Genomic DNA, 71,595 nt, shown 5'->3' on the forward strand with positions numbered 1-71,595 from the left:
CGTCAACACCAATATAAGTCTGGGCCTCCAACCTTGATATAAAAATACAGATGTTTTGGGTTTTCCATCAAGAGCTTGCTGGCTGAAACAACATGAGATCAATTTGGAATACATGTCAAATGTACATCCTTTTTCAATAAGTCTGACAAAAAATTGACATAATGTCAAGTCTCATGGTCTGCTTTCTTGGAGGGTGAATCAGAGTTACTGGAAATGGCCTAAATCTCTACTTACACTCTCTGCACAACCAGTCAGAGTGATAGTTCTGCTTACGGATAAAGTGCATTCTACAGTGATCCCCTGGGGTTGATTATGCATGTATGGTGGAACAGAGGAGGTGGGGGTGGCCTTGGGGTGAGACTAAACATCTGCAAACAAGAGATGTAAAAACAGCTGAAGCCAATACATTTTAGTTCTGTAAAGTAATAAATAGCTCAACAAAAATGTTTTTAATGTACAAAAAAGCTAAGTTACTCATGTAGACAAAGCACTGTCTATAAGTCATTGATTAAAACTAGCTAAATCTAGGCCTATCATTAAAAGTATTGATATCAAACTGAACTCAGTTTACAGGCTCTTAGCTCGACCAAATCAGGTGAGCATACTTGGTAGTATTGTCAGACTTTTGATTCCCAACACACAGCTGGCCAAAAAACAACTAAGCAGTCAACTGTCCAATTACCTTTGGTCTTATGAAAAGTGTTTTACAAAGGAAGTGCATTATTATTATTATTATTATTATCATTATTATACGGCTTTTTTCCTCCTAGGATTGACCAATGATATTCTGAAGATAAGTACAAATAAGGTAAAAACCTTATTCAAGGGTACAACAGTGGTGCCTCACCCAAGATTCATACCCACCTGAAAACAGGAACAGTTTATGTCCCTAAACACTGCCATGGAAAAATGCCATTTCTTTGGACAACTTCATGCTGATTCTCTAATTGAGCTCTACTGACTCTTCCTCGTGATTTGCTCATGCATTTAAACAGCTGTTATTGTTGGAATGTTGGGGGCAGGGATGCAATAGCCTATTACACTGGGCTCCTGTTGTCAGCTGAGTATCACAGAGCACCACGGCGGAAGATTTGGGTGAAGGATTCCAGAGAGCTTCAGAGTATATTCCAGAGCATATTGTAGCCTGTTGATAAAGAGCACAGCAGGGTCACTTAATCAAAGCAGCACCATCTAGTGGTGAAGTGTTACATAGAACTCCAAAGCAAGCTCTAATATTCTCCGAAGGCACCCATTTTAGACATATCTCTGCCTAGTTAGAAATGGGGGAAACATTGTTCACAGCAAGGAGGGCATGATGTCTCCCATCTTGCTCTTCCACCTGATAATCTGTGAAGACTGAGTTTAAATTGTAAATAATCAGTCAAATCAGGAGTGTGCATCTAGGATGCCCTTTACAGACAAGGAAATATATTGTTCAGTGAAGATATTAGGTTAATGTATGTTTTCGGAAGGGTTGCCAGAACTTTGATACTGTAACAACTATGTATTGATTTCAGTCCAAAGATCATAGGCTCCAAAGCCCCACTGTTATCCAGAATGAGAAGGAACATATTCACTTTTCAGGAACAGCCAAGTGTATCCCTAAGTGGCTGGCCTCTCCTGCCAGACATATCACTCTGTTTCACATAACCAGCACACATTCTCCAGCAAACGCCATACACATTTTGTCAACACACTGCTCAAAACCCCTGCTCAGGACTACCAACCATTGCTCTTGATCACCATCCCAAAAACTGTATAAAGTGAAATAATATCTAAAATTGTTAATGACAAAAATATGAGAGGTGTGCCTCTGTCGGCTTGTGCAGATTTGCGCATTTCCTTTCAGAACTGGGTGTGGTTTGTCAGCAGTAGGAATGTTATGCACGCATCACTGTGGGAGTACTGACTTGAGGAATTACAGGCTTTTGTAATGATGTGATTTAAAAAACCCAGAACACATCAAATTTTATGGGGCATAAACTTCCATTCTAATCTTTCCTGAGCAGGGTAATAAGGTGAGGTGTGGACCATGCTTAAACCTGGTTGCAGTGGGTCTTTAAAAAATTATTTAATGATTTCACATTTTGTATTAATTTTGATTGAGTTACAAAGGGGGGCAATTACTTTTTTACATGGGTGATACAGATGTTTGATAATTCAATAAATTAAATTATCATTTTAAAAATATGTTTTGTGTTTACTCAGGTTCCCTCTGTCCAAGATTACATTTTATCAAAAGATATGAAACCATTCAGTCTGACAAATATGCAATAATAGAGTAAATCAGGAAAGAGGTAAATACCTTTTCATGGCACTGCATAATATAATTCAATAATTTAGTGCTCTTCAGAATACTTCGGCCCCTCCACTCAGTGGCCAGTTTATTAGGTTTACCTGCTCCTTAACACAAACAGCCTGCTTTTTTAACAGCGAATAATGCAGCTGTAATTCAATTTATAAAACATTCAGACTTGTCGAAGAGGTTGGTGTTTGATCACACATTAGAATGGGTCATCTAAGCATAACCTTAGCGACTTTGACCACGGTATGATTGATGGTGCAATGTAGCCTACTGTACACTGCACAGGTTACACCTCAATTACAGCCTAGTAACTTTGCAAGTTTCACCACTGAAAGAAATAGTTTGACTTTGATGTTATTGGCACAAAAGTAACAAAACATCAAACTGTGGGAAACATCACAGCATTATATTGTAACAGGACATTAATGGTAACCTGCAGCTGATTCAGATCATTCATATGACAGGCAAGCGTTTTACACTGGCGGGTCGCAGTATTGTGTTGATCCTTTAAAAAAAAACAGCGGGCAGTTGCCACTAGTAACAGAGTAGGTGCATGGGTGCAGGGGTCCATCAAGGAAAGAAAGAGTATGCTTTTTTGCCTTCAGTTTGAAAGAATGTTGTTGGAAGTTAGAGCATACTCCAATTGCATACAGGGTTATCACGTGTCCATGTTTATTTCTTTAAATTTGTTTTGGTTAGACATGTAGCATAGCCAACATAGTGAGATCTGAGTGTTTCATGGAGCACCTGGTGTCATGGACAACGGGCTTTCAAACATCTTGACCCAGAATCTGCATGCAGCCTCGCTTTAGATATAGGCTACAAATCACATTGCAGGCTAAGTTTGAGATTTACAGTTACTATCCAAAACTGCAAATCACAGAAAGCACTACAAATGGGGAAAAATGCAGAAATGGCAAAAAAATGAAGGAAGTCAGGGAACTGCCAAAAATGTCAAAAAACACAGAATCCGTAACACCTGCGACTTCCGTTACAAATGCCCAGCCACACTAATGACTACTGTATTCAGTAAATGATTGTGACAGACTAGTGCCATCTACAGTATATGGAGTGAAACTGTTCAACCAGTTAATGCAGAAATCCGTGGAAAACTCTGTGTGGACAACCTTCTCCGCAATTCCACAATTCAGAAGGCCTTTTGGCTTCAACTGTAGATACAAAATCCACAATCTCTATATCCACATCCATAGTGTATTCAACCATATCAAGGATATCTTCAAAAAAGCTTAGCCTGTGTATTCACTTTGCATGACCCAAAGTATCCACAGATATTAGTGTGGTGTTTGCTCTGGGAGAAGACAAATACTCCTGGAGCTTTTCATTTTCACTCACCTAATATTGACCCTCCCAGCCATGCTGAGAGCCGGGAGAGTGAGTCAGGACTACGCAGAACATGGGGAGAACCTGTACGTGTGAGTGGGTGTTTGTGTGCATAGGGATGTATTAAGTTAGGGTTATTTAGCCCCACACCCTTATGGAACCACTAGGGTAACATCAGGATCCTTCACTGTTGTGCTTCCATTTCTGTGCCCACTAACTGTATATAACTCTAGTGATATCAATATATATTTTCATTTTAAATTCTTTGTAGAAGATAATGCTGAACCTTGAGACTGAGTTTGATGAGTTAAACGCTGTGTCAGAATTATGTAAGCAATGCTAGACATTATCTGTGTTAATATGACTTAATATCAACATACCAGTGCCCCTGACATTGTGATAAAAGGAACAAATGAACATTAGGTTAGCCATGGATGAGCAAGCAAGGACACACATTCACACAGTGTATGCACTGTTGATAGGAGGACACACACATTCACACAGTGTATGCACTGCTGATAGGAGGACAGGTCTGTGTGACTGCTTCTCTGGGCAACTTGCATAGCTCTGAGTCAGTCAGGAGCTGAGGTAATTGTCAGTCCATGAAGTCAAATTTTGCTGGTACCAACTTTACCTCAAATTAATAAAAGACTGAATTTCTATAGTCCACATAGAGGTTAACATGTCAAAAAAGCATGTATCAACCCCTCCATTTACACACAAAGGTTTCAACAGTTATTTGACTTTAGACGACTTGTTTTAACGGTGTGGGCCAACCTTTGCCATGATTTGTTTGCTGCACAGATGACAGATCAAACGGTAATACTGGATCTGTTCGGTGTGGCTTCCCATGGCTATGCAGGTGCCAAATTAATGGCGGGAAAAGTTCTTTTGCTGTAAACATCCTGGTTTTGTCTCTGAGTTCCGACAATTTACCCAGCATGGGAAAACAGTTGATTGATTAATTTATTAGGACTTGAAGTCTTCAAGTGTTTTTCACATTAGAAGAGACTCCCAAAACCAAAAAGTTCTGTTTATAGCATCTGATCAGTCTCCTGGTGAAAAGGGTAGAGTTTCGTAATCCACCACTGCGGCCTTAATGTACCTGTTCTGACTCCTGCATTCTGAAGTCACACACGCATGAACTGGAAAATGTAAAATGGTCGATGGTTAAGGAACTGGGGCTGTAACCTAACTTCAATTCTAATCTAGGATGGTGTCACATTGTACCCTTGAGCAAGGTACTTCACCTGAATTGCTTCAGTATATACAGTATCCAGCTGTATAAACACATGTAAAAATGCAAAAGTTGTATAAACTGATGCAAAAAATGCATGAGCGAGCAGGGACTGGGTGGCTGTGGAGTTGTGGAGTGTACATTCATCTTCAAGTGCCTGTATGAAATTAAACTTAGTGGAAGTGGTTATTGTTTCATTAATCTGAAATAGTGGTAATAGTAATAATTAAACTCAAATTGATAGCAAAGAAACAAGTGCTGGCATATAAATGGAAAATATGTTTTGTTTGAGGGGGAAATAGATATGAAAATTAAAACTATTCAATCTGATCTTTATTTTGATATTAGAAGTCTTGGTTCATAAGGAGGCTCATAATGGAACCTCTTGTAACACACTTGCTCTTCAGCCTTTATGAAATTAGAATTAAATCTGATTGGAATTAAATAAATCTCCACCACACAGTTAATTTATTCCTATAGCACCAGACTCTTTTACAGCTGCTCTGTAGCTGTGCTAAACCATGGTTTCATGAAATTAGCTAAATTCAGTTACGGCTGGCATTTGATAGTTGTGCATGATCGTTAGAACAGGGCTCTATGTCTTAATATAGCTTACCTCAGTACACTCGGCCATATGAAACATGAATAGTTTATTCATTAACATTTTATACAGGTTTACATACATCAGTTTTTGCAGGCTAACTCAAGTATTTGTGTACAATGTGTTATGAAAATTAGCATTTATAAAATTCTGCATTAACATTTTAATGGCTAAAAGCTTGGTAAGTAACATGGCATCAGTAACCCTAATTTTCTGAGAATGAGGAAACCAGAAAACTTTAAAAATCTTTTCAATACTGTGTTATAACTACTGTATGGGAATCCTAACTAGATCGAATTACAAGCATGTACTTTATTTTATCATAGTTTATCTGTATAAATATTTAAGAGAGAGATTGTCTCCAGCATGATTAAATTATAAGCAAGGCAAAGAATCACATCTTATGTTAGTGTGTGTTATAGGCACACCGTTGTGCCTTAGATATAAATACGTTGCTGACCATTGGTTTATATGGTGTAGCCATATAACTTGGCTAGAAGAGTATTGATTTACTCAGTTCTTGGCCTGCAACTGAACATAAACATCCCAAGGCCATGGCACAACAAAAATTGATGAAGTTGTCTGGTGTACCTGATAACATACTGGAAATGATGATTGTAGCAGGGACACTGAGCCAAGGAAAATGACTTTGCAGGGAACACAGGAAGGTAACACTAAGAATTAACCAGGTTGTGACCTTCCTCCACAAAAGAATATACAAAAATTTTGTCTTCTGCCATTGTTTGAATTAGAGTTGCAGGGAACCTCTCTCATACTCAATGATAAAACAAAAACACCAGCATCCACAAAATATGGTTTTATTAAAATATGGTACTCTTTCTGAATGTACAATTACAGTCAAACGATCCAAAACATTGGGTGGCAGTGTAATATAATGCGTAAGGAACAAGTCTTACAACCTGAAGGTTACAAGTTTGATTCCTTGCTTGAACATATATCCAGCTGTATAAATGGATGCAATGTAAATGCTATGTAGAATGTTGTGTAAGCCGCTCTGGATAAGAGCATCTGCTAAATGCCTGTAATGTAATTTTTATGTCCTCTAGTTCTACTTCTCTGACCAAATCTTATTTTCCACCCCTCTTTGCCCTCCTATAGGGTGTGGTCACACCCTTTATCCCATAACTAAGGAAACTAAGGAAGGAAAGTGGCAGTTTGTGTTGTGTCATTGTGTTCACCGCACTTTTCCAAAAGAAAACAAAAAGTGCATGTGTGTGTTTGTGTGTGAGAGTATGTGTGTCAGGCCTTCCTAACTGTCACAGTTCAAACATGGCAATGAAATAAAGCATTTCATAAATTAGAAACTTCAATTTAGAACTGATGGTAGTCTGGCACATTCTCGATCTAATTTGATCAACCATTTTGAAAAAAGCTGGTGATTCAGTTGGGGATTCTCCAAAACAATGGGTAACAACCGCTGTATATACAGAAATTGTGAAATATACAGAAAAAGCAAGAGAGACCTTCTAATGACTAGTTTTGTTTTATAGTTTTGCTTTATATACCACCCACGGGCCATTTCCATTTAAAACATTGTTGGCTCTTTCATCCCCTAACAGACATTTTCTATGGCACACCAAGTTGAGTATTTTCCAGTCAAGGTCCTCTTCTGAGAGGTGATAGAGGACCTAGCTTCAAGAGTTTCATTGCATCATTTAATTTGCCAACAAAATAATGGGCCTAACCATACTCGTCCCCTAAATTTTATTTATACGTTTATACAACAGTTAGTTCTGGTCAAGTAATTTGATTGGACAAGAAGCATTTCATGAGTGTTGATAAACAATATAGCACTGGAACTTTTTACTGTAATGTTTAATTGATGCATTCGTACATTGTTGAAAAAATGCATTTTTGACTGGCCGTGCCTATGACTGAATCACAGTACGTAGTATAACAACACTTCCTCTCGTGTGATAGGGCTTAATTAAGGAATACAAGAAATGAACTTTTCCAGTTCTCCTTTTGCCACAGCTGGTTCTACAGCACTGGACAGTTGTGTCCACTTAGCAGGCCACGCCCCATCAGCAGGCCACACCCCCTCCGCCACGAGGACCAGCACATTCCCTGAGAGAAATGGCGACAGGTCAGCATGAGCAGCAGGGAGCCATGGCTTGATTGTGTCTTATTCCGCTGTCCTCTCCTCTCTAACATCACTTCAGTGCACAGACTGGGATTATGCTTCTCCCAGGAAAGGAGTTCTTTTGTCTGTTCTTCTCCCTTTGCTGGAACCTTCAGTCTCAAACCTAACCTCTTCAGAGTATCACCTGAATAGTAATTTGGTTGTACATATCTACTGTGACATTACTAGACCCCTGTTTATGAACTGTGTGTGTCTTCTGGTCTCCAGTTTCAAAAGTCTGTGTGTGCATCATCTTCCCAGGTTACTCTGTACTGGTCTTTTTTAATACATAGTAAATGTATCATGTATTAAAAATATGATTAATTGCATACTGTATGTTAAGTGTGTGGATATAATACATTCATTCAGCATTTCACATTGCTTATGTACCGTTTGCCATATGTGACTGCCTGAGTCAGAAATTATTCAAGGAAGAAGGGTATCAAGCTAGGGGCAAGATTTCACAGTGAACTGTTTTGTTTGCTGCAAAAGTTATAGCAAATTATTTGAATTTTTGCTGCTGACAGTATAATTTGTAAAGGAACCTTTCAGCTGATAAGCAGTAGTTTTATCAGTAGAATTGCACATCACACCCATCAACTCCCCTGCAGAATGTACTCAAGCCCTTTCTAAGGAGGCCAGTGTCCTCTCTGTGACCCTGACAGTTATGCAGGCATAGAGTACATATCTATAAATGTATTATTACCTCCTTTTACCAAAACAGACCATGCTCTGTTTATCTCATGACACGGCCTGGTCACAGGCCTGGTCCCAGCACTGTCCTGTGTCCCAGGTTAGGGTTAGGGTGAAGGTTAGGGTTAGGCTGCTGTTATAATGTCTTTCCAGCTGCTATTTGGAGTCTGTGATATTTACAGCTCCAACAATGTGCAGGCAATGAAGTTATCCAGAGTGAAGAGAAAAAAGTGCAATTTGGTTAGAACAGTTACAATTGCACCTTATACTTTCTTCTCGAAATTGATGCCAGTTGAATCCCTGACAATGTTAAACTTATATTCCAAGGTTAATTTTCCCTTTTCATTTTAGAAAAAATATAATATAGTTTGCTCAGTGATGTTCAATACAAGTGAGGTCATGTTTTAGATTGGGGTTCCTCTCATGGAGGTGTCTTAAATAGAGGTTCCACATGTTGGGGTTCTTCTGGTGGTGGTTCTTCAGGCGCGAATCCCTCAGACTGGTGTTCCTCCTCAGGCAGTGCTGAGGGAGGAATCAGGAACATGCTCTGCCCCCTCTCTAGTCTATTCATGTCCACCAGACGGAAGGATTCCATGAACTCATTGATGTCAATGCTCCCATCATTATTGGAATCAATACTGATGGCCAGGTTGGAGATGACCTCATCACTGATTTCCATCTGAAGGAAGGAGCCAAGCAGTTTCCACGTTTGGCGGAAATCCTCAAAAGAGATGACACCTAAAAGAGACACGGGTGTGGGTTTGGCTGATGTGCAGGCAGGCAGTTTCATTGAAACTTTGTGGGCTTATACCCAGCCATAGAATTTTACGTGCTAGCACTTTTGATTTGAAGATGGCATCGCTAGTTAGTTCCATTTCAATCTGGCAAAGATCCTGTTCCTGTTAGCATGCTACACTGAATAGAGGTGATCGACAGAGCACAGAAGGAAACTGATTTAAGGCCATTAAAGAGCAGGTTGTAGGAGCAGGTCAGGACTATACCGATTACTTCAGTGTTATTTTAGCTTTCTACACTTGGCCCTGGAAGACATTTTCTCATATGTTTATGACTGTCACAAAACAATTCACTCCTAAAAGCTAAAATATTTTCAGAAATGGTTCATTAAGATTTGCTTAATTCTAAGATATTGAACTTAATGCCATAATCTGTTGCCTTTTGTAACTTATATTTTTGCATGTAATTGAATATTTACTGAACAAAAGTAAAGTACCTTCAACTCCAATGCATTCTCTGTCCGGCTAGTAAGATTTAAATCAACATCTGAGTTATATCTGTGTTCTCACCAGAATTGTTTGCGTCCACTATTCTGAAGATGGTCTCTAGGGTTGAACGATGTCTGTACACAGTCTCTAGCAAATTCTGGTCTATGTGCTGAAAAAGAAGGCCACCGTTAATTAGCTCAAAAGAATATTCAAAAATTTCACATGAGCTGTCTGTGGGAGCTACAGCATCAGCCTGATTGCACAGACAACCTGTTTCTATTACAGTTCACTCAGCGCAAGAACAGGTAGAGGATTTATTTCTCACCTCATTGTCCGGCTCTTTGATGGAGAGATCGGAGAACCAGGCCAGGTAATCCAGCAGGCCATCTGGCGGACAGCTCATCAGCTGAGGCCGCAGCACTCGCCAGGGCAGGTTCAGCCGCAGGATCTTCTCCACCGCCAGGGCCCAGTCCCTCTGGCTGATCACACCTGTGACAAGTGAGAAAGCGAGAAAGGGGAACTGATGGCCTGCAGGGCTGAAATGATAAAAATACAGTATAAACACTTTTAAAATGGTATGCTCTTATGTCTTGTGACTTTAGATTGTAGGAATGGAGTAAGTATTTAACATGCATTTGAAAAACATGATGTTTTGGATCAATACACATTTTTCTTGATTTGGCTCTGTACTCCATAATTTGATTTGTAATCAAATAATTAATGTGGTTAAAGTGCAGACTCTCAGGGCCTGATTAACATATTTTGACCTGCAGGTTTCATGTGTGTGTACGCAGTCTGCGTGTGTGTACGCAGTCTGCACAAAACCAACGTCTTATTTACTAAGGCTACTGCCAATTGCCCAATCAGTGACACAGACTGCCTACTAATCACATTTTGCATATGATGCAGAGCTTAAAATGTACAGTTAAAATAACTCAGATGTGGAGAAATTGATATATCTTCTGAAGAAAAGTAAGAGCGTATCCAGCACCAAGGTCTGCACAGGACAAAATGCAGACTATGATATTATAGTTGATTTTAGACTATAAAATATGTGGCACCAAGATTTTGGCATTTTCATTTTTCCGAATTTCCTATAAAATACTGCAAAACAGAATAATACTTGCTGGTGCACTGCAAATTTAATTAAACTGAATGGGCCACATAGGTCCTCTAGTGGTCAACATGAAGGGGTTACCAATGTTTTCACATTATTTAAAATGATTTTAAAAAGTCACCTTCTAGTAAGCACTATTTACTAAAATTAACAAGACACATAATGTGTTCCTTTTAATAACATGTAACAACCAAATACTTTCGTAATTGCTCTAGAAAGGAATTAAATCAGTTCAGCATTCCTTTGATTGTAATCCATTTGGTTATTGATTCCTACAGAATGTTTTATTGAATCTCAGCAGCTTGCCCAGTGGTGAGGGTGAGGGTTAGAGTTAGAGTTAGGGTTAGGGTTAGGGTGAGGGTGAGGGTGAGGGTGAGGGTGAGGGTGAGGGTGAGGGTGAGGGGTGAGGGTTATAACTGTGTGCTGCAAGTCAGTGCAAGATGACATGCAAGGTGCCCATTAATCTTTTTGGACTTAGTCACCATTATCTTTCACTTATATTGTTGTTTTTGGGTTGGATTTTCCAGCCCTTACCAACAATTATCCCATTATCTCCCACTTATTTGTTAGTTGTTCTGGTTCTTCTGATGCATACTTTGCAAAAGCTCAGTTACTCACATCCAGTGAAAGTTGTAATACTAGACCACTAGATAGTGCCAAACAGTCTTCTGAAAGCAAGAGCAAGGACTTTTTTTCATATGTATTTATGTAAAACCAAAAAATATTCAGTTTACTGGTGTGGAATTGATTGATTTCTGAGTCTCATTTTAAAATCAATTTTTCATATAACTGCAACATTCAGACAAAACTTTTACCAAATACCTCCTGAACCAACTTCTTTGATATGTGATTCTTGATGCAGGTTGTTTCAAATAGTAATATTAATATTAAAATGAGTAGCATAAGGAGTAGATTAATACAGGTGTGGTTGTGACAGAGTACCTCTGTTCTCTGGGTCATACTCCTGGAATTCTCTGATGAGGTCTGACCTGTGTGCAATCAGCTGTTCCCTCAGAACCCTCAGGGCAGAGTGTTCTGTGCGGCCCACACTGTAACATCAGCAAAACGAGCTTTTAACCACAAAGAATCCCCAGAATACCCTTACTGGCACACCCTTACTGGCACACTCTTACTGCCACACCCTTACCTGCTGTTGAGTATTTTTATTGTGCTTATTATGCTATATTGCAAACAACTGCATAAAACTTTTTAATTTAAAGACTGAATCAAGAGAAAAAATAATTAAAGAAACTAAACACATTTTCAACAACATAACGAGGAGCCTATTAACCCGTCTTTCATTTGATCACAACAAATTGTTACTTGTTTTTAGGTAATTGTTGACAACATCAGAAAAAGCACAATATTAACAGGGGGTTTTATTCATGGCATGCTCAGCGATTTCTGGCATGATGTGGCGTAAGAGGGTTAATAATCCCTCTAAACATGAAAAGCACCTAATTAAGAAAAATGAACAGCTTGTTAAAATTCTGGTATTGGTACAGCATACACAGGGGGGTCCCAGGACCAACTTTGGGAGCAACTACTCAACCGTATATGTATAGGGGAATACTGCATATGGCCTTATGGCTAAATATGCCTTATTGTTTCATATTTTACCTTTGTCTCAGGCTTAGTGATCGGGTCAGACTGCTGGCCCGGTACTGAAAGAAGCGAGGCACTGTGTCAGGCCCCATTCTGATATAGGCACCTCTGTTGCTGCCCACCTCATAGTAGTTGGAGGCAGAAAAAAGGGTCACGACCTGTTCATACGCAAAACAACAACACAGAACTCAGTACACACTGCATCAAATACAAAAACTCTCTGAGACAAGGAGTATAGACCCCGGGTGTAAATGATAACAAAGCTAACATTGGGTCAATAAAGGGATATCACAAAGGGATATCACATTTCAAAATATCCATCTCACTGTGACAGTGTGCAGAAGCTGGCTTTCATAACGTATCCTCACCTTGCGATTGTGGCAGAACTCGTAACCCTCCTGTTTGCATTCATGGGACCGAATGAGCAGCTGCAGGTTGTGCTTGTTCAGCACCTCATCGGTCACATCTGGACCCCAGTAACAGCCCCCCCCTCGCACTTCATTAGGAATGCAGCCGTCCTGAGGTATGGGGTCACTCCACAGAATGTCCACAATCTATATTGTGCCAGTTGAATTACATTAGAATTTTGCTGTGAATTTATATTGGATGAAGTCAATTGCTCTTAAAAATGGGCTAGATATATAATAGGTATGTGTCAGCAAAAATGCTATCACATGATTTTATCCAGTTCCATACCTGCTGGTCAGAAATGATTTAATCATTCACCCTTTTATTTTCTCCAAAGGCTTTTTATAAAAAAATGCAAATTCACAATCTAAGGACACATAACTTCATGATAACAGATGCATGGCTAATGATCATATGCAGCAGAAAACTCCTGCAGGAAATATCAGTTACACAACTGGATTGATAAATCACATCACAACTGTGTGAGGTCAACCAAAATGAATTACACTTTTCTCTACAGGTTGAATCGAATCCCTTTGGATTTGAGAGATGATTAGCTCTTTACCTACTTACCTGTTTCCATTCATCAGTGTTGGTATCATCATGCTCAGAAGAGTAAGGACTGAAGCTGAAGCTGAGGGACTGGGGGAGATCTCTGTAGGATTGGGTAAATTTTGCTTGCCGACGCAGTTCCTCCAGGTCTTTCTCCTCTGAGCATTTCAGCCTGTCAGAGAAATCTTGGAGCGAGCGACGCTGGAAGCTGTTTCGTGAGCCAAAGGGATTGTGCGAGGTCAGGGAATTCCAGCTCCAGGTGACAGGGCTGTCCCTGGGGGCCCACATGTCCTCCTCCAGATCAGAGTCTATAGACGCCTGTCCATCAGATTGCAGCAGCTTCTTCTTAGGAGGCCTCAGTGCTGAGATATACTGAGATACCAAACCCAGGAACATCATTAATCCTAATTTAGGACACTGTGCCTTTTCAATGTTTCCAGTTTGACCCCATTTACAGGTAAGAGCAATTCTTGTGGAATAAAATAAAAATGGGGAACTTACTCTGTGTCTGTCAACTTTGGAGATAATACTGAGGTCGGTGGTGTCAGAGATCCCTCCGTGCAGAATCAGAACTTTTTGGTCAATGACTGTTGCCAGTGGCAACCAGCTGAAGATCTTGTGGATTAGTTTTAGAATTCTTTTCCCATGGAGCTGAGGGGTAGTAAAAAGATAGTTACGTACCTGAAAACCTGCTCTCATTGAATGGTTCCAGTAATTATGAAAGTGAGAACAATTGAGAGTTGTTTTTATTGTAATATTAACAATTGTGGACCCATTCCATAAGCTTGATTGTTTGCCTGTATGACTTGAGCCCTTGTAAGGCTAGCTGTTGTACTGGCATGCTATTTTGAATTAAGTTTTATGTTCATGGTTTTCATCTCCTGACATGACTATGATTTTGAACAAAAAAAGAATTAACTGAATGTCAGCATCAGAAATTACGTGTATAATTTTAAAGGGAAAATTTAAATAATCTCCTTGGCAGGAGAGCCAGGAGCGAATGTGTCTGCAGAAAAGCTCTTTAAAGCAGCTGACCCTCAGCAGGAGAGGAACTGGAGGACAGCTGGCAGCCAGACGCAGCTCTGCTGTAAAGAATACTCTGGATCCCATTAGCATCCAGGTTTGACCCACGTTTCATATGAAAGTATCTGCAGTGGAACTCCTTTTAAATGGAGAGTTCACTTTAAGGAGTTAGTAATATTAGTTCAGCTTCAGGGTATGTTGTTTACTGGCCCAGTCTCATATATGGTGATGGGTATTCTGGATATTTATACAAGTTTCCAGCCAAAAATCTGCTGGCTTTACAATGGCTGCTATAGGGGCAATCATGCATTTGTGGTTGAAAGCAAAGAAATACAATAATATAACTCAAATATAACTAATGTAAATACAATAATATAACTCAAAAGCAGACTGCACAGCAGAATTTAATGTAAGTCTCAAAAATACTATTAATTAGGACAAAATACAAATTCCATTTGTGTTACTTTTGGAGATTTCTCCAAATGGTGGGAATTTTGAAGTCTCTGGTGGAGGTTTCAAGAAACCATTGCATAAATTTATTTAAAAAGAAAATTACAAATATTTATCACATAGCATGCTTGTATTAACACATAACACGTTTGTATTAACTTTCAATTAACTTTAATTTAACTTTAAACTTCACACAATATAATTTAACTTCAAGATATTACCTTTACATTTAGCTGTTAATTCAGTACACAGATAGATTCAAGGACTTGTGTTTTACAAGGGTACATGATTTGTGTGTGAATGACTGGCTTTTTAATTTCATAAATACTTCTGTTGAGATTGAAGCTTTACTGAGGGCAGAGCAAATGTTATTTTCAACACTTCATATATCAGAAAAAATGGATAAATCATTGCATTCAAATTACAACAACATCTTAAAAATCTGACATGGGTAAAATTCTCCTTTAAAAAATGCAAAAGTAAGAATTTAGACCTACCCTATACTTTCCCAGCACTTCCTTGGTAAAGCCATACCTAGAAAAAAAAAAATGTTCTAAACAAATTTCTAAATTTCTTCTTTTGAAAATACAAAACATTTGAATGCATTCCAAGTTTTTAAGTCATGCTACCTGAGGTTAACTATGTGGTCCTCATGGTTTCCCCTGTTGAGATGAACATCATTGGGATACACCAGTAAGAAAGAAAATAGGATGAGAAGAATCTCAATGGAATCCGTCCCTCGATCCACAAAGTCACCATTGAAAACATACGGCCTTTCCATCGATGGCATGCCATTCTAAAGCATTAAACAAAGAGTCAGATCAGTGTTTTTGCTTATACCTGGCTTTAGAGCAGATGCAACATGTTTTTAATGTAAGGTATCATTTCACTTATATTACCCACCTTATAAAATATTAACAGCAAGTCTTCCAGTTGTCCATGTAAATCCCCTGAGAAGATTAATTAAACAGACATTTTTAAATATAGTTAAATACATGCAATCAGTTAATTCTGGTTATTTCGAAGGGAACATTATGCATCTTCAGTGTAAATTGATGAAACAGCATAATGCAGATTTAGCTGAGTTATAATACTGCTTCATAAAAAATGAAATAAAACCTGTAACAAGGCAGCCAATAAGATAAGCCCTGATCTCACCGCAAATGGTTATCTCTTTGCTGTTACAGGTGGAAATCCGGCTGATGTTTGGCAGGGTCCGCAACAGTTTCCACGTTTCCAGCAGAAGCTGGAGGACATAGCGAGAATGGAGCTGCTACTGGGAGAAACAGACAGGAAAAATGAGGATTTAAGGGTTTAAGGGTTTTTCATTATTGGATCCAACAGAATTAAGAACCACAGACATTGGGAGTGGAAGATACAAACAATATGTAGTTTAAAGTGTATTTTTTATGAGTGATGATGAATTATGATCATTCCATTTTAGAATGGTGTTGGTGGCATCAAAGAGAGTAGAGCCTTTAGGGACACCTACTTTTTTGTTCTTGAAGGCCTCCACCAATGAATCTGCCTGAGCCACAGTGAGGGGGAAGGTCAGGTGAGGTCCTGAGTAGAGTTCTGGCACCTCAATGTTCTTGTAGCAGAAGTACCTTTCCCACTCCATGTCACGACACACTTCATTTTCCCTGAAGATGTGGGAGATCAGATTTCCTGAGAGATGAATGTTTCACAAATTACTCTCCACACATGCATTAAATAATGAGGTTAGTCGTATTAAGCCATCATGAGGAAGGCCTTACGTTCACTGCTAGCTGGTGTGAAGTTATCCACAAGGTAGCCCAGGAAATTGTACAACTGTGTCAGAAAAAGTGAAAATGGTATTTAGATTCCTGTAAACTACTGTTCTGTTGTAACAGTTAGTTTTCATTTGAATTTCAGGCAAAATTTTATACCAATTTAACTAACACCGGATTTTATGACGAAACCTGACATGCAATAATAAATCTGTGAAATAAAGTTTTCAGTTTTTTCATACTTTGGTGTTGTTTATGGATGGTTTGGACCTTCTAGGAGATTTTAGTAAAGTCATGTTGTCATTGTATGTGTTTAAAATATTTCATTAAAGTATTTTGCTTGCTACTAAAAAGAAAGATTTGACATTTAATTTTCCATCACAATCTCACAAACCCCTTACAAACTCCCAATACAAACTCCCAGTGGTTCACAAACTATCAGGGAACATACGCTCTGTAGCAGTGTGAGGAACCATAGCCTTTGTGCTTTCATAATAAAACCTGTAATGGGAAATATATTCATATGAAACAGGACCATTTTATTTATGGACTATCACACATCGGGAGGTGGGACTCACCTTGATCTGGTCCTGCTCCCCAGCATACTCAACAGACTGGAAGATATTCCAGGTACATCTGCGTTTCATTTCCATGCGAGCAACATACTGACGGTACCATCGCTGTATTAACACAGCAGCTCTCATTGCTGGAGGGAGACAGGAATCATCTGTGTATCTAGCTTTTTGATTGGTAGCAGATACTGATAAGCCAGGCTCACAGCCTGGCTGCACCTCCTGGTTGTAAAAAAGTCATATCTGTTTGCACACTTCAGCTTGTGGAATTGTAAGTCAGCAGATCTGAAAGATTTCATCTGTTAAAGGCCTTGTGAAGTGTCAATCAGGCCACAGCAAACCACAAGATAAATATGTACTTATTTTTTCAAATTAGCAAACAGGAAAAATACAATTATCAATTTAAAATACTCATGTAAGAACCCAATTGCTTTTAAAAAAAAATTTTTTTTAAGTCATTTAAACATAACGCTATAGTATTTGTTTTCTTTGGTTTACCTCTGTCATATACAATTACTTCAAATATATACGTTTTATTAAGATGCACAGTTTTGTCAAACATGAACTGAGGTGCAGGGTGCAGGTAAAGACTAAGATCACTTCTTAAACATTCTTTAAGTGTTTCGCATGATAAACATGTAAAACAGACTAGATTGTCTAAACTGATTTTCATTTTCAAATCATTCACATCAGTGTTGTTGGCTTAGTTCCCTGCTGTGTCATTAGAGACATTTTTTCCCATTAAATGTAATTGGATTAATCTCCCTTCCATGGAATGTGTCCCATATTGGAGCATACTTGGATTTTCCAGTGACACATGCATTATCAAGAATGAACATATAATCTGACAATAATAAAACACAAGGAACAGTGTCCTGCAGCCTCACCTGTAGCAGCTGCATGCCATGGAGGAGAAGAACCAACAAATCAGATTAGTTTACATATTTTTTTCATTTATCGATTGAATAAAAATTGAGAAAACAATATTGAAAAATACCCAACCTAATATTGAAAAAGTAACAAATAGCATAAGCACTTCCACTTTCAAAAATGTTTACAGTTGTATAGTTTTATAAGAAATATTACATGTTATATGTTGAACAAGTCTGTCTCTTTCACATTAGAGACAGACTTGTTCAACATATAAAAGTAATGTTTTAGAAGGATTTTGTTATAGATGTCATGAAAATGTTGTTCTTTGACAAACATGGCCAAGCATTTACATGCACAAACAATAGTTGTGTAAAAACAGACAAACGTATGAGTCAACATAGATGGAAGGACAAACACCCAGACCATACCTGTGCCCGACATACTCCCTAATGTTTGCATGTGAAGAACAAAAGCAGTGTTGTTAGATCATTGCATAAAAATCAGACATATTTCAAATAAATTAAAGTGACTTGCAGTCATAACATTAACATCACTTCCATATACAGAAATTGTACTAAGTAACTTTCACTTCAGTATGAACAGTAGCATAAAAAATGTTTAATTGTATTTCTCAATATTTAACTATTTTTTCCAAACTAAACCAAATTTTTTTTTGAGTACCTCTTCTGTAAGGTTTCATCTGCAATTCGCTTGATTTTGTGACGCCACATCCCATGATCCTTTGCTTCCCCCTGTCATGGAAACAGTTTGGAATTTAACAATGTAGGCCACAAAATGGCCACGTCCAAACTTCCTGCATGTCAAAGTAATGAGATCTGCGACCTAGCGTGAGAAGAGCAAGTTCGTGGACAGTGTAGAAACCAGGAATGCTGGACTAATCTGCAGTGATTCTCATCAGCATTCTGACCCTGACCTCTGTGATTGGTCTCAATCCTTCTCCAGTTAACCCTTGGTGTATACACAAAACAGCAGCAAGAAATCTGTACTTTACTATTAATTAAATCTATTAATTAAACATGAATTATTTGAAGATGTATTCTAAAGCATATTCAGCATATTTACAATGTTTTTGGTTTAGCATAACAGGACAATATGAACTCCATCATCATTACAATTAAACTGAACTTGTTTATATCTCTGAGACCATATTGCTGTATATCAAATTCCATTCATTTGTGTTGCAATCAAATTGTGTAATGTTTATAGGCAAACAGAAACTAAAAACTGCAGGTTTACTGAGGTTTAGAATATATCCAGCAGTGTAGTACTCAGGGAGATCTGATTATAGTATTTGCCTTGACAAGGGGTTTGTAAGGAGGATTAGGATAGCATAGCAGCATATGGTAAAGGATTTGACATCATAATTTAAGGCATAAAGAAGGTTATCATGACAAATTCTCATTGTTCTTCATTTGTGATCAGGCTATTTAGCAAATTAACATGTATTTATAAATATCTATGCATCATGTGAAATTCTTGAAATGTGCATTACCATTACTTTTGTCTTTCCAGGAACATTTTGCCTGTTCAAAGCATTGTTGTATTTACAATCATCCAGGCTGCCACTGAATACTCAGGTGCATTTCAGCACAGTATTCATCATGGCATGCATAGCTATTTCTGACATAATGTGGGTTAAGAGGGCAATCCCTCTAAACAAGTAAAGCACCTAATTAAGACAGCTTGCTCAAATTCTGGAATTCCAACTGTGGTAGGAACAAAAACCAGCATACACAGGGGGTCCCAGGACTGAGTTAGGGAAGCACTGATATAACGACTTTATTTAAATATTATATTATATAGAATTATATATTATATACCAGATGCTTTCTTGAGATCAATCTAACAGTCAATTCAATCATTTTTAAATCCTGTTCAGAATGACTATTGACAGGTACATTGACACCATTCAGTAAAAAAACTTTTTTCCCAAATAAATTCCACATTTACACTTAGTTGCGTAACATTTCTTTTAAGAATGCAATTAGTCAACTCTATAAAACAGGCTAGGCATGAGACAGAAGGGCAATAGAACTTACCTTGTCACAGCAAATTCTCACTGAGCAAAATGTTTGATCCCCTTCACGCTTGGTCTTAACATTTCAGCAAAAAGCCTATGAACCTTCTGGTCACCCTGAGACCCACGCATATAATATAAAGCAGCTGAGTTTGTCATATATAAGGGTAAACTGGAGAAAGATCCCTAAATCACAGGACTATCTGTCACTTTAGAGTTCCAGGATGCCATTAAACGCAGTAGCATAACATACCTCTCAGGTGCTTTCAGGCGCTTCGGTTTTCCAAGCTTCTGAGGTACTTAACTGTCTCTCTTAACCTCCTTGATCACTTAATCAAGATAACTAGGGCCAAATGGATTAGGGTAATACCTTAATGCGGCTAGACTGTTCCTTATATAGACGAGTAGCATACAGTAAAAGGGCAAGGACTGGGCAGTGAGACACATAGCACGAGTCATGACACTGATTATGAAGTAAGATTGCAATGTGCTTTTATTGAATCTAAATCTAGTACAAACAATTATTGGGCAGTGACATAACATTATGTCACAGAACCATAATTGTGTAGGGCAGTTCACAGAAGTCTTTTTATCAGACTCCCAAAGTAAAACAGACTGTTTACTGTGCTGACGGGGAGTCAGCAGGTGTGAGAGAGAGTGCTCAGTTGCAAAATGAAGCATTGTGTGAATCTTAGGTTGTGCATAATACAATGTAATCATGTTTTGTATTGTTGGAAAGCCAATGTCATGGGGAACAAGTTGGTGTCTTTGGTGGTGGGGTGCCGACTAAAGACCTTGATACCTAAGGGTCAGTGCCCAGCCCATCCTCCTCTGGCCGGCCTGCTGGAGAGGAATGGGTGTGACAGAAATGTAATAAGGGATAAAAAACAATCACGTGTTGAGTAGGTTTCAGTCTTAATCTAGCTGGTAAAGTCAAAATGAAAGGATGCACAACATGGTTCAGAAATTTTTTTGGCTCTGAATCATTTTTTTAATGTCACGATTCATCTCGTAGTTGGATGGTTCGGTTCAAGACCAAAAACTATATTATCTTGCGTGTTTCAGAAATGTCTCTGGAGAAAATGAACGGGAAATATACTTCCGGAACCGGGACCAAGATGCTATGCTATAGGGTTACATCCTACTAATGAAACACTCTGGATCATCCTCAATCAAAGACTAACCTCTTGTCTAAACCTTTTTGCAAACTCCTGAACAACCGTAAACATGGCTGAAAATCTAACTGGCACAAAATCAGTCAGATTAGTCGGATCCAGGATTGCAGAAAGTGGATTCCATTATCTGGATCGTTTCCATCCAGGGAGAGGGTGCACAAAGTACAGAATACTCATGTGTTTCTGGTCACTAAAAATGAGCCGCTGAAGTATTACCAAAGTACAGTGTTTCCAAATGTCTGAGAATTAAAACAAACAAAAGGAAGAAAGGCCACACTGAGCTGCTCCTTACACACCTTATCTTTCTCAGGGGACCTTCGTCGGGTCCTGAGGTGTGTAAGGAGAAGCTTTAGCAGCTTAAGATGCTAGCTTTGTCAGAGCCAATATGATCAGTGTTCGATACTAATCCCATAGCTTTTCAATGTTACATGATGCCATGTAAACAAATATTGTGTTGTAAAACCAGGGGGCAATAGGGCATCTTAGCTCCAGAATTATTTAATAAAAATGGACATTAATTTGCACATCAAATACAAATTCAAACAAAATAGAAATTTGTGAATGAAGCATGCACAGGAACGAGGGAACTGTGTTGCCCCCTTGCAATACGTCCTCCATAATCTCCCCATCAAAGCATGCCACGAACTGAACCACAGCATTGCACATTTTGAGTTTAACAACCATTGCTTTTGTACTTGTTACGGTGAGCACAGGAAAAATTGTTAAAAAAAAAAAAAAAAGGACTTTACTGAAATAAAGGGGATTTTTCCAAGCGCATCCAGGCATAGCAGTTAACAGCTGCTTCAGTCTTTCATACACAGTCCACACCTAAACTTCCAGCTCACCCAGTAAAATTAAATGTACAGTTAATGTACAATGGCTGTAAAGGCTGAACTCTGGAATGGTTGGATGAGCAGAGTGAGAATGGGCTGCAGGGAAGAGGAAATAGAGAGCAGAGTATGAGCTGGAGGGAAGAGGATATCGAGAGCAGAGTGAGTATGGGCTGGAGGGAAGGGGCTATAGAGAGCAGAGTGACTATGGGCTGGAGGGAAGGGGCTATAGAGAGCAGAGTGACTATGGGCTGGAGGGAAGAGGATGTAGAGAGCAGAGTGAGTATGGGCTGGAGGGAAGAGGATATCGAGAGCAGAGTGACTATGGGCTGGAAGGAAGGGGCTATCGAGAGCGGCTCTTCATCTTTCTGCGGGTGTCTTTGCCAGGCCGTTTCTGCAAATAAGTTAAGAGATACGGTTAAAAAAACATGTGCGCGCACACACAACACACACACCACACATGCATCCAAGCATGCACGCACCCACCCAAGCACACACACATGCACACACAACACGCATGCACGTGCATGCACACACACACCACACATGCACACACACACAGGCACCAAGCACGTACACACCACTCATGCATACATACAGAAAAGGAATCAATTCAGCCAAAAATACTTGAATAAGTGTTCTGGATGAAACCATGAAATGGTTTTCCACAGAGGGAGAAACTTTAAAAAAATTACAGTACTTGTTGGGTAAAACAACGTGTTCTTACATTGGGTTTCTGCTTTCCCCCTTTCCCAAATTTCTTCCCTCCTTTCCCATGAGCCACCTTGGCCTTGAATCCGGACATGTCGTTGTGACTTTCCTTGGTGTTCCATTTGGACCCACGTTTCTTTCCGCCAAAACCAAACTTCTGATCCTTGAACTTTCTCTTGGCATTGGGACTATGAAAAGATAATTTTTTATTATTACTATTATTACTTTTCTTATGCACTGACTAGCAGGGTGATACAATATGTTGTGTTGACAAATTTTTATGCATCTCCATCTCTGAGGTCGGGCATACCCTTTTTTGTTCATTGCCGCCTTTGTCGTTCTGGTTTCATTCTTGCCCTTTCCCTGGTCTCCATCCAGGAAATCCAATTTGTCAGTCATTCCTGTAGAGAAAAAGGGTATACCATTAATCCACTACCCGATAATGGTAATGCTCTCTTTAGACTATGGGTTGGAAATTTTTAAACAATTTCCAATCGGCGCCAATGTATTGTAATTAAAAGTACTGTAATTTCAACATGCAATTTTCAGTGAAACCAAAATGTATGAAAAATGCCCTTAAATTAAAGCTGAGAATGTGCACTTTAACCATGTGTGAATTGTTTGATTACCAATCTAAAACTGTCGAGAACACGACCAAATCAAGAAAAAAAATATGCCTGGGGAAAACATGAAGCTCACTGTATATACATATTATAATAAATGTTTTGACATAAAAGTTTTTTTCTGAAGCCCATAAAGCCCGTAGTCTGTTCTCGCTCCATTGAAGCCTTTATCGGAGCCACTGCTAAATGTTATGCCATTAAGCCAGTCACATCTGTCAAGGGATTAGACAAAAAACCTAGGAAATTCAGGAATAGGCAATGTTGCAAAAGTTCTCAAAAAAACCTAAATAACAAGAGATGAATGAGTGAGAGACAAATGGAGGCCTTTTCTCTTACAGGCTCCGACATTGCAGTGCATCTTTCCTGCCTTTACTGCCACGCCTAACTTGCCTACTATAACTATTATCTTGAACAGGTTATTGCAAAGTAATGCATTATATTGGCTGTCCACTGCATATTCCACCACATGGGACTACTCTGTTTCAAGGTGCAGCGTCAGCAGGTGGAAGCAAACTTAGCAGACATTTATCTGTAAATTTATCACAGACATCGAGCTCCTATTTCGATCGCTGTCGATCATCATTGCTATCCGATACAAACATCACACTGCCCAGCCATAGGAGCCAGACGGAAGCTTGTTCTCCACCCACATACCTTTCTGATATTTCTTCACAGCTGACATCATTGCTTTCTTCTCCTTTTGTCTCTTCTGGAGGACCTCAATTTGAACCTACAAAAGACATTACATTGACTGATACGCATAAGGAAGAGCTGCAATTCAACTAATTCTGAGCAATTTAATGGACAGTGATATAAATGTAAAGATGGAGAAGCACTCACCTTCTTGCCATACTTCCTCTGCTCTCTGAGTGCCTTGGCCTTCTCGGACTTCTCCATTGCCATCTGTTTCATGATTAACTTTTTTCTTATCTACAAAGGCAGGCAACATATTACTACAAAACCCAGGATGTAAATAACAATTACAGAGAATGTCTTAACCCCTTTCAGTTAATCTAGAATGCTGATAAAATAGGTTAAGGCATATTCAACACACTATAACCTATAGTAATGCAGATAAAACAAGTCACTGTCGTGAAAGTCATGTTAATTTGCCCAAACTTTGTTGGCCCATATCTCCCATCAATAATGATCCAAGAAAAATGTAATTGCAGTAACAGGGGAGTCTTATAATACCGAATAAGAAATTGTTCTAGTATTGTTTTAAAGGTCATTTCCAGCTCTTTTGTTCACATCACGACTCATCATTTATTCAGAATTATGTTCATAGGGATGAGTACTGGCGGGGTTTCTTGGCAACACAGGGTAAGAAAGGGAAGGATCACACCACCTTGTATTTCTCCAGCTACATCTGATGGTCATTGTTGGAACTATCGGAGGACAGTACAGTTATGGACACTGTGGGATATCTAGTCTTTAGAATATAGTCTTTAATTAACAGACAATATCGTTTGTATGACCATAGGGGTGTATTGGTTCTCTCTCCCCCCAGTCTCTGCTCCGTAAACATGAAAATGAACAAGTTACAAATTAAGCCACATTACAGGTCTTATCTTTATACAAGCCTGGGGTGTCCTGGAAATCTGTCTCTCCTTCAAAGGTTTTACAGCTTTATCGTCTCCCAGAAGGGACAGGACCTCCTATTGGGGGTCAGAGACCCAGCATGGCCATAAGCCGCACAAAGATCCGTATTCCTTTTAAGTTTGAATGCAATATTTGAAATTTAACTGAAATCACTGAGGGAAATCTTAATGTTCATATAGATAATAGTTGTGTTCTGATAGCTAAAATCTCAATGTTTAAAGCTAGTTTCAGTTAAAAGTGGAAGCCAACATGGTAAAATTTGGTTTCGTTACACAGAAAATATTTTATATTCTCAAAATGATGAGCTCTGCCATCAGAATAAGCCTGCTCACCCTTGATACAAACAGTGCTGATATCCGTACTGCTTAAGAAAAATAAGGACTGCTAAATATGTTATGAAAACAAAACCTTTTGCATGTGCTGATCGGTCTTGGCCATTTCAGCAAAGTAATCCTCTGGGCGTTTTGTGGCTATCTTCAGTTTCTTTAACCGAGGCAATGCTTCTAGCACAGCTGCTTGTGCTTGGCGGTAGCTGTAAACACGCAAACAAAACATGACAATCAAATTCTTTAAATTGATAAATTACAATTGCCATAAATATTTTTGAACATTAACTGTATGTTATTTATTTTTAAATCAGCACATGTACCAAGTGTCCAATTGTATATCAACGGATACCCACAAATACATCTCCCTCTGGAAGTCATCCTCTGCACTAATCTCAGCAGTGTCCTGTGCAGCTAGTGCACCCTCTGCTTTAGCCACAATGTCAGCAGCAGGGCTGTTGCTCAGGTCCAGCCTTTCAACCCAGGGCAAATTCCTCTGGAACTCCATCAAGCACTGTTTGAGTCCCTCCTGCCAGCACAGAACGATAAAGGAAGTCACTCTAACCAACAACTGTTCAATACGCACACGCCTTGGTTAGTACAACGGGACAAACGTTTAAGAATGTCAAGGAATCCTAATTGGGAAATTCCACCTACCGGCTTGTTGACTGTTGCCTTTGGTTCCTGTTGAGCTACATTTAACCCGGGCTTCAGCAAACCTTTAGCGAAGGCCACTTGAAGCTTAAAACAGATCATTATTAGATTTAGCCATCTTTGTACATTTAGTGACGGTATGAACGCTGTTAACATTGCACCGTAAAATGTTTAATCAAAATGTTCCAGAATTCACAATTTAATGATATTGCTAAGGTATGATACGTAGTACAACAATATACACGGTGCAACTACCGTCACCAAAAACGTGTAACGAGCAAATTACAGGGCAAATACATTAAAAAGAGCATTTTAGTAAACAAGTATGAAGACAAGTAGCTAGCTATACGCTATTACCATTGTCTGGTTATCGAGCAACCAAGTAGCGCATGCAAGGAATCAGATTTAGATTCTTCAAAATAACTGACAAAAACAATCTAGGTTTTTATCTAGCTCGTTTAAGATCATTTACGTTTAGATTACTTCAGACAACCTCACCTAACACAACAAAAGTTGTAGCATCTCCCAGAACATTTTCTCACCTCTCCATCGGATAATTCACTATCTTCCTCTTCAGAAGAAAGGCCTAACTGGGAATCATCTTCAACTGCTTCCATGTTTACTTAAAATAAATACTGCTTTGAAAAACTTGCGTAACTAGCTAAGTATTGTTAAAGGACATGGATGATCTACCCTCTACCATACAATGTTCAGTTTGTCACATGCGCCTATAACTTGCTAACATCACGAAACGTGGAGCGGAAACAAATGGTGCAACGTGCAGATATGTTTTATGTCCGCCGTAAACGATAGACACTGATAAATAGTTCCTATGTAGTTGTTCAACTGTGTGGTGATTTCACATTCGATACGATTGCTTTATACACTTGTCCAATTGGCATTCAGCTAAACCAGTGACGTTAAAAGTAAATGTTTTTTTTTTTGATTGTTTTTATTTAAGTAAACCAATTACAGATCTATTCATTGATATGAGTACTTTCTGGCAATGCAATGATAATAATAATAATAGCTAGACTAGTATTATTTGTATTATTATTATTATTATTATTATTATTGCAGCGTCGTCGCCTCGCGGCAAGAAAAGCCCTGACCAGGAGCATTACATGCATTACATTACAGGCATTTGGCAGACGCTCTTATCCAGAGCGACGTACAAAGTGTATAACCATAACCAGGAACAAGTATGACGAAACCCCTAGAGAGAAGTACCGGTCCAAGTGCAGGGAACAACCGCATAGTTCAACTTGGACCCTGAAGGTTAAACTGATTAACACTAAACAACGAGAACGGCAACAACGCAGTCTATGGAAAAATACAAGCAGTAGTTAAGACAGTTAATGCACCTAAGTCACCTACGAAACAGCTGCCTAGTTACAACCCTAAGCTTACAGTCATTTACAGGGGGTAGGGAGGGAGGACACCTAAGCGGTTAAGAAAATGGATGGATTATTATTTATTGCCAATAAGCTTGTAGTATAGTAAGTAGACTTAGAAGTTTAGCTCGTACAGCACGGAAGCTGGTCCTGGACGGACGGGCGTTCGTTGCTATGGGGATTGTTCGCTTTGAGTATCCTTGGTACCCATACCTAATAAACCTGCTGCTCCGAGGAGAGGGACTGGCTAAACCGTTAGGTAACTTGTTTTAAAGGTAAACAGTTTTATGCTTGACATTTATCTGTAACGTAAACGTTAAACCTCATTGCTGAACCTGAACAAGACTCATCTGACAGTTGGAAGTACAACAATTCACTTATTTCTGACACGTAAGTTATCTAACGTTATGCAGTCAGCAACCTCAACAGATGGACAACGAACATTGGTAAACATTAGCTTCATTCAGTATGCTTCCCAAAGGCGCAAACGATACTGTTACTCTACAGAATCTTTGCTTATTCTTAGTTCTTACAGAAGGCGCAATCTATTGTTCTCATACAGATTTTTTACTCATAATTATTACAATTATGGAAAAGTAAGGAAAGAAAGTAAAGAAAAGTAGGTGGCACCGTGGAGTAATTTATTCTAAGTTTCACTTCGGTTCTGGAACGTCGGTCAGCAAAAGTCTGTTGCGTGGCTATTTTTCGCTGTACTTGATGCGGCTTAATACACATCATAAAGTTATTGCGGTAACACTGGAAAACAAGTTAAATCGACATATGATGTGCCAGACTAATTTATTCGGCAGAGTCAGAGTAGACCATCGTGAAATATCTGTTGGGTCGTGAAAGTTACACGGGATTTACACCGAACACGACATTCCCGCGGCACTCTGTTGTTTTCAATGGAGAGAAGGTCGTCCCACGTATAATTCCTACAGCACTTACATTATTGTCCTGAAGACGCTCTTACTTTTAGTAAGATCTTGTTTAAGTCACCGGTGCACAAACTATACATACAGACATGCCTTGATTCAGTATTCCAGAGTTTTGTTTTTTTTTCCTTTCCCCTCATGTTCAATGGCCTGAATCACTTTTCCCCGCATTGGCTCGTTCCTTTTGCACAGGAGCACATACAAGTTCAGATCTGGGGTCTTGGCTTTGTCATTTGTACAGCCCTATTTTTTACAGTCTCTGGTACAGCCCACCACACAACAACTTTTTGGAATTTTGAGCCATTAGCAAGCAAACAGGGTTTTTTTCTGGAAGCTTTGTAATGTTACCTTATTGATTTTTTATTAATGTCACAAACACATGTGATCTGAATAGTGGACTAAATGTAGATTGTGGCCCAAGGTTTGAGCCAGCTAATAAGGGTTCACTGATGTTAAATTGTTCACTGCACTTAGGTTTACACACTGATTAAAGATAGAGGAACTTACTGTCGTAAGAGATGTAAGCAACACAATGTTTATTCTTCATGGGCAGGAAAATCAGGCTCAGACTTTACTCAGCAAAAGATGGCTGCGTCTCAGATTGTGGCTGAGCCCCATTTCATTTTTGGCATGCGACCTGGAGTAGCCAACAACATCTGCTACATTGATGAACAAACTGTCATCTTCCCAGCGGGAAACAATTGTGTGCGATACAATCTTGACGAGCAATCACAAAAGTTCATTCCAGGTATGTAATGTTAAAATTAAAACGTTAACTCATACAATTAATGTATACAATGTTCGATAGCCCATGGGAAAATCTGCAGTGAAATCTACGAAGTGAAAAAAATAAAATGCATGCCACAAGAACTGGAATATTCTGCATTGTCAGAAATGTTTTCTAAGGATATTTTATTGGAAATAAAAACTTGATTGGATTGATTCACTTCAAACAACAACTTTTGCCGTATCAATTGCAGTATCCTTTTCTGGCTTTGTTGAACTGTTTCCCACTCAAGTATGAATTCAGTCTGAGTTATTGTAAATATTGTTTTAGCTGATACCTTCTATTTTGAGTAATTTACATTCATTGATAAAAACAATTAATTTACAAAGTAGAGTATTTTCTTGAGAAAATAAGTTGAAAGTAACTTGCGGAAGGTTTGAATGCCTGTGTGTTTCCTCAGGCTTAGAGAAAAGCCTGGGATTGCAGTCCTTGGCCCTCAGCCCTGACCGGCGCTACCTGGCTGTGTCAGAACAGGGTGAGAAGGGCATGATCTCAGTGTATGATCTGCAGAAGGAGCATAACAAGAAGAGAAAGGTACTGACTGGAGGAGATATTGCTGTGCAAGAGTTTGTCTGTATGGCCTTCTCCCATGACTCTAAGTACCTCATCAGCCAATCAGGAGCTCCAGACTGGACCCTCTTTTACTGGGCTTGGCAGAAGCAGAAGGTCCTGGCCACACTAATCACTGGTGGGCCCACCAATCCTGTGTATCAGGTAACAGCACTTTACCAGCTGAATCCATTTCAAGAGCCTGTTCTGTTCAAAACGCAACTCCTGTTCTTACCTATTTAACACTTGTGTCCTAGAGACTAAACCTTTCAAAATGATAATAGAAAAATTAATCATACATATATGAATATGTACTATAATTAACAGATAATTTAATAAATACATAAACTAATATCATTTTATATATAATGTGAATGCCTGGAAGGTGAAAATTGTGTTGTAGAAAGAGGGCAAATCTAAGAGGAAGATAGGAGAAGTGTATCTAGTAGCTAGCTAGCTTCCATCATTCGGCTTCATAAATAATTTTTGTGAGCTAACCACAATACTTACTGCATAGCATAGCTACTTAACAGGGCATTTGCAACTTTGTGTTTTTTCCATTTATATAGGTTTACATTTATTTGGCAGATGCTTTTATCCAAAGCGACGTACAAAAAGTGCATTTCATGCTCATAGACAACTACTAAACACAGGTTCGATAAGGTATAATACTTATTTTGTACAGCTATTTCTAGCCAAGAACACAGTTTAGTTCACAGTGAACACTATTCAGGCCTAACCTCTGCAAAGCCAACTAGGCAGAAGAATAAGCTACAGTATTAGGACAAATACAAATTACCAAAAAGTGCTGGGATGGGGCAACATGTAACAAGTGTCATGAAAAGGGGGGGGGGGATTTAGAGTGAAATATACAGCGTGGTGGTAGTTAGTCCAGGTATAGTCTGAAGAGATGAGTCTTCAGGCCACGGCGGAAGATGGGTAGTGAGGGAGAGGTTCGAAGAGGGACGGGGAGTTTGTCCCATCACTGGGGAGCTAGGGTGGAGAAGCTCTTTGATCCCTTTGGTTGGGTTGGAGGGGATACAAGGTGCCCTGCTGCTGCAGAAGGGAGTGGTTGAGTAGGCACATAGGATCGAATCATGTCCTGCAAGTAGATGGGGGCTGTCCTGTTGGCTGCAGTGTAGGTAAGGGTCTGGGCTTTGAATCAGATCCTGGCAGCGACCGGTAGCCAGTGGAGCGATCGCAGCAGAGGAGTGACGTGGGAGAATTTGGGAAGGTTGTAGATGAGTCGGGCAGCGGTATTCTGAATCATCTGTAGTGGCTGAATGGCACAAGCTGGCAGGCTTGCAAGGAGAGATTTGCAGTAATCAAGGCGAGAGGTCACCGTAGCCTGGACGAGCAGCTGGGTAGAGTGTGTCATCAGGTAAGGTTGAATCCTTCTGATGTTGTACAGAAGGAATCTGCAGGACCGTGATGTTGCATAGGGACAATAGGAATATTTTTGCATGGGTGCAATATGTACAGTACATTTAAAAATCACAGATAAGACAATATTGTGCAGCCCTGAGAGTCTGAATATACAGTAGATCATAGTTACATCTATAAATATTGGTATGTCTAACCAAATGTGAGCATTTTCTTGATATACTATTTCCCCCAGTAACCTTATGAAGGAAAGCTATGTAAATTCACACTGTTGTTTGCTGACATATAGATGTGACAGATTTGTTCAACACCATATGTTTGCAGGTGAGCATAAACCCTCTGGACAATACTCAGATTTGTGTGAGCGGACATGGGGTGTTCAGGCTTATCCAATATGCCAAGGGGTCCCTGAAACAGTTTAATGCCCAGAAGAAGAAGGTCAATAACTACCTATCACATGACTGGATGTCAGAGAAGCGGGTGATAGCAGGCACAGAGATGGGCCAGCTGCTGGTGTTTGAGTCTGGAGAGCTTCGTTGGGAGATGAATGTCATGACTAAGACCTCCACACAGGATCCAGAAAGGTGCGGAGTAGATTGTCTGAACTGTGTTTTTAGGGCTTAAACCATAATAAATGTTTGGAAATGATGAACAGGTTAGCAGTCCCTTTCTATATTTCAGAACAGCGGAGAAAAATCAAGAAGCAGCAGTTGCATCCCAGCCGCCTCGTGTCAGAGTCATCAAAGCGTACTCCAAGGGGTTTGTCTGCTCTGCGGGACCAGGAACGGTCTTTCTGTTTGAGAAGATGGAGGATAAGGATGGCTACAGGAAATGCTCTGAGATCCGGGTACTAGAACCTTCTCTGCATGAATGATATTTTGTGCAATTATTTTAAATGATCGTCGGCACCCATTAATCGATTAATAATGATTAACTGATCTACTAAAATCTACTATATGGCCTATGAAACATGAAAACAATAGGCCTACCAATTAATTAGTTGTATATATCAGAGAGATTTGAGACATGTCCCAACAATTACGTGAACAGGATTTTGCTTGATGCATTAAAGCACTAACAGCAAAACACAAAATTATACAAACACTGATCATGGACTGAGAAATCAGCACAGGAGAGAAGGACCACTGACATTTTTAGTTCAGCAAGTTCACAACTTTGTACAGTAGTCATGTTCATGTGCTTTAAACAAAAAAGGTAAGGACTAAAATAGAATGAAGTGCCGCGAGACACCCAACAAAAGACCACCACTAGGCAATATTCCTGAATTCTGTACCATAGCCTAACCCTAATCCTAACACTAACCTGTGCTGTTATGGATATTTATGTCCAGTGGTGTGTGTGTCTGTGTATATACACGCACACTCACACACACAAATATATATACACATATATACATACAGTCATAAGTGCCTACATGTATACATATATTTTCCAGATCCCACCAGATCCGTATAGTAATGATCCCAGCCAGGCAGAACAGCAGGAGTTTGTGTCCTTGTGTATTAGTCCATCGGAGGAAACCCTGACAGGCTCTACTAACCGTGGTCAGCTCTACAGTATTGCCTTGTCCTCTGCAGAAATTGGCAAGGTAATGTGGCAAATAGCTCACTTGACTTTACCTCAACTTGCTATATTTGGTGTCAACATTGATCTGAGAATCAAGGCTAAATTGGTAATCATTCCTTTTTTTTTAGCAGGGGGATCAGGCCCAGTTTGATTTCCTGACTGAGTCCTTCCACTCTGACACCATAACGGGCCTGTCCATCTGTTACTGCAAGTCCATTGTTGCCACCTGTTCGTTGGACCGCTCTGTGCGAATCTGGAATTTTGAGACCAAGTAAGATCCGCTTCTGAACATACAACATCACTGGGTGTGCTATTTTTTGGACAAAGCTAAGACAAGTCTTTTTAGTTGCCAGTTACCCAAGCAGATGTACCATGCAAAAAGTATAGCTACTGATCATGCTCATGACCAAAGTAATGATAGAGAAAGAACAAACAGGATTTTGTTCCAACACTGGACAGTTGCTAGACCAAAAATCTCTGCCATGAAAGACGTGTAAGAAACTGCCATGGAATGCAGCTACTGGAATGACAAAGACCCAAATGCCATAAACACACCACTGGTTTGCAGCTGAAATTTGGTTAGCTTGTGAAAGAATTACTTAAGGTTGCCAAGGAAATGGGCAATCCATTCTCAGCGAACAGTACAAACTTTCCTGTTAAATTCCAGGAAACTGCAGACAAGCTGTTGTTGATGGTGTTCAGGATGTGGACAGGACACAGAAGAGTTATAGGTGTGTCTTTGTTGCAGAGAGGTTATAGACTAAGAAGTTTCAAACCCAGTGTATCTACGTCTGAACCATCTGGACAGGGAAGGAAGAGTTTGTTAGACTAATTTCCAGTAAACATCCTGCATTGTGATTTGTTCTACCGAGTGCAGCGTTCAGCAGCGTTCCGTCAGTCAGTGGTTGAATTAGCTTGACTTGCTTTCTCTAACTGAAGTACCACTTACGTGAGATAATGATTCAAGAGAAGTAACTGATCATTCATATCAAAGCACATCCCCAGAAGTTGGGGATCTTATCGTATATCAGTGTCTGTGAGCCAGGCTCATAATACTATAAGGTTATGAGCCTGGCAAGTAAGGCAAGGAAAAAGTCAACTGAGCTGATCAACTGGAAAGGAACAAACTCCTTATCTTCAGTCTCAAAAAGCACTCGTTTTTATGAGAATGTTAAAAAGCCTTTATTTGTCAGTGATCATGTGCATGAACCTTCTATTTGGGTGGGACACACAGTATTAAAGTTGTCCCTAGAAAAGGTTTGGATTATATTCTAGATGATCACAAGACTACATAGTCAAATGCTGAACACGTGTCAGGCGGTATATCCAGATTTAATAAATGTAGCTTGAGATAAGCGTTGTGATATTCTCTCAAAATGTTGATCCTGCTACTCTGTCTTCCCTCTCGAAGCTCACTAGAGGTGTACAAAGAGTTTCAGGAGCAGGCCTTCAGTATAGCTCTGCACCCCACCGGGCTGTTCATCCTGGTGGGCTTCTGCGACAAACTGCGCCTGCTCAATCTACTCATCAATGACATCAGGACATTCATGGAATTCAATGTTCGTGGATGTAGAGAGGTAGGTTTTTCAGAGAATTGTGGTGCTAAAGATGGAAGGCCTGATCTTTGCTGTGTAATAAGGATGTAGTGTACATTCATAAGAACACTGTAGTGCAATACAGGTCTAAAAAATAATGTGTACAGGAATTAGAGCTGGGCAATATGAAATGAAACATTGCACTTGCGTGTAGCACTTTGCAAGTCACTCAAAGTGCTTTACAGTGATGAAGGAAAACCCACTTTCACCACCACCACTGTGTAGCACCCACCTGGGTGATGCACAGCTACCATTTTGCGCCAGAACGCTCACCACATGTTGGCTGAGGTGGAGAGGGGGAGAACAATTTTTCCAATTAAATCAGGGGATGATTAGGTGGAAGGCTGAGAATTTGCCTAGGACACTGGGGAACCCCCCACTCTTAGCGAAGAGTGTCATGGGGTCTTTAATGACCACAGTCAGTCAGGAACTCGGTTTAACGTCTCATAGTGCCCCCGTCACTACACTAGGGCATTGGGGATTATTGACCAGAGCAAAGATCACTGCTTAACACCACCAGCAACAACGTATTTTTCACTGGAGGCCTCCCATCCCAGTACTAACCAACACACCTGCTTAGCTTCAGCCGTTAGGCAGGAGCAGGGTGCATGGTGGTATGGCTACTAGCCATTTTGAGCAATATAATTTTGTTGGGGATGCAAAATTAAGTTACATACTTAATATCATGTTGTGCTTATACTGCATGTTTTTTATGTGGCCGAATTAGTTTGAGCACCCGGCCAGTTGACTGCGGAACCACGCATCACATAGTAGACATACAGTACATATACATGGGGGACGGGAGCAATGAGCGGCCTTCTGGAATTATACCAGAAGTGTAGAGTACACACAGCAGTGCCAAAGCGTGCCAGTCACAGCATCTCTATTAACACCAAACGCATTCTTCTACGAGCAGTCCAACAGAACTCTTGTGGACTGCTCAGAATCTGCCTTTAGAAATAATTCTTGTACATTAATGAATGTTTTGTTAACAGTTCAATGAGTTACATTTGTGTTAATTTGTATTATTGTTATCACTGCATGTGCTGCTACCATTTTAAAGTTCTAAGTATCTTTAATGAACAAAACTATTTCTCTTGAGGGTCTTACGTGCTGTAATTGAAAGGAATACTAAGCAGGATTTTTAGCTTTGCTGTGGTCTCGTCTCTCCTCAACTCTATCCACCCACCTTAGTTCTATATTTTATATCCATTTTTATACCAAATATCATTTTTTATTTTGTACCTTTCAGCAGTTTCCAGGGTTGACTCTGGTTTTTGAACAAGCCCTGTCGGCTTTTCGTTCTCCCTCTGGGAGGATATTTAGTACCAGAGGTAACATTGTGGGCTACAAATGGGATTCAGCTGCGGCAGATTCGGCAGCATTTTCACAATTTTGCACGCTTGTACTTCATAGGCATGTCCCAAACCGAAATCAAAAAATACATCCTTCTAAGGTGCCTTATTTTGGTTAAATTTGAAGACAACATCGATGTATGGTTTATCAGATAGGATATCCCAGTGGTCTTTGGGATGCCCTCCGCCTTCTTACTTCAGTTAAAATGGCAGCTGAAAACAGTGCAGCTGCAGCGGAGGTGCTTGTTTGAACAGTGAACTCCTTCATTTGTTGTGGTTGTATTTAAAATATACACTTTAATTATTTAATACTCTGGAATAATGTATGTAATGTTTTTAAGCCTCAGTGACTCGGCAGCTAACTTGCTAGTAATCGCTTTTCTGTGACGTCATCCTGCCTTCACAGTGCGCCCTAATTCACTGCGTTTTGTGGACGCTGCCTCCGGAGTGAGCTCAGCAGCGAGGCAGCGGCCCTCCGTGTGAGACGCAGCCTGTCATGCCACCGAGCATCACCAGAAACTAGATAGATATGTGTTTCTGCTAAATAAATGTAATGTAATGTGTTTCTGCTAAAAACCTATAAGAGCAGCTGAGCACCCGAAGAACAAGTTTGCCTTACACAAGAAAAAAATATTATTTTAGCCATATCAGCCAGCCTAACAGAAACAGTGATAATGCAAGGTGCAGACAATACTACTACTTCTGCTTCTGCTGCTATTATTACTTTCAGTGCTGTTGCTTGAGAACTATACTTACGGGTAGCACTTGTTAGCTGTATAGCTTATGTAGTACTTACATTATACTGTTTTAAATATACCACCAGTGCCTTCTGTAAGCCGGTTCCTCTGGAATTCCAGCTATAGCATAAAGTTTTATATTTGAAAGTATCCATAGTATTCAAGCAAAAACAAAATGCTTGAATAAAGTCAAAAATGTTTCGATAAAATGTAGATGTATGTGTCTTGGGTACTTACGCTCACTGTTTGGATTACCTGAACGAAAACACAACCAGGCTAAATTCAAGTTAACTGAGTTGAGGATAAGGTAGCCTCTTGTGATATTCCATAACCTTCTAAATTGAGTGGGAATGGGACATGCCTACAGTTTCCAAAACCATGGGCAGATCTATAAGTGAGGGGATCCTATTTTTATTGAGAAAGTTTTTCATTGTTATTATTACCATTTACTTTTATGTTACTGCATTTTTGTCTTAATGTATAATGCAAAGTTATGTTTGGATTATTTTAATTACAAACTGCTTCTTCTTGCAGTGTGCATTTAGTAATGGAGGACACCTGTTTGCTGCTGTGAATGGAACCGTCATTCATATTTACTCCACAATAACATTTGAAAATGTTCGGAACTTGAAAGGTCACAATGGAAAGGTGAGATTCTGAAGATAAAAAATTATTTAAGATATGTTAGGCCACACACTGTTAAATGCGAAAGTATTGGGACAGTATTGGGATTGTTTTTCCTCTCTAATCATATTTGTATTGTCAGTTCAAACAATGACTGAGGCAAAAGCCACAATGTCTGCATTTATTTCATGTTTATGTTATTTATGTTATTTTCGTGTTTTTTTTTTTTTTTTAAACACACATTGAATTATATTATAGGAATGTCATTCAAAGTCAGGTCCGCCTATTTAAAGTCAGGGGAAAGTTCTGACAAATTTAATAACTTGGTAAATATTTTGTTGCATACCCTTTACATTGGTTGACTGGGTGGAGTCTGTGACTCATGGACATCACTAGGCTCATAATGTAACCCTGCCAAGCCTTTATCGCAGCGCTGCCTCTTTCAACTTTGTGTTTGCTGAGGTATCAGACCTCAGTTTCCTATTGAATAAGTGAACAGCATGTTCAGATCTGATGAGACTGGGCCACAACAAACACTTCCTCCTTTCCTTCCTGATAAGCTCCTTCTTCCTTTTTTTGTGTATGTGTATGTAATGGGTCGTTGTCTTGCTGCATGGAACTACAGACTCAAGCGGTCACACTGCTTCCACCGTGCTTGACAGAAGTAGTAGTATGCTCAGGGTCCCGAGTCTTTAGACTGACATAACGCCCCATCAATGGTAGACAAAGGGGGTGCTGCTCTATTGACACCAGTGGTAAAAACTACTGAGTTTGTTTTAATTTAAGTTTATTCCAATATGGTTGTTCAGTGTTTTCATGATTTTATACTGACAGTCATTGAAGTCATCGTACCATTATTTTAGTTTGGATTTCTAAATGTCCATTGATAAAGTTACTGACATTAGACTGATGGATCTATGAGGACAATGCCAAGCATTAGCATATTTATCTGTTGGGTTACTTATCTACTGTGGTGTGGGGATGGCTGGTTTAAGCAGCCACACCTGCCCTGGGTCAAGCTAATTTAGACCTGGCCAATTGGATAATTGGTTAAGAATTGGATAATTGGCCAGGCTAATTGGACCCGGGGAACAGGAGTGGCTGCACCTGTGCATAGTGAGGTAATCAGTGCACACAGGTTAAATCTGCCATCCCCACTCACACAAGGGGAGCCTCTGTCATGACTGTTTTACATCTGCTCAGTTGGCTGTAACATCTTGCTGACCCTTGTAAATAAATGTGGACTGTTGGAACATCATCTCCCTGTGTCTCTGTGCTGGAGGGCCCCATGGAAAGCCAGTTTGGTGGCCTGTGGCAGGCTTGTTTGTCACATCTACAAAACTGGGTTTAGCTGAATAGCCTAAAATTAACTATGGGATTCTAGCCTCGCCACATTTGGATAGCTACATAGCAGATTATTGCTGAATTGTGTCATATATCTGCAGTTCACCCAGATATCTAACCAGAACAAATTAAGCCAGGAAGTTGGGCCATTTGTTTGCTAAGGATTTCCATGTCCATTTGTAAGAAATGATGAGACATAGTTCCAGTGTTCTTTTAAATTTAACAGTTGCAAAGAGACAGTTGTGCTATAGTATTAGCGGGAAATCCTCACTCAGATTTTTTTTGCAGAGTAGCTGAACTAAACTTACTGTTCTGTCTTTGTGGAGGTCTAGGTCTTTCTTCTCATTGGGACCTCATCCTTTCGTTAGTATTGCAGTACGATGAGAGTATCCCAATTAAATACACAACAAATATTAATCATACTGTTTGTTTCATGTGCTTCAGTGGTGGAATTCGGTTTTGGAATTTGAAAGTGAAATACAGCTTCACTCCATTACTAAGGGGGAGCTCTGTCACCCAGATGTCTGACTTATTCCAGTCTCGAAACAAGATCAATGTGCATTCATAGTGTTTATGATATGAAAAGTTGGGATTTCTATGAAAAGAATCGGAAATAATAAAATGAGTTAATTGGTTCTTAACCAACTTTTCTGCTTTACTTTCATGCATGTATGAATGTAATTATACTGTGGTGATCTCCCGGGTACAACACAGGAATGGCTTGAGCGCTGGTACGCTGTTTTCTGTGTCCCAGGTGCGCTCCATCATCTGGAGCGATGATGACAGTCGGCTGGTGTCGTGTGGCATGGACGGGGCTGTGTACGAGTGGAACACCCTCACCACTAAGCGGGAGTCTGACTGCGTCCTCAAGACCTGCATGTACACCAGCATCGCCATCTCTCCTGATGCCAAGATTGTCTTTGCTGTGGGAACCGACTGCACGCTGAAAGAGATTCAAGACCACCATGTATGTTAAAGATTTTTCTTCATTAGTGAACTACATTTAAAATTCAACTTTATGGACACATTTGATGACAATAGAGGAATACTTGGACAGTGTCAGTGTTATTGACCCTGCAGTTCCTATGCCTGTTGTACCTGAGCCTGCAGTCGTGTTAACATGGCTACACATGGCTAGATTTGTGAGTTAGCTAGCCAGCCTGCTAGCTAGTCAGTCTCTGTTTGTTTATAGTGTTGCCTGGCAACAGGGACAGTTGTTGGAACTATATTTGAATTAGTCGAATTAAAAACAATTTAAGCAAAACAGTGCTTTGCTTATTATTTTTAATAAAATGAAAAACTATTGCATAAACTGTTGTATAAAACTAATATGACACTCCAGGTTGAATGTTATGGTCAGCATTCCACTTCCTTCGTGCCTATGACGTAGCACACGCTTACTAATACACCCCATAACATGCTCCCTTTTTCGTGAAATTGCTTAATTATGAAATATCACATTTTTTTCTGATTGACAGATAGTGAAAGATGTGCCAGCTGAAGATGTGACCTATACAGCCGTGGCTTTCTCTCTCTCTGGTCGAATGCTTTTCACCGGCACCTCGTCTGGGACTGTCAGGGTTATGAAATACCCTTTACCCACACATAAGGACTGGATAGAGTACCAGGGCCATGCAGCACCAATCACCAAGGTACCGGTCTGTTAATGCAGCAAGTCCTGTCTTCGTACCCATGTTTACTTTTGTTCTTGAGTCTGTTTTATTATTCATGCTTCGTTTGGTTAATTAAATCACTAATTCAATATTTTCATTGCTTCCTGTGTTTTCTTCTCTACACTTCAGTCCCATATTGCATGTAATCCCTTCTAAAGTGTTATAAAGGTTTCCTTTTTAAATCTCTCCTTGTATACTTGAGTGCCTTCTGATGCACATAAAACATTCCCGGTGTGTCCCAGGCGTCTTCCTCTGTGACTGCTGCCTCAGATTTTACAGTGCAAAGAATCCCTTGACAGGCCTCTGCATTTATCATGATTTAATTATTGAGAGGCATTGATGTAATTTTGCTGGTAGTTGTACAAAATCAAAAGTTTGTCTCCAACTGACATTGTCTCTCAGTGTCTTTACATATGCTGATATCTAAATTTGCTGTTTCAACTGTGTGTGTCCTCAGATGGTCATTACTTTTGATGACCAGTTCTTACTGACTGTAGCAGAAGATGGCTGCTTGGTCGTCTGGAAGATCATAGACCAGGAGAGACATGGTCTGAAGCGGGACAAAGCAATCTACTACAGTGAAGAGATCCTCATAACCAAGACTGACCTAGAGGACAAGGTACTCCTGCTCAACTGTAAACCACATGGGGTAACATTTTCCTTAATGGGAACATTTTGTCCAGGGTATTTTGTTTTCTTGTTTCAAGAATTATTTCATTATATAATTTTAATTCCTGTATTTATGTTTTTGGCTGTTCTTACACTGCATTGTGGTCCCTGGGGTACTGCATTTCATTCTTTTTCTTACACCCGTCTGTGACAAGAAGAATGGCAATAAATGAAACTTGAACATGAACATGTTTATTTTGTGTGACTGTAAAAATAATGGAAGCTGTATGCATTAACTGCATTAGTTATTTCCGTAAGCGGTTTGAGTATGTAGCCTAAAAATTTAATTCATGTGTGGGTGATGGTATTCGCAAAGAGTGTAGCCTTGCTTTCGAAATGTTGCCAAGAAAAATTGTAGACTTACTCCACCCCACCACAGTAGGCCTAGTGCCCTTTAGAAATATTGCGGGTTCTTCGCCACCAGAAACAAAATAACCAGGAGAAAGTCACCTAAGGCTGACACTTTTTGACCCCGAAGGAGGTTGGTAAGTTTAGGTAAGCCATGTATTGTTGTGAATAAATTATGGACTCATGCATTGGCTGAGCAGCTGTGCTCTTTTCCCCAGACATTTAATCTTTTTGGGACCAGGATTTTGGGGAAAAACAATCACCTAAAAACAGACTCTCAACAATCTACGCAGTTCAAGCAAACCTAAAGATAATACGCTATTCTGTAATACACTTCTGCTGAAGTGGCAGAATTTCTTCAAATGTTGCTCTATTTTTGCATTTATAACTCAGACCTACATGTGACCTGCAAATGCTTCTACAGATTAAATTAATTGCTTTTCTCTGCCTTCTCACCAACTTTCAGAACCAGAACATGCTGGAATTAAAAACAAGGGTCGAGGAGCTGAAAGTAGAGAATCAGTTCCAGCTTCGGTTGAAGGGCATGGATCATGAAAAGGAGGTCAAAGAGATGACTGATAAGTTCATGCAAGAGATCGAATCTCTAAAAACAAAGTACCAGGTGAGCTGCAATTCACGGGATGGTTGTAGTTCATACTGCAAAGTCTGTGAGACGTGCTTTTAATAACACCACTAAGTATATATATATATTTTAATACAGAATCTGTAATTTTTAGTGGCTGAGTTTGTAAAACCAGCATGATAAGCATAGACTGGGCTGCAGCTGCAGCTTTGGTCCTGAGCTATGTGTTTAACTGACTGGGAAACTACATTGCACAACTGGCCCCTTCCTGTCAGAGGTATAATAACAGAAGGTATAATACTGAATAATACACCTCTCCTTTATGCAGTACCTCTGCAGTGCTTCTTTGCATGAGTACGGGTGCCACAAGGGTCAGTTGACAGGCACAGTTAGCAATTCCAATTCAGGAAGAATATAGGGGGAAAAGAATTTTCTAAAAAAATAACCTGATAATCCCGCAATTCTCTGGTAGGTTCTTAAGGCTGAGAAAGAAAAAATGGAATCGGACCACAAAGAATCCATGGAAAGAGTGATGGAAAGGAACACAAAGGAGAAGCTAGATCTAGGTAAACACTGCGCAGTGGTGTGATATTTAACAATCACCCGCAGCTTCTCCACTCTGGTACTGTGGCAGTTGGTGACACTGAAGACATGTCACATTAAGCCCCTCCCTCTTGCCCTGGCAGAGTCAACCAGTCTTCAGAATCTGATGCTGGAGTATGAGAGGTATCAGGAGCTGCAGCACAAGTCCCAAAAAATGCAGGAGGAATACGAGAGGCAGCTTCAGATCACTGAGGAGAGGAAAGCACAGGCCCTGGAGGAGCACACCCAGCAGTATGAGTCCAGATTGAAGGAGAACCTCTTCAAACTCAAGGAGGTGAGAGTGGGAGCCTCGTAGGTGGAAGTACAGGGCAGAAACATGCATGCCAAGAAATATGAATGGAATGGAATTTGCCATTGATCCTAGGACATTAAAACGATGGCAGCATGTTTTTGAATGAAAGAAACAACTGGATAAGAACAAATTGTAAACATGGTCCGCATGGCCTAATATTCCTCTTCTGTTGACATTCCCATTTCCTTCCTGTTTGTCCCAGAGTGAGGACAAGGCCCAGCAGCAGCAGAAGGAATATGAGGAGATGATAAGGCAGATAGAGGAGGATGCAGACAGGGAGATCCTGGACATTCGTGCCAAATACGAGAGGGTTCTGAAGGAGGAGAAGGATACCAGCTTGCAGTTGAAAGATGAAACTGGCATTATGAGGAAGAAGGTAAATGGGCCAATCAGTCAGAAATTTGGCATGTTGTTATTATTAAATGCATTTAAAGATAATTGCACTCACTGTTTCAGCCTGGCTCCGCCTACTACACAGTTCTGAAAAATGAATCCTGGGGTGGGTGGAGTTGGTGTGTCTCTCATTTGCATAAAGTGTTCTATATGAAACTCAGGTTCAACTGTCAAACAAGGCATTGCAGATCAAATATGAACTAAGATTCAGCAATTACATGGCTTAATTCTCATCTAAAATGTTTTCAGAAACATATTTTAGTGGACTGTTTAGGTGGAATATGAGAAGGTTTATGAACAGGATGCTGTGTTTTCTCTGGTTTGAAAAGAATTGGGCCAAAATCTATCCAGTCAATCACCTGCCAACAGTGTTCCGTGTCGTATTAAAAAATAAACTGAAAAATGTTTGGGTGGCAACAATTTTCTGGCTGGATATCTTTTAGTAATTACGCTATATGACCAGAACTATCTGGGGCTGTTTTTCATGGTTTGGGCTAGGCCCCTTAGTTCTAGGGAAGGCATGTTCCAGCATGACAATGCCTCCAAGCACACAGCAAAGTCCATTTAGAAATGGTTTTGTCAAGATTGGTCTGGAAGAACTTGACTAGCCTGTAGCATATTTAATAGATAATGATAATTTGACCAAAGATAATATAACTTTGGACAGGAGATCAGGCTGTTGGCGGGACTTCCACCCTCTCTCAGGTGGCCCTCTAGTGTCGAGCCTCCTGAACTGAGCCCTTCCATATGGACCTATTGAGAATCACAATGCTTTGCACTGCCGCTCAGCAGAGAAGACTTTTCCTGCTGTTCAGATGTGCCTGCATTTAGCCATGCTTTCTCTTTCTCTGTTTTGCATCTTGCCTCCTCGCCATTGTAGTTCAGTAGCTTACAGAGGGAGATCGGTGACAAGAACCTGGAGACTGAAAAACTAAGGTTGGAACATCAGAAGCTCCAGGGTGTCATAAAGTCTTTGGAGAAGGACATTGTGGGCCTGAAGAGGGAGATTCATGAGCGGGATGAGACCATTCAGGATAAGGTCAGTCAGCACAGGTGGACAGTGTCACCATTGTAGATTTAAATTTTTTTTTTTTTTTTTTTTTTTTTTTTTAAATTAAAAAAAATACAATCCTGGACCTTTATATGATATCACCTAGTTATCGTTGAAATGAAAACCTGTCCAGCAGACCACTTTCCAATTTCTAGTTCTTGTCCCTGTGCCATGTAACGTTTTTTTGGAAAGCAGTTAAAAGCTACAACAGCCTCTGCAGTTGTTGCTTGCACTAAATGTATTGCTTATTTGGTTTCTTATGATAGGAATACTGTAGCAGTTTCAGTGGTGCCCTGCGAAACTGTCATTGTTGGCAAAAAACCTATGTCCATTTTGACATTTGGGTTTTTTAAAATACAGATTCAATTTAACGCTCAGTTTCTTAACTCAACTCTATTAAAGTTGCGTTTTAACCCCATGTAGTAACAGCACTGCCATCTTGGTTCACTCCTAGTTCAATTATATCCCTGAGTCACACAATCACTTGGGATCATAGTTCTGGATAACAGAGAGGTCAAAAGTGGGTTCATTGAATGGGACGGGGTGTGACACGAGCTTGACTGAAGACACCAGTGAACAGGGATGAGTTCAGAGAGGAGATTGTATCATAGTTATCTAATTTAGCAGAAGTACTTTAAGCTTTACATTTTTTCATTGCTTCCCATGAAATGCTGAGTCTTTTTTATCTGCAGGAAAAGTGCAACTATGACATGAGGATGAAGAACAGTGACCTGGAAAAATTCAAGTTTGTGCTGGAGTATAAAATTAATGAGCTGAAAAAGCAAATTGAACCCAGAGAGAACAGTATCATAGAGATGAGAGAACAGATCCAAAAGGTAAGCACTTCAACAACATGTTCCATAGACTTTATTAACAATTACAAAGTGCCCAATTTCCACAGCACCTAGTACAATCAGAGTAGATGTTTGGAGGGGTGTTAGTGCAAAACAAATGGCAGCTGTCCCAAGGTTTTCTTTGAAATAGTAATTACGAGGCAGGAACTGTTTGATTTGCAGGTATTCCTATGTTAAGCATAGCAGTGACTTGTTCAGGACAGTTACTCCTTTACACAAATAACATGTTACATGTACAGTGTTTGTACCTGAAAGTATATGAAGTGTGGCATACCCCACACCGATACCGTTGCCTTGAAACAGTCCCAATCCATTACCCAACCTTCACATTGTACCTAATTTATTAATGTTTTCTACAATTTTCCTTTTTGTCCAAATTTGGAATGGCCAGTTTCATTGCTGCAACCACCTCCTTCTATGTGGGAGAGGGCTCAGAATTAAGTTTGTTCAGCTGCCACGTGTTGTACCAGATGGGGTGTGCGCCCATTTGCATGGAAGGAATGCAAGCACACATCTAGATGATGCAGGCTGGCAGCTGATGTGCAATAAGACTGATAATCCTGCAACTGGATACTTCCCTCTCCACAGCCATTTGTTTGCTACCAGCAGTCCTTCTGGCAGTTGGCACTGTCTGGTCAGGATGTTACCACACTGTGGTTTCAGATCTTATGGCGTATATTCACACTCTGGAATGTGTACCCATAACTTGAGCAAAACTTCAGCTGTAAGCGGTCATAGTTATTGAATAAATGCAGTGAGCTCCATAATGTGTGACAAAGGCATATTGTTTCTTGATTTGGCTCTGCAGTCCGCAATATCAGATTTGTAATCAAACTATTCACATGTGTTTGAAGTGCACATTCTGAGCTTTTAGCTAAGAGGGTTTTTATACACTTCAGTTTCATGATGTAGAAATTGCAGAATTTTTTACACCCACTGCAGCATGCAGTGCACCCCAACATGCTGTTCTACTGGACCCTGCACATTCTGCATGTCTCCTTTCTCCCACTGCAGCATGCAGTGCACCCCAACATGCTGGTCTATGACGGCAACTAAATTGAACCCTAACATATGAATTTCACTCAATGCTGTGTGGCTCACCTTGCTGCTTGGCCCATGACATCCCTGCTTGCAGCTATATTTTCATGTGCAATTGCATAGAAAATTGTCTGTACTGCTGTTCACCACTGTGAATTGATTCAGGGTTATCATTAACCGAAGGTTCACCTGAATTGTGGGACCTATGTTAAATAAGTTAAATTTAATCAGACGTGCAGGAGTAAATCAGTGGATATTGTAATATGAATATGAATAATACTGGTGTGTTTTATTATTTGATAGATGGAAGATGAACTGGGGCAGTTCAAGAGAAAAAATACCCAGCTGGAACTGACGATTACAGAGCTCAAACTGAAGCTGAAGGTCACAGATGAGGACAAACGCAAGGAGATGCAGAGGGTGTGTAACCTTCAGCATTTCTGACTGGCAGTTCATTTTTAAAAGTGTCTTCCTTTGGCTCATTTAGCTAAGCTAGCTAGTGCTACATGGTTGTAAAACTAATATGGCGTTTTATTCAGTTGTGTCTACCCTTCATATTCTCTCTCTGTCCCCTGTATGAAATGACAGTTTGTGAAAGATGGTAGATCTTGACAGTAGAAGCCAGACCTGTCACAGCAGTCTAGTGGGGCCTCTTAAGCGCTGCGGCTGCACTGCTTTGGAATACAGCTTGTTTCATTTGTGTGAGCTAAGATAGCTAATATTGTTTCATGTAACTTGGCGCAATTTTGATATCAATACTTCTAATGGCAGGCCTAGATTTGAAGTAATGACTTATAGACAGTGTTTTGTATGTGTGAGTAACTTGGATTTTTTGTACATTGAAAACATGCTTTTCATCAGATGACTAGTGGGGGCATTGAGACGGCGTCCTGGGTTGGTTTGTCTGGCATGATTAACAGAGGAGATAATGGAGAACTCCCTCTCTGCCACCTAATGGAAAGATTTTCCCCTCGGAGCGAATTCATCTTACCTTGCTCATAATATGGGTTTTGAAAACTCTTAACTAATTTCAAATACACACTTGAAAGCACAATACAATCTTCCCCCAAACTTTTCCAAACTTTGACAAACTCAAACAGGGCAAACTCTCTACCACCAAACAGGAAGTGCATATCAGGCACAAGCAATTAGAGGCCGTGCTCAGAGAGGCCGTGGTCAGTAATCATAGAGGCCATGGTCAGTGCTCAGAGAGGCTGTGCTCAGTGCTCAGAGAGGCCGTGCTCAGTGCTCAGAGAGGCCGTGCTCAGTGCTCAGAGAGGCTGTGCTCAGTGCTCAGAGAGGCCATGGTCAGTGCTCAGAGAGGCCGTGGTCAGTGATCATAGAGGCCATGGTCAGTGCTCAGAGAGGCCATGGTCAGTGCTCAGAGAGGCTGTGCTCAGTGCTCAGAGAGGCCATGGTCAGTGCTCAGAGAGGCTGTGCTCAGTGCTCAGAGAGGCCATGGTCAGTGATCATAGAGGCTGTGCTCAGTGCTCAGAGAGGCCATGGTCAGTGATCATAGAGGCTGTGCTCAGTGCTCAGAGAGGCCGTGGTCAGTGCTCAGAGAGGCTGTGCTCAGTGCTCAGAGAGGCCATGGTCAGTGATCATAGAGGCTGTGCTCAGTGCTCAGAGAGGCCGTGGTCAGTGCTCAGAGAGGCTGTGCTCAGAGTAATTCTCTCTTGTTCATCCTCTTCTAAAGTACTTTGTGACTCCTTCCGTTACCCTCTTCCACAACATCTGCTTGCAACTGAATCTGTAACAAATCCAAATAAATGGTAATAATTGTTTATACTTTTGCACACAACCATTCCTCTTGCATCTCTATGAATCTCCTGTTATTCAATTTTTAGACACAGTCATGCTTAGGCTCTTTATTTCAATGTAACCTTTGAGTGAAATGTTCAATGATTGTGTGCGTGTTCTTCAACATAAGTGTGTTGGGTGTGGTTGTCTCAAGTTGAAGTGGTACTCAAAAACACCAAGGTCAGCAGGTCTGAAAATTGTTTTACAGTTCAGTTTATTAGTTCAAGTACAGAGTATAATTACACTTGTATGGGTGTGCTACTATAATAGGACAACCAACACAAGTGCAAGTGTATTTTGTACAGTAAAATACTATATACAGTCATCCTCCTGAGAGTACTAAGTCTATATGTTATGTCAGTACTATGGCTAATGTGTATTACTCACAAGGGGATGACTGTGCACAGAGGAATTTCTATGTTTGTTACCCTAACTTGTGCCCATAACAAAGAGGTAACTCCTGCATGTTACTGTGATCATGTATGAAAGTCTAGGCAGTCATCACTCACTCTGTCCCCTCTCATGTTTGATGCAGGTGCGTAATATGAAAACCTTGGTGCAAAGGTTCAAGACAGACCTACACCACTGTGTGGAGTTTATTCAAGAACCCAAGAAATTGAAGGACAGCATTTGTGAGCTTTATAGTTCCTACGTACAATCTGATGTGGTAAGATTGAAGACATTGTTCTTTTAGGCCAATGTGTGTATTGCATTTAAATAAAACCCTTTAATAAAAGCTGAGAATTGGCACTTTAACCCCATGTAAATTATTTTATTACAAATCTGAAATTGTGAAGTACAAATCCAAAAAAAATGTCTTTGTCTCAAACATGATGGAGCTCACTGTATATATAGTATGTCACTCATTCTTACATGGTGAGTATTGGTATTTACTTTTGTTTATAATGCTAAGTGTTTTTTAAATTGTGCTCTTAATTATGAATGGGCCTTCTGTGCCTTCACATGAGACTAACATTGAAGAAAGGTTTCCAGAAGTGAGAAATGTGAAGTTGTGATTTTTAAGAAAGACAGGTATTCTCCTGTGTGGCAGGGTTTCCAGACTGGCATGTGCTGAAATAGTCTGCTATTCTGTATGTGTTTCCAGGTGGACATGGTTGGGGGAGACAGTGACATCCAGAAGGAGTACAGCCGTCAGCGGGATCACTTAGAGAAAACCGTGGCCAACTTCAAGAGGAAGATGGCCCGGGACAGTGAAATCCATCATGAAGAAAGATTAAGGATAATAAGGGTGAGAGAGCAGTTTTTGAATACTCCTTTATAGACCTAATATCCTCCATAGTTAGTTTGTGTTTTAAAATGGCTAATTTCAGCGGGGTGGCAAATATGAATGGGAGTGGATGGGAACAGGAACACTGAGAGGAACAGTACTGCCGTTAGCAGGGACTGTCTGATGTTGCTACAATTCATGCTATTCAAATACAATGGGGTAAGCTCCACAACATTACTTGTGTTATACCAAAGTGAAATATCCCTTTAATGCCCATAATTTTGGCTACCAGGTGTCCACACATTTTTGGCCGTGCAGTTTATGAGTTGCTACTGTGCATAGTATTTACTGTTACAAAATCTCAAAAATTTCAAGATGTAGAAGGTTTCAGATTTAATATTCAAACTATGTATCATGTGTTATGACTTGCATTTGTAATTGTGCATTGAAAACACCTGAAATACAAGCACCAAAAGGTGATACTCTTCTAAAAAGAACATCCAGACTGCTGAATGGCTTACCCTGTTTAGGCACTGTGCTCGTCCACGGATGGGCCCCACTGTCTGGTTTCATATCCTAATTGGCGTTAACACAGCCCACAGAAGGGAGGGTTTCAGTCAGCATCTCAGTGCACGCTGGCACCCCCCCGCTGGTCAGCTGCATGTTTGCCATCTTCCAGTTGAGCTGCACATGAGGTGTGTTCCTCTGACTCATGTCTGTGCGAGCCGGACTTGTACACTGGAGTGTTGTAAGATACTGTGCTCGGCAGCACATACTTCAGAGGAGGGCACTAGCTTGTTTGCACTCTCCTGAATCAATAGCTTTCGGATTGCTGGAATGAGCATTGATTAATGGTTGGGCATTCCAAAAATGGGGGAAAGCAATTTTTTTTAAAAACTGAAAGTCTTACAAGTGTAAATTCTTAATTCTTAAAGTATTTCAAGAGAGTTAGAACCCTGATGGATACATGCGTGTGTTTGTTGTCCTCATGCAGGAAAATACGTCCCTGATCAATGAGAACCAGGAATTAATACGGGAGCTGCACCACATTAAGAGTCATGCCCGTAAGTTTGAGAGTTCATGAAGGAAGAAAATCTGACTGGATTCCGTTTAGTAAAAAGCATAATCTCTTTCATGGAAGCATCATTTTTGTTACTTTATTGTGCTGAAATCCATGTGGTTATATCGCCAGCTATAAACCTACAATTTATATAATTACAATGCCTGCAATTATTCATCCACCTGATTTTAATGAATGAATTGAGTGATTATTTGCACAAAATTACTTTTGATAGTGCTTGATCGAGCAATTTGTACCAAACTGAAAGGTTTGACCGATTTACACAAAACTTGGCATGCAGCACAGTCATATCACAAATATGTTTTTACTGAAGTGCAGTTGCTATACTTAAAATGTGCCAGAAGGAAGCCAATAAATTTGCATGTGGGTGTTGCTTTTTACCCAAAAGCCAATAAATCCCAGTGGTTTTAACATAAAGATAAAACTTGATGTGTCTATTAAGAACTCCACCTTGAGAATAACTGCAAAGAATTGGCACGATTCACCCGCATGGTGGCACTACAGAGACCAATTTTTTTCCCCCCACAGTGTTTATGTAGAAATTTAAAACCTGCTATCTGGACTTATCTCCCCAGTATGTATTCATCCAATACAGTGGTCTTCCATAGTCTATCAGATTTTTATTTTTGTGCATCAAACAGTTGATTTTGACACACTTCATGTTTTGGCTATGGCTGATGGATTTACTTTGTTTTTTCCACCTCATGAAGCCCTGCTTTATTGGCATTGACACTTACTTGGTCCTCATGTTTAGACCAGTGGTTCTCAAACTCAGTCCTGGGGGACCCCTGTGTATGCTGGTTTTCATTCCAACCTCAACAGCAATAATTAGGTGCTTTTCATGTTTCAGAGCTGGGGTCTCCAGTCTTATCTAGAAAGGGCCAGTATGAGTGATGTTTCACATCTGGAACAAACTCTAGACCTTTTGTTTGTTGTTTCAGTTGGTAAAGCAACAACTGAGCAGCCAATTGTCCAGTTACTTTCAGTGCTCCAAAAGGGCTGCAATTCTTACGTCTGATATGGAAGATGTAAATGCTCAAAAATGAAAGTTTATAGTCTGCACTTTGAACTCATAATCATCGTTTCATTTCAAATTCATTGTGCTTGAATACAGAACGAAAACAACAAAAGTTGTTGCTGTCCAAATGCTTCATCGGACTGCACTATGTTCTTTGCCACATTTAGAAGACTACGATTGACTGGATTGACTCTGAAATCACTATATATATTATAAATTACATACTTAATATTGATATTATATTAATAAATCTGAGGGGGTACATGCTGGCCATTAGGATTGCCATATTTATTCCTGTTTTTTGTGTGAGTAAAGGCTGTGTATGAAAAACTAAAGTCCCCTAAGCCTGGATTCACGTAGGGGAAAAGTGCTTGACTTGCACAGAAATTCCAAGTTAACCGGGAGTTCTTAAGCCAGGATTTGACCCTAAGATAGGTTCCCCCTCTGAGTCCGGTTCTGCTCAAGGTTTCTTCCTGCTATCAGTCAGGAAGTTTTTCCTTGCCACGGTTGCCCTAGGCTTACTCTTTGGGGGACGGTTCTCTGTAAAGCTGCTTTGTGACAAAACTCCTTTGTTAAAAGCGCTAAACAAATAAAAATTGATTGATTGGCTGATGTTTATTCTTTTCCACCAGCGCTTGCCTCGATGACGTCTGCTCCTGTCACTTCAGTGACAGTGCTCAGCTCCAGCGGTGAATCAGAGGAGATTATCCAGCGCCAGCGTGTGGAGATCGACCGTCTTCGACAGGAGGTCCTGGTCCACGGGGACACACACCTGGTCCAGAGCCCCTCCACCCTCAAACTTCCCCCACTTCTCTCCTAAAACTCCTTTTTCCAGACAACAGATTATATGGTCCAATGACTATCACCTATTCACTGTACAGAACCTATAAGCCTTCAGTCTTTTAAAACACAAGGAGAAATTCTTTTTTATAGTTTATGGCACACAGTTTGAATGTTTAATAAAAAGACTCTTTAAATGTAAATGTGTCCGATAGCAACTTTTATTCCTTTTGTTTTTTGTAAGGCATATTTATCATTTAATAGTAAGCAATTATGTGCTTTTATTGGTTTGCTAAAGCTAAAGTGGCCAGTTGTTACTGTCTCTTCTACCTTTAGCTAAGCAAACTATTGTTATTGTCCATACTTATTATTAGGGGTCCAAGCACGAAGTGTCTGAATCCCATTGTGTTTGTTCATATTATTATTAAGCTAAACGTATCTGGTAAGTTTGGAAAAGTCACCCACTGCTCAGGCAATAATAATTATACTGATGGTGGCACTACTACCACCATTATTACATTACAGAGGTCAGAGAACTCTCTCCTCAGAGCAGATACTTTCCATCCCACCCCACTTCAGAAGGGTTTTCCTGTTAAACAGATTCACTGTATCCTGCTAAGAGATATGAGCGTCAGGCTGAAAACCTTTCAGTGGTTTTAGGAAAGGGATTATAAGGATGACTGGATCAGTTCTGCCAAACAGAAAGTTGACAATGGGCCAGCAGCAGGTTTCCTCAAACCACGTTCTGAGACCCAGCCTATTTTATGCATAATTGGCTACTCACCTCTTGGGGATCTCTTTTAAAAATTTTAAAATAAAAACACTGGCACCTATTAGATTATGATCCACACAATAAGGACATTTAAAGGTCCCAATAAGATTCGTCTTCAGAAGACAACATAACCTTACAGATGTGCTGGTCAGGTCAGACACTGCATAGCATAGCTCTACTTTCCTATCTAATTTACCAAATGGTGAATGTGGCAAATGCACACAATGTGTTGTGTGTATGTAGCCATTATACACAAAATACACCTGCCACACTACAGGATGGTACATTACAGACATAGGACCGGGTTTAGCAAAAAACTCAAAGCAGATATTCTAAATGAATCTGTCATTTAATGACCATCCCAAAGTCCATTCATACCTCAATTCAATTTTGTAAGCACCAAGTAAAAATAAGCTTCATTGCACTCAAATTAGCTGCTCCCCAGCCAAATACACACCTTTCAACACTCTCTCATAAAGCACAAACTGAATCAGTTGTACAATGAAAGATCCAGCACTGCAAGATGAATTATGAATAAGTCCAGGGCTTCACATTTTCAGCTGCAATACCTCAGGCCCTCACTCCTGGACAACTCATTTTCTAATTTTACAGAACAAAGGCCAAACAAAATTACATTCTTATACGCATAATGTGTCTTAATTATAATAAATGTCAAATGATTACTTATTTAGAAGGCAGCACAATACAAATGTGAAGAATTTTGCTTTCATAAATTTTACACAATTTATAATACTTATAAGCATCTGTAAGAATCTTGACATAACATGATGATTTTAAGGACTTGGTGATATTGCCCATTTATGTTCAGTATATGGTTAACATCAATTCAATGTAGGAAAGTAGATGAAAACAAATGTGAATGAGATTGCAAGCATAATTCTTACTCTGTCATTGTAATCATGCAATACAAATGTAATCAAATAAAACTTAAGATAGTGCCTAAAAACTTCTGAAGCTTGAAGATTATTGTATGACTTTAATCTAGACTTTGTCCATGTGTTATTGGACTCTAATAATTATTTACGGTTGATAACTTTGTATTTTATTTTAAGAGGATGCAGGCAAGTTATAGAATATTCTGTCAGTGGTGAGTAAAACAAGTCCATCAACCTGTCCCAAAGCTAAGTTGGTGGCAAATGCTGCTTCTGCCAAGTGGTGACAAGAAAGGGCGGGCACTTCAGAACTTTTCCCAGGGTACTGAGCGGTGGAACAATCTCCACACAGAACATTGGCTGGTACTCGCTAGCAATGAAGGGACTAGTGACATCAAAGCGGAGGCCACAGTCATTGCTGAGGACTGTCTGTCTGTGCTGTGGCAGGAGCAAATCCTGCTGGACTGGGAAGGTGGGTCGCAGTCCGAAGGAATCCTTAACTCCTTGTGTCCTATCATGGAGAGGCAACATAATATATGCATGCTGCAGACGTTCGCCCAGACCACATTTCATCTGTGTGGGCCAACAGTATTGTCCCAGCTCACCTATGGAACACACAAACAGTCTCACACTCAGGACACCATATTGCATGTACTGACATTTGTTTCTGTATCATACTATTCATATTGCATGGAATGCTCAGGTGTCTCCACTCCTAGAGGAATCTGCACTTTTAACATACTTTGACTTTAGAAATATATTTCTCATTTTCAGTAATTCTCATCATTTCCATGTTCATAATTTGTAGTCTATGAAAAAGAAAAGCATCCATCAGTTATAAACAGTCTGCAAGGTATTTAATTATTCATCTTTGCAAATGTTAGTTGCAAGAGGTAGGTGGCTTTGTAGTTCAGAGTTTTACAGAGTGTAACATTTTTTTTGCAATTTTTTAGCAATGTTTCCAGAAATGCATTGCATGCAAATTTTATGAAACAAGCTTCTGAACTGATCTTACTCAGCAGTGATTTTTGTGAATACTACAAGTTTATAATTAAAGGAAATATGTTGGTCTTACTGCTCCCTTTAGAATTACCCAATTGATTTTCTTCTCATATATTTAAACACAAGTACTACAGCTCAGATAAGTACAGAAGCATTCCACCTAAATCATACAGTATCAAAGAGATATGTTTGTGTCGACAATAAATACAAATATAATGGGAGTTACCACTTACCATTCAATCACTTGATGAAATTTATTGTGAAGGACTATTATAATTATGTTATAATATTATACCTATAATAGAAGCTCAGCTGTAGACCCATTTGCTAAGCTGTGTTATAAGGTACGATCCTCTGAATATTTAAACTTCAAGTAAAGGTGAGGGGAAGTGTAGGTTATGGGGTCTTCTGTCATTCTTCCTGAATGCTGATGCCATAACAGTTTTATCTCTAACTCATATTGAGGGCAACTTAAAAATAAGAACAAACATTCCAAATTATGACTGAGTGCAATTTCAAATGTACAAGAGTGGTATTCTGTAGTTACATTGTTCATTCTTATAACCTTAAAAAAGATCCATTGTCCAGCACAGCATTACACTCACTATATATATTGCTATATACACAACTTAAAAACCACTATAGATACCTTCCCAAAATTATCTGTATGAGGTCTACTATTAAATCTATTAAGTAAATTATTCTCTATATTAGTTAGTTAATTATCAATAAGCCAAGTAATACCATTCATGCATTTCTAAAGTGCTAGACATTTATTTGGAACATAGTTTAACAGATATTTGAAAACAATTATGGCCTGTTATAAGCAAAATGAACATGGCTAGTACGATCCAAGGGCTAATATGTTTTGAAGATGTGTTTCCAATTTAAATTTACATTCTAATAGACAGTGAATGCACATGCAGTTATGGTTCTACTTACTTGGGCTTGTGGGATTAAAGCGCACAGTTTGCACTTCTCTTTTCTTCAACATCTCTCTATACGTATGCGCAGTGCAGCTGAGAACACACTCCGAAGGCATATTCACATATGAGGACACTTCAGTCAGCAGGCTGTCCTTCTCTGTGCACTCTCTGCCAGATGACACACACACCAGCAAGGCTGGCAGAAACAAACAATAAAGTCCAAAAGAACAGTGCCTTTCCATTTTGATCCAGTACTCCCGTGATTCAATGACGCAGTTTTCTATTTCACAATTCCAGCAGGTACCACGATGAGAAAACCTCACATTTCTCTTCTCAGCCCCCCTTCCAGAGCAAATAAGCAGCAAATGCTCTGGAGTGTGCAGCCCCTTTCTGAGATGTGCAATCGGCTGTGATGTCCAGAGACAGGCGTATTTTTTAAGTACTCTGCCAACAGTGATCTAGTAACAGATTATTTTTAGCTGACAAGTTCATAAATACAAATGGTCGTATTCAGAGACATTGCAGAGCTACCAAGAAAGTTAAAACAACACTCATTTGATATAGGCTGCTTTAGAGGCACTAGATTTATTTATAATTTTCATGCAATATTCATCTTTTTCTAGTCCTATAATGTCACAAAAGTTTTACTTTCTGCTGAACAGTCAAATAGTATAAACATTAGTTTCAAAATGTGTGCCAACCAGTCCCCATATCAGACACCATTTGTGAAAGCTACTGGTTCTGTATAAACCATGACTTGCATTACACATTATTCAACTAAGACAAAATACATTGATTTTACAGTATTAAAAACAGGACACAAATTATGATTTAAGCCAGCAGTAAAAAGCATGGCAACCTTACCTCTGGACTCTTAACTACAATGAGCTCATAATGTAATAACAGTAACAATAGTAATAACATAATGATTCCAAAGGCAATAAAAAGGGCATGTGCTTTAATTTTGAAATGTACTTTTATCTTTAAAAAATCTGAGGTATCAACAGCAAAAAAACAGATCCAGTCCAATGTGAGACAATGCATTGCATTACCATGTCAGACATGTACACATCACATAATTACATAATGTTACACCAAACAGCATTTTGGTGATGGTGTGGAAGTTAGTGTTGTTGAGGTTTTTGTGACTAAATTTTCATTTTTAGAGTGAAAGTTGGTAGAGAGTAAGGGTAATTCAAAATTTCCACCACAGCTTAATTGTGAATTTATTTCTTGCAGTTCTGAAGTAAAATAGACCCATTGGAGACCATACTGGAAGCTGTGACATCCGAAAAACATAGCATAAGCCCTTCTGTGGTTAGCTACGTTATTTTCTACTAAACATGCACACTCTACAATAAACATTAGCTGTAACATTTAGCTAGCCCTTGGTTGCTAGCTAGTTCTGCTAGCTAGAAAAAAGTAAGAGTTTTAAGAAAGTCTTGATCATGAGAAATAAAGTTGCAATCAACCCAACTAATTTCTTTTCCGTCATGGAAACAGACTGCCATACGTATGTCTGCACCTAACTGAAAAGAATTCCCTCTCAAACACAAGCTCCTATCTTTTGGTCTTTCTCCATGTCATGTTCTCAGTTAATTTAAATAAATAGGTTTTGATAGATTCCATGTGTCAGTAGAGGGTTTGGATGGGTAGAGAGGCGATGGGGAGGTGGTGTGAGGTGTAGAGAGGTGGTGTGAGGTGTAGAGAGGTGGAGGGGAGATGGTGTGAGGTGTAGAGAGGTGGAGTGAGGTGTAGAGAGGTGGAGTGAGGTGTAGAGAGGTGGTGTGAGGTGTAGAGAGGTGGAGGGGAGATGGTGTGAGGTGTAGAGAGGTGGAGGGGAGGTGGTGTGAGGTGTTCAGTTGGTATGCTCAATAGCACTCCATACTCTGACATTTACTGCATATTTATTATGTATGCATTTGCTTATATTTCTAGAAAACAAAACATTTGTGATGTATTTAATTCACATCTCAAAATCAGAGGGTTAAATATGGTGTAAATAGGTTGATTAAACATGAAACTTCAATTATTGTGCCCTCTTAAGATATACTTCATTGAACCCCGTGGGGTAATTTGTTCTCTGCATTTGACCCATCCTAGGTCCTTAGGAGCAGTGGGCAAGTACCCGAAGTAAACCCATGCGAACACTGGGAGAACAAACTCCGCACAGAAAGGCCCAAAGCCAAGAGTCGAACCCGCAACTTTCTTGCTGTGAGGTGACAGTGCTAATCACCATGCCACCATGTCCGCCTGTAAGGTGAGGTTTCTACTGTTAGCCTATTACTCCAGGAAATACTGTACCTCATACATTAAAGAAAATAAACAACCAAGCCAGCTCTTACAGGTGAGAATGGATGAGGCTAGCATGCGTCTGTATCGTTAATGACCATAGCTGGCTCTGGTTGAACAAATTTTCCACTATTTACTGTAGGGGGGGGATAGGGGCTGGGGAGAAAATGTCCACCGGTGTCACCTCAATGTCAAACTCAAACTATGCCCCTGTCTTCACATCATTGTAAGAAAAGGTTTTTAATTCAGAGAATGGAAATTTGAGTAGCAAACCGTTTTGGCAATTTTAAGCTGCTGTCTTTCCTTCCAAAGCACAGAACATAGACAGACTGCCCAGGACACCTGTGCCAAAGAAATCCAGGAAGACGTTCAGCAGATGCGGGCTGACCCTCAAGGTCAATTTTATGTCCAGGTCAGGGTTCCAAAAGTAAACATAACAAGACCAGGTCAAAACCTGTTGGCACCAAAAACTGTTGGAAACAAATGTAATCCACTAATCTAATGTGAATCACAGCTGGGCTGTTTTTTCAGGAATGTTTTCTTAGACATACTGTGCATCCAGGTCATTAAACAGATGTTTCTTTGATTGTGAACTGAAATCCATCTGACCACAACAGCGGGGTACACAAACTCTCGAAGGGGCATGGGCAAAAAATAGAAAAAGGCACCTCCTCTGTGTGCATGCACACACACACTTGCACAGATGCACAGACATGCACGCACATACATGCATGAAGCGACGCTAGCACTGGAGTAACACACCTCATTCTAAAAGTTTTTTCTTAATTAACATTTTATATTATCTACTTGGAATATTTTAAGTTTTATCTTATTTTGGTTTGTTGATGTTAATTAAGGTTTTTGGTGAATTCTATTTTTATGTTCCTGAGTATTTTAGGACACGTTATCAGTAAGGTACCTCAGAATCATCAGGTTTTTCGGTCTTTAAACTGTATACACCATCCTCTGAGGCAGCCAGCCTGGGCTGATCAAGCCCCAACTTGTGTCCCATGTGCAATTATGTAAGGGTCATAGTATCAGGCCAAGAAATTTTAGTTTTGCTATTGTAGATTTGTATTAGTACTTGGACTAATAACATTTAAGTTGATAACTTTTAGGTCCTGGATTTTTATAAATGTAAAATGTCCTTGCCAAGGTTACAGTAAGCTTATTGATAATACATTAGTCTGGTTTATATTTTAGGTCCTGGGTGCTGCCTTGTTTTTAACTTTTCATCAATCTGTGGGTGTTAATAATCCTAACTTCTGTTTTTCTTTTTCAGATTTTGGCATCGCCTGAAGGATTTTTTGAGTTCTCATCGAAATACTTACGGTAAGTGTAATTCTTTTTAAACTGTTTTTTTAGGTCCATCTTTCTTCTACATGCCCTGCTGGTATTTTCCCGAAACGCGACAATTTAGAGGGGTGAAGAAATTTGAAAGAGCCCAAACTGGTCTTGGTTAGTCCAATTCACGCGTGTAGTGCATGATGGTCTGGTGTGTGGGTGGTGCTAGTCACCAATAGAAAATTGGGCACCATTTAAGGTCTGTGGCCCCAGACCACCACACCCTGCGTGCTGTCCAAGTGGACCCAGGGGGGCTGGATACTTATCTTGCTAGACCCAAGTGGTTTTTGTTAACACCGCTAGGTAGCCCAACCACCCGAGTCAAGCCTGAGAAGGGTCTACATCTTGGGGCCTCCTCCAGTCTCCCCCAGATCAGATACGAGCGATACGTACCAGCCTGGGGTAACCTAGAGATGGGAGCGATTAGGGAATTAAAACAATCAGTGGGTAAAGTGACAATGGTATGAATTGGGGAATTACAATTACAATCGGGGTCCCGCCAGGAATAGTCTATGGCTGCATAGTTACTAGGACAGGGATCAAGAGCCCATGTAGTCATGAGGGAGGGACAACCATACCCGCCTATCAAGAGCCAGCCCATGTAAAGTGGGGTCACAGCTGATTGACAGGACCTCGTCGCTCCTACTAGCTGGAAGCGGGCCAGAGCATATTACTTTCCAACATCTTCTCATCAAATGGCTGGGGTAACAATGTAATCTCTGTGAGGCACCCAGTAAGAATGCATGAAAACTTCCGTCTCTTCAATAAACGTGAATACAACCTGCTTCCTTTGTCCGCAGAGATGGTATGTGTGCGTGGTTCTATGAACATACAAAACAACGGCATAACATCAATCACAAATGTACTATAATAATGTTGCATTAACAGAATTACTAGTAACATACATAAAGGAATATTACATGTATGTCATTCATGTCATTCACACATTTAAGTAACAGTGAACTCCAATTATATATATATATATATATATATATATATATATATATATATATATATATGTGTGTGTGTGTGTGTGTGTGTATTACACACACGCAAAATGAAGCTCTGAGCCTAACCATTACAATGGATCACAATTATCAGCTAGCAACCTTCTCAGTTTAAGACAATAAATCAGGGTAACTGACAACAATGAATAAACGTAACAACGTATAAACGCGAACTTATATTCGAATCATTAGTCTAGAATAGAAGCAAACTCACATATGGATGCACGCACAGGGTCTCTGACTGACGCTGTGCAATACCTCACCGAGAACAGCAATATTTCTAATAATCAACAATGGATGCTGCAGATTCTGAACTTCGCTTCTCCTAACTTTTCCTGAACTGTGCGTCTGATTGTGTCGTCGCTACTATTTCGCGTTTAGGGTACCCGTATCTATACTTAATTTGTTTCTGCTGTTGTTAGTTAGAGAACATAGTTGTGCGTTAGTTCAGATAATCGCTCTTTAATTTGTCTCAGCTGTTGCTAGTTAGAGAACATGGTTGTGCGTTAGTTCAGATAATCGCGCTTTAATTTGTCTCAGTTGTTGTTAGTTAGAGAACATACGTGCGCTTTAGTTGAACAGTGTATGCAGTCACGTGATACTGTTAAATAGCCCTGTATTGCCTTGCTAATAGCAAGAATTTGCCTCACCTGGTGCTATTCTGCCCTAACGAGCTCAGTGCAATTACGTAATTGCCACCCCCTATTTTTAACTCCAACTGAGGCTGCCAGAGGCGTAGGCAGTCTGGTCGTTAGTTTATCATGTGTTTAACCCTGATTCCCGTGTGCGCATTGCCTCGCTCCAGACGGGCCATTTACCGCAGGCGCAACATGTCTAACCTGGTCTACCCACCCCTGTCCACATCTCAGGAACTCGCCGTTGTGGGTGGACTATGGAACTGTCAGTCAGCTGTCCCAAAAGCTGACTTCATTACTGCCTTTTATGTCTATATGTGTGATATGTTGTTTTTATCTGCTGCTGTAGCACCCAAATTTCCCCACCTGGGGATTAATAAAGTCTATCTTATCTTAGCCAAAACAAAGTCTCTTGACTTCCTGGCTCCCACAGTAGTAGGAGAATTTTAACGGATTGTTAATTTTTCTTAATTGTGCATTTGTTGGTCTGAGGGATTAGTTGTCCTGACAAGAAAGGGCTGTAGATGAAGAAAAAGCCACATATTGACATAAAAATGAACAGTTTGTTTGAATTCCGGTATTGCATTTGAGCTTTGCAAACAACGTGCCTAACCGGACAGGATAGAGTTTGAAAAGCACTGGTCTGCAACATCAGTAGCAAGCAATCACTGCATTCTTAATTCAACATCAATCCCCACATTACCACTGAAACAAGCAGAGAAACACTTTGCAGGTTCATAAAGACAGAACATTGATTACAGCATTCTGAAGCACGATTAAATAAATTTTTTTCTGCCAAAGTAACGTGCGCTCTGAGGATGGGCCCAGATCTCTGACACGTCCAGTGCAATCATAGAGAAAATAAAGCAAACTAACAGAAAAGTAAATCAGGAATGTTAAGTCTACCTTTAGTAAAAGGCTGGTTGGAAAAGAAAAAGCAAGCAGAGTAAAAGACCAGTACAAACAGTGAGCCTAAAGCTGATTTTCATTTTTATTGTATATAAAAGCAAAGACAACATTTTTAACAGTAAGACTTTTGGTAGCGAGGGCGAGCTCCGGGTCCAGCAAACTCGTCGGACCAGGAGCAGCGGGAGTCGGCCACCAACAAGGTCCCGCGGTACCGGATCAGGATGTCAGATCTACTTCCTAGAGGCTTCATCCACATCTGGAAACAGACCAGAGCAAGTCAGCAAACCAGCTCTAACCAGTGAGCCCCATCTCCTGACTCTGTAACCAGGGAAGCCCACCTCCTGACTGTCAAACCAGGGAGGTATCAGACAACATTCCATGCCTGTTGTGTAAACCTTCAGCATGAAAATATTGAAGTATTTTAAAGGCCGAGCAATAGCAATATTCTCTTTGAAGCTCTCACGGGCATAAGCGAACATGAAAAACACAGACAGATACAGAATGACAAAAAAATGAGTAAATGTAAGGGCGGCTCACATTTCTGGTAGCGTGCCACAAGAGATCTGGAGACGGCCTGGCGGATTGCTGCAGAGAGAGAGAGAGAGAGAGAGAGAGAGAGAGAGAGAGAGTGGAAATTGCGATCTCAGGGGTCACATCTCTCCTGCATCCTGTCAACAATCAGGCTGTTAACAATCATTCTGATTATCAAGACATTTTATAAAGCAATAACTGTGACAGACAGCTACAATACAATATAAAGCTTGCAACAGGCACACCCTGGACCACATTGACGAAGTTCTCCTAGGCGGCAAGATTCTTCTTTAAAATGGTGCATATGACATGTTGATTGAGTGAAATTGTAGCTGTGTGCAACAGACTCCTTGTGAATGCGTGCATTACTGGAAAGTACACAGACTGTCAGGCTCTCACGCCGACCTCCTTGACAGTGTGTCTTTATTGGACACGGAATAAATAAAATAAGAGATGCAATGAAAAGTCTCGTTAGGGTTATGTCTGTATTACTTAGGTGAACACATCTTACACATCCATGATAATTTTGGCGTAGAAAATAACGTTAGGTAGCTACCTAGTAAGTGCTATGCATAAGAGTGGCTAACAACAAGACTAAGGTGGTGATAAAATTTTTCCCGACCGTGAAGAACGCCTTACTCGTTTACATTTTGAATAGATGTGGCTAGACTGGCTAAATCTATCGTGGTTTCCGTGGCAGCACTGTCGACACAAGCAATATCGGAAGGGAATTTTGACTAGGTAGTTAAGCAAAAACTTGAAGGACAGCTAAGGCTGATATATAACGGCGGTTAAGAAAGCATGTTACAATGTTGTAGGTAGAGAATGAAGAGCAGATGAAGCACACAGCATTACCCAACGTTAGACAGATAGTTAATGTTAGCGACCATGTAGAACGGAGGCTAGTATTTGAGGTTAATTAGCATTAGCTAGTGAGTCAGTTAAGAGTTGTTTTCTTACTTTGGTAGTTGCAAAAATACACATGGCATGTAATGAATAGCCTTTCTCCAATTTGCCGGTTGAGTCTTTAGTCGTTGTGAAAATCCTATGAAGGCGAGTGATGTTTATATTTGGGAGCTCCTATTGACAGCGGGTGTAGAAGGTCGCCATTGCTAAACCGGGAAGAACCGAGCAGTACTAATTACGGGAGCTAGCCTGGAGCTATGAGGCTAAGGGCACGTCATCGTTGATGATCCTTGATAGTTTACCAAGCAAGCATTTTAATCGGTGGCACGGTGGCTCAGTGGGTAGCGCTGTCGCCTCACAGTACGAAGGTCGTGATATCGAATCTCGGCTCTGTGCGGAGTTTGCATGTTCTCCCCGTGTCCACCTAGGTTTCCCCAATCCGAAAAACATGCATACAGGTTAATCGGAGATACTAAATCGGCCACGGTTGTGAGTTAGAGGCAGGAATACACTTTGAGTGTATTCCTGCCCCTCGCTCAGAACCAGCTGGGGTAGTCCCCCCCCCAGCCATCTTGCTCAGGTACGGTAGATAAGGTAGGGTCGTTTTTTGAAATATATCCATAATAGACATAGTCTAGATCCGTGTTTATTGTGTATCTATGAGGTGTTTGCCATACTTCCCAGCGAACGCGAGACGTGCAGACGATATGTTTATTGCGTTGACTTATTAACCGGCTACAATATTGCAAAGGAATGTGGATTGAACGTGAGCTCTTGTGCGCTTACCGGCCGGCCTGTGTTGTTCTTTAATACCACGGACAGGTTTGCTAATGATATTTGACGCATTGCATAGCTATGTCATGGCGCTGCACTAAGAAAGTGACAGTCTGGTGAACCTCCGGTTGAAGGACTCGCCTCGCACTCAGGCAGATAATTTCCTCTTTTACACTAAGGTTTTCTTACGCTTCGCTTATATTTGCTTTAGCAAAACTCACTGACGGCCACCCATATGCATTTCATGACGGCAAACGTATTCCTTTTATTAAAAAGTTACCAGTTCACCACTCTGCCATTTCTACTAACTACATTTCTTCGCTTGGCTACCGTACAAAACCTTATCGGCAAACGCCACGTTTCATTTATGTCACCTCGCCCTGTTCTCTATCTATCTGTACGTTGTGCAACTCCCCATTAAAACATTACATTTAAAATCAAGTTTCACCCAAAAGTATAGCTACTAGTGCTGAACATGAGAAAAACACAACATCTCTCCGCGCCGGCCAGCCGTGTATAGGTGTAACGCCGTCCCACGGAAACTATGGTTCGAATCCGCCCGTGGGCAAATAAATAATCGTTCATAATCGTTCATAATTGATTTGTTCTTCACAGAAGTGTCTCAGATAACGCTTCTTCTTTTTTTAGGTTTGATATTAACATGATATTTGTTCTCCACCTCCATTTTATTATGGAGAGGATCAGGAAATCTTTTCTGCCGAATCAATACATATAAAGTTATCAAAGTAATTACATCAGATCAATTATTGCAACAGTACAAATAGGATTACAACATTACATGATACAATTCTTAATAAACACAACAACAGCCAAGTATAAATGTAAAGCTATATTTGTATTTTCGTTCGTAACAGTATTAGCAGGGTTGATATGCACAAGCATGAAATGTGATTGGGGCTGGGACTGGAGCAGGTGGATTTACCAAGGCTGCAAGGTGACAACAAGGTGCACACATGCAGTTGGACTCCCTGCAGTCGCATGCTGCCGGGGCTGCTGGGTCTCCTGAAGCTCCTCGGAGCTTGGGTGTTAAGAGAAGCACTGGCATTGGTCTGCTTTTGCCAAGTACTTCATGGGCCACTTCTGAAGCAGAAATTATATTTTTATATACAGTGAGCTCCATAACGTTAGGGACAAAGCCGTATTTTCTTTACATGATTCTGTACTTCATAATTTTAGATTTGTAATCAAACAATTCACATGTGGTTAAAGTGCAGCTATCAGCTCTCAGCTCTTATGAAAGGTTATTTTAATACATTTTGATTTCACCCTGTAGAAATGACAGCACTCTCTATGCGTACATACAACCCCAATTCCAAAAAAGCAGAGACAGTATGGAAAATGCTAATAAAAACAAAAAGGTGTGATAATGTTAAATATTGTACATTTTATTTACCCTGTACTATATTTAAAACACTACAACAGCACATTATTTGACGTTTTACCTTGTGAATTTAATTGTTTTTTGAAAATATACACTAATTTCAAATCTGTTGACTGCAACACGCTCCAAAAAAGTTGGGACAGTCGAGTGTTTACCACTATGTAACATCACCATTTCTTTTAATAATGCTTATTAAATTTGGGCAATATTTTTCAAGTCAAAGTTTAAAAATGACTGCTTTCTGTTTTATTTGCATTTCATTTACCGTCTCAACTTTTTTAGAATTGGGGATGTACGTACATATTTTCAGAGTGCCATAATGTTCAGGACAAATGGATTCACATGCGTTTCTGATTAGTCAGGTGTGTTCAATTGCTTCTTCAGTACAATTATAAGGGATGCCAATGGAAGGAAGCCATTATGAGACTGGCATATATATATAAAAACAGTCAGAGACATAGGCCAAACTTAAGCTTACCAAAGTCAACTGCTTGGAACATCATTAAGAACGAGAGCACTGGTGAGCTCAGTAATCATAAAGGGCCTGGTAGGCCAAGGTGGACCTATAGAGTTGATGACCAAAGAATTCTCGCTATAATGAAATAACATTAACTCTAAAACAGAGACCTGGACAGTAAAATTTGGGGAGGGTTTATATTTTCATGGGAACTGTACATCATGATGCTGTATAAATGGTAGGTTCTTTATGCCCTTGACCTTATGTTTTGCCATTTTGATACACAGCCTTGTGTAGCTCTATCACCCAGTATTATCAAATTCTCAACATGAAAATTATTATTGTTATTATAATGATTTTCCACTGATCTCCCTTTTTTGTGCGTTGTCAATCCAGGGGATAGGGTGGGAGGGGTAGTTAATATGAATTGCATTACACAAATTCTGTATTGTCTGAAGGTGGAGGCAGCAATATTTGTACTGTGTCCTGTTCTATATTGAATAGTTAAACTGACTAATAATAATAATAATAATAATAATAATAATAATGGTAAGTATAGAAACATATAGATAGGAAAGAGTTTGTTAAGATGGCTGCATGACAGTACTGACAATGAACAATTAGAGATGGCATTACTTATTGCCTTGACAGCAATAGTGTAATAAGTAATAATAATTTTTTTTTAAATGTATGTCCAGACCGTGACGTGTTACACGAGGCACATGTAAAGGGGGCAATACCATTAATGATGATGATACCAGCAATAATATAGCGAGGGGGAAATTAAACATATTGTAAATTAAACCCTAATATGATTGCAGGGCCACGGTAATAATAGCTGATGTATTGAGACACAAACGTGCACGTATACACGTCCCATTTACCTGCAGTATTCTCACATGAAAGTGTTATTATGTACGGACAAGCCAACAAACGGGACGTGAAAACCAATAATGAAATCAAATAGGAAAAATGAAACTACTGGTCTTAAAGCTGAAATTATGACAGAATACCTCGATGACATCAATATAAAACAGGAACCTGTTCGTAATAAAATTATTAAGACTTACCGAAGCGTAGGTACCACAAAATAACCGCAAAACGCCTTATTTAATATTCGAATTTATTTGTCTATACGCTGTCATTAATTCATTCAGAGAATGAATGGGGAAAGTTAAGGGCAGAGACGAAAATGGTCTTCCTGCATCCGGGACGGAACAGCGCCGCGAAAAAATACGTGCGGCCGAAAATATATTACATCCGTAGTGTTAAGAACTACCGTTGAGAACGAACGGTAAAAGTTAAGGGAAGTTAAGCTCGCGGGGGGCCACTTACCAGTTACAGACTTATAGCGACTGTTATATATACCGCTCGATAAGGATTAAAAGCTCGCTCATGGTTAGATTAGGCCTACTCCATTAACTTGGCACTATGCTCCGTGATCATGTCAACCTTCACCTACATGCCCATCCTGCTGAAAACATATTGTTTCAACGACGCAATTTGATCATTTCGTCCTAATTTCTCTCACACTGTTGTTATTTCCTCATATGCAAAGCCTGCTGGGACATATGCGTCTACTCCTATTCTCCACAATCAAGTTTTCCGGTTGTAGCTTAGCAAAACAGCGAAGAGGATTCCCACCTGCAGATAAGCCTATGAAAATGGCTTATAAACCTTAGGAAGACTGAAAGTGCATCTCTAGGAAATAACAGACAACGGAGCAGGACAACAGGCTACAGAAATTGCGACCTAGGAAGCTTTAATTCTACGGGCTTGCTGATTGTTTTCTCTATCAAGGCTCGTTGGATGGCCGGCAAATCCGTGAGTACAACATATTTGACCTGCGTTTCTGTTGCGTTTAGACGCTTTGTGACAGCCACTGTTTGTATACATAAGATGTATTTGAAAGCAATGCTACCCAATATTTGCTGAATTCTTTCAAGTGACTTGGCCCTGTGTTTTGTAACAACGTGACTCACTGCAACAGAATAGCAGGTGAACTGAGGGTAACGGCTTGGTGCTTCGGTGCTAGCCAGCAAGCTAACAGAGACACTCATTCATGCTAAAGTTGGGTATACATAAGTGCGTTTGAACATGATTATTTACAAGACTACTCTACAAAATCCCACAGGCTATTTACAGTTAAGCAGCGCTCTGTAGGCCTACATGCAAACAGTTTGGCTATTTACAACAATAATATACATTTCATGCAACCCCCCCCACATTGCTTTGCAGCCCCGCTAGCTAGCTAGCTAGCTTGCTTAGTCTTTGTCAGGATCGCCACAATATTATTTGTGACTGTGAGGCTATGCTAACTACAAATACTGCACTTCGCTTAGCTGCGACGCTAGCTATGGCCTATGTGGAACGTTTGTGGAGCACGTTGTTAATGTAGATTTCTATCTTTCAATGCAAGTGGGAACAAGTTGTAGCGATCCATCGATGTAGTTATATCAGCCATTTGGCTGACGATCGCTGTGTTAATATGAATTCCTTACAATAGAAAAGACGTGTCATTTCATGTCATGCTCTACATGGCCGTACGTTCTTCATATGGGAACGATTAATTTATAAGTGGTCCTCTGCTGCCACCCTGTGGAATGTTTTATGAACTGCAGGTGAGCTGGCTTATTGCACTCTAGACGGCCAAACGGTCATCGCATGGGAACAATGCATTTGTAAGTGGTCCTCTGCTGCCACCCTGTGGAATGTTTCATGAACTGCAGGTGCGCTGGGTTAGGGTTTACAAAGTTTGCATGACATTGTGAAACGGTAAGATTACAAAACACAGGGCCAATTGACTAGGAAAAAATTGAAATACTTTGAAATACATGTTATGTCATTTGTGTGAGGCAAGGTAGCCTATATTGCTTGTAGTACTGTAACATGGCGTCATTGTGATATCAGTAGTTTTGAGTAACTTGGCATTTTTGAATGTTGAGAACGTGTTTTTTATGAGATATCATGTGTTTTTGCAAAGAGTTTTATTATGGAAGTGAGAAATGTGTCCCCGTAAGAAACGGTTGTGGATTATGACTGTCGTTGTGTGAATGTGTATTGCCTGATGAATGTGTGCTGTTTAGCAGTTTATACATAAGGGTATACATAAGTGTGTTTGAACATGATTATTCACAAGACTACTGTACAAAATCCCACAGGCTATTTACAGTTAAGCAGCGCTATGTTGGCCTACATGCAAACAGTTTGGCTATTTACAACAATAATATACATTTCATGCAAACCCCCCCCCCCCCCCCCCCCACATTGCTTTGCAGCCCTGCTAGCTAGCTAGCTAGCTAGCTTAGTCTTTGTGAGGATCGCCACAATATTATTTGTGACTGTGAGGCTATGCTAACTGGGTCATTCTACAGAAACGGTGGCATTTGGAATTGCAACATGTCTTGAAATGCATTTAATTTTACTTAATCAAAACTTATTGTACAATATTAATTACCTCTTGCCTTTAACAATCCACAAAAATGAAAGCTTAATGTATTTTAATTATTTTTATACATTGACTCAAAGAATGCTTGTGCCATCTTTTTGTCATTGGTATTACTCATACCAAAAACAACATTAAAAGCTTATCAGAATAGTATTTCTCTATTCAATCTGCACATATACTCAAAGACATAGTAGGTTGATAATAATTTAAAGAAAAATGTTTTATTATTTATTTATTTATTTCAATCAGGTATGTGTAAAGTTGTATTGTGTGACATGTTTTAATTTACGCCATCAGGTTTTTGCTATAATATCAACAATAACCGAAGGACAGTCTGAAAATGGAATGATACTATCCTTAAAATGCCAACTCATAAATAAAGCAACAATCAACAAACACAAAATTATTATAAAGTGAAAAACGGCCCCTTTAATATCAAATCAGCAAACAAACATGCAGTAACACCAGTGACACATTATAACACCAATGACTTGGTATAGTCATCCACCTAGAAGCCTCCCAGTCTGCTGCCTTCCTAGCACTACTTCACTCCTTTGACCTCTCCCTACAACACTCTCCTCCAACCCACAAGGCAGGCAACCTCCTAGACCTGATCTTCCTGAGGACCTGCTCCAGCTCCAATCTTACGGTTACCCCCCTGCATACGTCTGAGCATCATTTCATCTCCTTCTCCCTCCCCCTCTCCCCACACCCTCCCTCTCCCCCTCCCATCCCCACTGTCACTGTCCGCCGTAACCTCCGCTCCCTATCAGCCTCTTCTCTTGCTCCCAGTGACTGCTTCCCTCCCCCCTCTTCAATCATTTTCCAAGCTCCCCACTAACTCTGCATCCTCCACCCTGACGTCATCTCTCTCCTCAACACTCGACTCCTTATGCCCCTTCGTCCCTAGGCCAGCACGTTCATCCCCTCCCAGTCCATGGATGTCTGACATCCTATGCACCTCCAGGGCCAGCCTCCGCACTGCTGAGAGGAAGTGGGACAAATCCAGGGACCCATCTGACCTCTGAGCCTATCAGTCTCTCCTGACAGAGAAGAGTTGACGAGGGTTAGAAATGGAGTTATGAATTTTGGTTTGGTAGAATTTTGCCTTAGTGGCAGTGACAAAAGAAGAGAAGTCTATTTTCTCTTCTCTCCTCAGCGTGCCACCTCCTCCACCCCAGTCTTCCTTCACTGCAGATGACTTTGCAGCATTCTTTGAGGAAAAGATTGCAGACATCCGCAGCTCCTTTGCCCCCTCTGCGTCCTCTGCCCCCTCACCCCCTCTGCGTCCTCCGCCCCGTTTCTCCACATTTTCTCTCCTCTCAGACGCTGAAGTCTCCCAGCTTCTGCTCACCCACCGCCCTACCACCTGCGCCCTCGACCCTATCCCCTCATCTCTCCTTCAAGCAATCACACCAGACATCCTCCCTTTTGTTGCCTCCCTTGTGAACTCATCCCTATCTTCTGGATGTTTCCCCTCATCCTTCAAGAAGGCCCACATCACCCCGCTGCTGAAGAAACCCACACTAGATCCTTGAGTCATTCAGAACTACCGGCCGGTATCTCTCCTCCCTTTCCTATCCAAAACACTCGAACGTGCTGCATCTAACCAGCTCTCTGCTTTCTTCTCTGAGAACAACCTGCTTGATCCCCAGCAGTCTGGCTTCAGGCCTGGCCACTCGACCGAGACTGCACTCCTCTGGGTCAGTGAGTCACTCCATGCCGCACGAGCAGCCTCCCTCTCTTCTGTCCTGATTCTTCTAGACCTCTCCGCTGCATTTGACACTGTGGACCACTCTACCCTCCTGTCCTCCCTGGCAGCAACAGGGATCCGCGGCACAGTCCTGGACTGGATTGAGTCCTACCTCTCTGACCGCTCCTTCCAGGTTGCCTGGGCGGGTAAGGTATCACCACCCCGTCCCCTCACCACCGGAGTTCCCCAGGGCTCAGTCCTTGGTCCCCTTCTCTTCTCCATGTACACCAGATCCCTTGGCCCTGTAATATCTGCCCATGGCTTGTCCTATCATTCCTATGCCGACGACACGCAACTCTTTCTCTCCTTCTCCCCATCGGACACACAGGTCCCCGCCCGCATCTCCGCTTGCCTGAGGGACATACAGAGCTGGATGGACAATCACCACCTGAAGCTCAACCCGGGAAAGACGGAGCTAATCTTTATTCCTGCTCCAACCTCTCCCCCTCCTCGACTTTTCCATTTCCTTAGGGGACACCGTAGTGACATCATCACCCTGCGCCAAGAATCTCGGAGTGATGATGGACAACAGGCTGTCCCTCTCCAACAACATTGCAGCAGTAACCCGGGCATGCAGATTTTTCCTATACAACATCTGCAGAATCCGCCCCTTTCTCACCACCTACTCAACCCAGCTCCTGGTCCAAGCAATGGTTCTATCCCGCCTGGACTACTGCAACTCTCTTCTGGCTGGACTACCGGCATCTGCCACCAGACCCCTGCAGCTCATTCAGAATGCTGCGGCTCGTCTGGTCTTCAACCTCCCCAGACACTCCCACGTAACTCCCCTGCTCACTACCCTCCACTGGCTGCCTGTTATAGCTGGCATCAAATTCAAAACATTGGTCCTAGCATACCAGGCAGTCAAGGGATCAGCCCCAGCATACCTTCAGAAGATATTCAAACCCTACATGCCAGCCAAATCCCTCCGTTCTGCTACCTCAGGACGCCTAGCACCTCCCCCTCTTTGCACCTGCACTTCCAGAACAC

General features: G+C 40.3%; 3 protein-coding genes and 2 long non-coding RNA genes across 8 annotated transcripts in view; 1 reads left to right on the top strand and 4 right to left on the bottom strand.

The window, feature by feature from the left end:
• Positions 1–82, bottom strand: part of LOC118237377 — a 558-nt gene extending 476 nt beyond the window's left edge. Inside the window, exon 1 of the long non-coding RNA XR_004767154.1 lies at positions 1–82. This exon is cut by the window's left edge and continues 16 nt beyond it. This is a non-coding gene — a long non-coding RNA (uncharacterized LOC118237377).
• A 6,275-nt stretch (positions 83–6,357) lies between these two features.
• LOC118237447 (serine/threonine-protein phosphatase with EF-hands 2) lies at positions 6,358–17,350 on the bottom strand. The gene is made up of 15 exons (XM_035436166.1): positions 17,028–17,350; positions 16,456–16,510; positions 16,191–16,366; positions 15,857–15,971; positions 15,602–15,648; positions 15,328–15,494; positions 15,196–15,232; positions 13,727–13,876; positions 13,247–13,597; positions 12,634–12,819; positions 12,281–12,423; positions 11,603–11,709; positions 9,869–10,032; positions 9,625–9,712; positions 6,358–9,058 (listed from the first exon to the last, which is right to left on the bottom strand). Exons 1-15 carry the CDS (start codon positions 17,151–17,153, stop codon positions 8,742–8,744), a joined length of 2,229 nt encoding a protein of 742 aa, XP_035292057.1. The 5' UTR covers positions 17,154–17,350; the 3' UTR covers positions 6,358–8,741.
• A 3,049-nt stretch (positions 17,351–20,399) lies between these two features.
• Positions 20,400–26,751, bottom strand: ebna1bp2 (EBNA1 binding protein 2). The gene is made up of 9 exons (XM_035380113.1): positions 26,396–26,751; positions 25,857–25,940; positions 25,556–25,728; positions 25,282–25,405; positions 24,112–24,201; positions 23,926–24,001; positions 22,959–23,049; positions 22,665–22,836; positions 20,400–22,331 (listed from the first exon to the last, which is right to left on the bottom strand). Exons 1-9 carry the CDS (start codon positions 26,468–26,470, stop codon positions 22,281–22,283), a joined length of 936 nt encoding a protein of 311 aa, XP_035236004.1. The 5' UTR covers positions 26,471–26,751; the 3' UTR covers positions 20,400–22,280.
• Positions 26,752–27,261: 510 nt separating this feature from the next.
• On the top strand, positions 27,262–51,768 carry cfap57 (cilia and flagella associated protein 57). 4 transcript variants are annotated; one of them, XM_035380155.1, is made up of 23 exons: positions 27,262–27,637; positions 28,736–28,930; positions 29,370–29,683; positions 31,226–31,485; positions 31,583–31,748; positions 32,358–32,510; positions 32,617–32,759; positions 33,900–34,065; positions 36,710–36,823; positions 38,898–39,110; positions 39,622–39,795; positions 40,274–40,435; positions 41,300–41,455; positions 41,889–41,982; positions 42,103–42,293; positions 42,514–42,687; positions 43,585–43,743; positions 44,448–44,591; positions 45,951–46,067; positions 47,983–48,114; positions 48,553–48,696; positions 49,670–49,739; positions 51,407–51,768. In XM_035380155.1, the coding sequence occupies exons 2-23, from the start codon at positions 28,768–28,770 to the stop codon at positions 51,592–51,594; spliced, it is 3,597 nt and encodes a 1,198-aa protein (XP_035236046.1). In that variant the 5' UTR covers positions 27,262–27,637; positions 28,736–28,767; the 3' UTR covers positions 51,595–51,768. The 4 variants fall into 4 exon arrangements, with proteins under 4 accessions (XP_035236046.1, XP_035236048.1, XP_035236047.1 ...); XM_035380157.1 differs by having other exon boundaries at positions 32,620–32,759; XM_035380156.1 differs by having other exon boundaries at positions 27,262–27,522.
• A 5,508-nt stretch (positions 51,769–57,276) lies between these two features.
• Positions 57,277–60,453, bottom strand: LOC118206963. The gene is made up of 3 exons (XR_004761286.1): positions 60,005–60,453; positions 59,362–59,604; positions 57,277–59,190 (listed from the first exon to the last, which is right to left on the bottom strand). It is a non-coding gene; the product is annotated as an uncharacterized LOC118206963 (long non-coding RNA).
• Between the last annotated feature and the right edge of the window lie 11,142 nt (positions 60,454–71,595).

This window comes from Anguilla anguilla, chromosome 10 (assembly GCF_013347855.1).
Source record: "Anguilla anguilla isolate fAngAng1 chromosome 10, fAngAng1.pri, whole genome shotgun sequence".
Taxonomy (NCBI): Eukaryota; Metazoa; Chordata; class Actinopteri; order Anguilliformes; family Anguillidae; genus Anguilla; species Anguilla anguilla.

Bases quoted from the DNA above. Each gene is read 5' to 3' on its own strand.
- cfap57 (XM_035380155.1), top strand. From the start codon at position 28,768: ATGGCTGCGTCTCAGATTGTGGCTGAGCCCCATTTCATTTTTGGCATG. The intron at 40,436-41,299 runs GTACTCCTGCTC...ACCAACTTTCAG, and splicing joins AGACTGACCTAGAGGACAAG to AACCAGAACATGCTGGAATT. The intron at 42,688-43,584 runs GTAAATGGGCCA...TCGCCATTGTAG, and splicing joins CTGGCATTATGAGGAAGAAG to TTCAGTAGCTTACAGAGGGA.
- LOC118237447 (XM_035436166.1), bottom strand. From the start codon at position 17,153: ATGAGAGCTGCTGTGTTAATACAGCGATGGTACCGTCAGTATGTTGCT. The intron at 15,495-15,601 runs GTGGGTAATATA...TTAATGCTTTAG, and splicing joins TGCTGTTAATATTTTATAAG to AATGGCATGCCATCGATGGA. The intron at 11,710-12,280 runs GTAAAATATGAA...CTGATGTTACAG, and splicing joins TCACTAAGCCTGAGACAAAG to TGTGGGCCGCACAGAACACT.
- ebna1bp2 (XM_035380113.1), bottom strand. From the start codon at position 26,470: ATGGAAGCAGTTGAAGATGATTCCCAGTTAGGCCTTTCTTCTGAAGAG. The intron at 22,837-22,958 runs GTATGCCCGACC...ATCTTTTCATAG, and splicing joins GCGGCAATGAACAAAAAAGG to TCCCAATGCCAAGAGAAAGT. The intron at 22,332-22,664 runs GTAAGAACACGT...ACTTATTTGCAG, and splicing joins GGGGAAAGCAGAAACCCAAT to AAACGGCCTGGCAAAGACAC.